Source organism: Oncorhynchus tshawytscha, linkage group LG13, assembly GCF_018296145.1.
Source record: "Oncorhynchus tshawytscha isolate Ot180627B linkage group LG13, Otsh_v2.0, whole genome shotgun sequence".
NCBI classification, from domain to species: domain Eukaryota; kingdom Metazoa; phylum Chordata; class Actinopteri; order Salmoniformes; family Salmonidae; genus Oncorhynchus; species Oncorhynchus tshawytscha.
In genome coordinates, this window is record NC_056441.1 from 28,574,716 (window position 1) to 28,646,804 (window position 72,089).

At 42.6% G+C, this 72,089-nt stretch overlaps 3 protein-coding genes across 6 annotated transcripts in view; all 3 read left to right on the forward strand.

Annotated features, from left to right (window-relative positions):
- The first annotated feature begins 1,868 nt into the window (after positions 1-1,868).
- LOC112265901 (potassium channel subfamily K member 9-like) lies at positions 1,869-40,185 on the forward strand. The gene is made up of 2 exons (XM_024443431.2): positions 1,869-2,749; positions 37,867-40,185. The coding sequence occupies exons 1-2, from the start codon at positions 2,149-2,151 to the stop codon at positions 38,787-38,789; spliced, it is 1,524 nt and encodes a 507-aa protein (XP_024299199.2). The 5' UTR covers positions 1,869-2,148; the 3' UTR covers positions 38,790-40,185.
- A 13,833-nt stretch (positions 40,186-54,018) lies between these two features.
- Positions 54,019-59,414, forward strand: LOC112265902. Of its 2 annotated transcripts, none has more exons than XM_024443432.1 (3): positions 54,019-54,169; positions 57,460-57,710; positions 57,944-59,414. In XM_024443432.1, exons 2-3 carry the CDS (start codon positions 57,508-57,510, stop codon positions 58,803-58,805), a joined length of 1,065 nt encoding a protein of 354 aa, XP_024299200.1. In that variant the 5' UTR covers positions 54,019-54,169; positions 57,460-57,507; the 3' UTR covers positions 58,806-59,414. The 2 variants fall into 2 exon arrangements, with proteins under 2 accessions (XP_024299200.1, XP_024299201.1); XM_024443433.1 differs by having other exon boundaries at positions 57,590-57,710.
- A 5,739-nt stretch (positions 59,415-65,153) lies between these two features.
- col22a1 (collagen, type XXII, alpha 1) overlaps positions 65,154-72,089 on the forward strand; it is an 80,009-nt gene continuing 73,073 nt past the window's right edge. The window contains exons 1-4 of one of the 3 annotated variants that reach the window (XM_024441382.2): positions 65,154-65,424; positions 68,137-68,210; positions 68,373-68,527; positions 68,796-69,362. In XM_024441382.2, the coding sequence (XP_024297150.1) occupies positions 68,434-68,527; positions 68,796-69,362 (661 nt within the window). In that variant the 5' untranslated portion in view covers positions 65,154-65,424; positions 68,137-68,210; positions 68,373-68,433. The remainder of the gene's footprint in view (positions 65,425-68,136; positions 68,211-68,372; positions 68,528-68,795; positions 69,363-72,089) is intronic. The other 2 variants (XM_024441384.2, XM_024441383.2) reach the window with 2 other exon arrangements.

A 72,089-nucleotide genomic window follows, 5' to 3' on the forward strand; every position in this document is an offset into this window, starting at 1 on the left:
GTACAACAGCATGTTCCAGTTCCCTCCAATATCCAGCAACTTCGCACAGTCATGGAAGAGTGTGACAACATTCCACAGGACACAATCATCAGCCTGATCAATTAACTCTATGCAAAGGAGATGTGTAGCGCTGCATGAGGCAAATGGTGGTCACACCAGATACTGAATGCTTTTCTGATTCACCCCATCTTTTTTTCATTAAGATGTCTGTGACCAATAGATGAATATCTGTATTCCCAGTCATGTGAAATCCATAGATTAGAGCCTAATTATTTTTATTTCAATTGACTGATTTCCAAATATGAACTGTAACTCAATAAAGTCTTTGAAGTTGTTGCATGTTGCATTTATATTTTCCTTCACTGTAATTCATTTAAACTGAAATTATGAATTTTTACAAAATGTTGTTACAATATTTGAGTTGTTAATTACACAATCAAGGAAATACAGACTTGTAGCATATCTAATGACAGACAAAGAACAGGAGGAATTGACACGGTGTCTGTGAACACCCATCTTCATAGATGGATGCATCTTCAGTTGCAGCACGGTGCTTCCTAGTCCTTCCAGTGCACATGCATGCGAACCCGGACTGTAAACTAGCACCATGGACAGCGGCTACTGGCTACCGGCACATACAACGATTTAGCGTTTCATTAGATTTGGGCTAACCCGCCTGGCAGAGCAGTCATATGTGAGGCAGTCATGTATTTGAAAGTAAACTCGTATTGATAATGAGTGGTAGTGGTCGCTGCCGGAGTTGTGGTGAGGAGAGGGGTTGGGTGACAAGTGGGGAGGGATATTAACAGATGTCCCTAGGGAGGAAGACGGATTGAAGTAAACATGTTCAACAATTGGAATGTCTTAAAATTGAGTATACTAAAATAGAACAGATGGATAATCAGATCGCAACAGTCTCTTAAATGGTCTAGCCTGCCGCACTTCTCACAGGAGATAACTTTGATGCTGAGAGAATCCACACACTTAGCATCAGTAGCCTGTGAGGACACGCAGTGTTTCGGCATCATCATCTCTGTCTCTCTATCCTCTGAAAGTAGCGTTAATTCATGGCCTCAAGTAACTTCTACTAACGAGGAAAAACCGATGTTTTTTTCTAATTCAACTCCAGTTGATTGGAAGCCCGCGGAGAAATCAGCTCAAGCCTCGAGGGCACGTGGATGCTCGCAGTTGAGCCGGTAGTCACCGCGCGCCTAATGGGAGACGTGCACCAGGATCATTAATTATTTGGATTTTGTGAAATTTCCAATTCTGTCATTTATCAGTTAGGCTATACCGATATTTTGGGTTTGCCTGCTCCTGTTTGCTAAAGTAGGCTACACAGTGACAATGCACTTTTGGTCCTGAGGCAGAACACCGCGTCACTATTCTAGGAAAGGAACATTTGAAACTGAACCTGTTGTCAATGTTGATTTATTGATCACGAGGTGGTTCTTCGAGTCACGGTTTTGGGATAGTTGTATCTTTACAATAAAGCATGGCAATATGATCCGATATAACGAAAGGAATCGAAAGGAGGTATATAAATGCGCAATGGACACGAATTATGCTGTGCCCAGTGTTACATCTCTGTTTGGTAAAATGTGTTGATCATTGCCTGGGTTCAGATCCCCACAGCGCGAATCAATTGAGTGAGTAGCCTTTTTTCCTCCCGGATCCTCAGTTGTGTCGCTCTCCTCATTTATCCCTCTGTCTGGTCGACGACTCAACACAGCACATTGTGAATCAAATGGAAATAACTTCGGGCGATATCTTCTTTTCTGAGCTGTATTTCTGGATTCCACACAGTCAATCAATTATGTGCGAATGGGGGGGGATGGTTCGTTGTTAAAAATAGCCTGCCACTTGAGGATGAGGCGCCGAAATGAACTGGTTGCTGCTTATTGAAACTTACTGGGAGCAGATGCGAAAAGATGCTTCACCCTCATCTAACCTCTCGTGGATCGGTTCACTTCTCTTTAAATCTTCCAGGAATGCATGATACACAACCTGAAAATACTGCATCAAACATTTACAGATTCACAACGAAAATAACCGAACATTCATTTGCCATATGTGTTTAATTGAATTCGTTATAAAAACGTTGACTTCGATAAGAAGACAACAGAGGAATCTAGCAACTGCTTGTTGATGGCACTACGCGCCGGGAGGACTTGGTTTGGGCAGGTTTTGCGCAGAGTTTCTAGGCTGCAGGGCTCGTGGTCCCGGAGATCGAGCAGTCTCCTGTGTCTTTCTGCGAACCCGGAGCAGGATCTGGGGACCTGTTACAGGGATCACACTCTTAGCAATCTCCACTACTGCTCCTCCGTCCAGCGCACCCACCGTCACCAACACGCGCCAGTCTGTCCCTCCTCTTCCAGCCGCTGCCAACGCTTTCCCGATTGCTGCGCAGCCTTCCCGGGGGATACGAGGGGACATGAGCCCCTCACTCGCCGGATCCTGGTGGTCATGAAGCGGCAGAACGTGCGGACCTTGTCCCTGATCATCTGCACGTTCACGTACCTGCTGGTCGGGGCCGCGGTGTTCGATGCCCTGGAGTCAGATTTCGAGATGCGGGAGAAAGAACAGCTGGAGGCAGAGGAGAAGCGTCTCCAAGGGAAATATAACATTAGCGAGGACGACTACCGCAAACTGGAGACCATCATTATGGAGGCCGAGCCCCACAGGGCTGGGGTTCAGTGGAAATTTGCTGGATCTTTTTACTTTGCCATCACAGTCATCACCACCATAGGTGAGTCTGCAGTCTACACTCCATGGAGGTTTAATTGCGTAACAGCATTACGCACAACCCCTGTGTCAAGATAATGCCAGTTATGCGGTGATATACAGTCGATAGGCTAATCACAGCCAGGGTCGTGGTTGTTGGGTGGTGAAAAGGCTCCATTTTAAATAGTTACATAACTTATAACCACTACATAGCACAATTAATTAAAGTCAACACAGCATTGTGCAGACAAGTGTTTCACTAAACTTAGTCCAGCAACATGTAGTCTATAGCCACTACCAACATAAATTGTTTTAGAAATGTAGGTCAAATGTCGTTTTAGCTAAATAACTCTGGTACGTTAACAGGCGAAACAGAATGATGATGCAATACCAGTAAAATGACAATGTTTCTGCACATCAACTTTATAGATAATAAAAACATATTTACTACCATTAGTAGCATCAAAATAATGCGTCTGCATAGATAAACGGACCATTTCCGTTATACATTTCAGCAGCTAATCAATGTATCAGAAAAGATAAGTAGCCTACACAAAAAAATAGACCTATAGGTTACTGTATGCAATCATTCCCTCATTGCACCATCAGCCTACCACGCCACCGATATAGGTTAGAACACATTTTTGGAAACCAAAATGACAGGCCTACATGTATAATAATTTCAACTGCACGACTGTTGCTGCATCTGCATTACCCCTGTAGAAAACAGGTTTGAGTCCTTTACATTTCCGTCATGATTTAATGACAGATCATGCAAGTGATAGGTTACAAAATGTTGTGATTGATTAAGCGTTAACACAAAAAACTGTGGAGGCAGCAATACGTTTACATTCACACTAAAACAAATCGATATTAAACTGATTATGGCAGAAGGCGGAGTATGGCACTAGTCATGTTGACACCTTACTCTGCTTATCTTACTAACCGGTGTAAGCATACACCGATAACATACCTGCTTTTCTGAGCAATCTTTCCACGCATGTGCAAGTGAATCATTTTCACATACAAACTTTACATGTCCGAACTCAGAATCAAATAGTCTTCACAAAAATAATGGTCACTGTGGTAGAATGTTTATTTTGATTGGTGATTTACTGCATTCCCCATCAGCCTGATTTCAGATGTGTCCATGTAAACACATTATTAGGGAAAGTCGTTCTTCTTGCATAGCATGTAAACGTATTAAACGAACTCTTATATTAACCAGACTATCCACAACAATCGCATTATTGTGTATTATTAACGTAACTTTATCGGAAGTTCATTCTGTCAGCTGTTGCTGCATCTTCAACATGAGCTGAGCTGCTGAAAGGACACATCCTGGATCTCCTGAAGGCTGCGCTGCCTACAGCCACGTCATGAGGGAGGATCTGCAGCTGGCCATGCACGAGCTGCCTGAATAAAACGCAGATAACCTTTTCTCAGCCAAATGATCAGGTCCTTCCTTTTCCTCCAATGGATTTTAGCCTGATTTCACAATATCCAATTTAATAGAAGATAACAGATGTATATGCTCTAGGATATAGCAGTCAGACGTCTTTGTCCTGTCCCTTGTATATATATATTTTTCTTCGCATATCTTTTAAAAATATTTTCCTAAACCTCAACTTCTAAATACTCTCCTGCAACCCGCATAACCCAATGTGGCGTGGATCTGCTTTTTTTCAAAAGTATTCCTATTTACTTCGGATCTGGAATCCCTCAACTGAAGCTAGCCAGCTAGGCTACCTACCAGCTATCAGTTAGCAAACCATTGCTAGCGGTCATCAGCTAACATTTAGCTCGGAAAGCTCTCGCCAGTTCGAACAACGTGTCTCAAACCAGAGCATAACGGACCTATTTCTCTCCATATCCCCGGATTCCTACCTCAAACTCTGAACATTTTCATCAGGATCGCGACTTACCCCAAAGCATAACTTGCTAGCCACGGTCTACTAACTGCTAGCTTGCGTGCCCGGTCTGCTAACTGCTAGCCCCTGCTAACTGCTAGCTTGCCAGGCCCGGTCTACTAACTGCCAACTTGCCTGCCCCGGGCTGCTAACTGCTAGCCCCTGCTAACTGCTTGCTTGCCAACCCGGTCTGCTAACTGCTAGCTTGTTTAGCCCCGGCCTACTAACTATTAGCTTGTTAGCATCGGTCTGCTAACTGTCTGAATCTCCGTGCCCCCAGTCAGCCCAACCACTCACTGGACCCATATGCTACAATCCTACAATCTAAGCTGACCCAAAGTGTCAATATATTGTGTGGCCACCATCATTTTCCAGCACTGCCTTAACCCTCTTGGGCATGGAGTTCACCAGAGCTTCACAGGTTGCCACTGGAGTCCTCTTCCACACCTCCATGACGACATCACAGAGCTGGTGGATGTTAGAGACCTTGCACTCCTCCACCTTCCGTTTGAGGATGCCCCACAGATGCTCAATAGTGATTAGGTCTGGAGACATGCTTGGCCAGTCCATCACCTTTACCCTCAGCTTCTTTAGCAAGGCAGTAGTCGTCTTGGAGGTGTGCTTGGGGCAATTATCATGTTGGAATACTGCTCTGCTTCAGTATGTCACAGTACATGTTGGCATTCATGGTTCCCTCAATGAACTGTAGCTCCCCAGTGCCGGCAGCACTTATGCAGCCCCAGACCATGACACTCCCACCACCATGCTTGACTGTAGGCAAGACACACTTGTCTTTGTACTCCTCACCTGGTTGCCACCACACACGCTTGACACCATCTGAACCAAATAAGTTTATCTTGGTCTCATCAGACCACAGGACATGGTTCCAGTAATCCATGTCCTTAGTCTGCTTGTCTTCAGCAAACTGCTTGCAAGCTTTCTTGTGCATCATCTTTAGAAGAGGCTTCCTTCTGGGATGACAGCCATGCTGACCAATTTGATGCAGTGTACGGCGTATGGTCTGAGCACTGACAGGCTGACCCCCCACCCCTTCAACCTCTGCAGCAATGCTGGCAGCACTCACACGTCTATTTCCCGAAGACAACCTCTAGATATGACACTGAGCATGTGCACTCAACTTCTTTGGTCGACCATGGCGAGGCCTGTTCTGAGTGGAACCTGTCCAGTTAAACCGCTGTATGGTCTTGGTCACCGTGCTGCAGCTCAGTTTCAGGGTCTTGACAATCTTCTTATGGCCCAGGCCATCATTATGTAGAGCAACAATTCTTTTTTTCAGATCCTCAGAGAGTTCTTTGCCATGAGGTGCCATGTTGAACTTCCAGTGACCAGTCAGTATGAGGGAGTGTGAGAGCGATGACACTAAATTGAACACACCTGCTCCCCATTCACACCTGAGACCTTGTAACACTAACGAGTCACATGCCACCGGGGAGGGAAAATGGCTAATTGGGCCCAATTTGGACATTTTCACTTAGGGGTGTACTCACTTTTGTTGCCAGCGGTTTAGACATTAATGGCTGTGTGTTGAGTTATTTTGAGGGGACAGCAAATTTACACTGTTATACAAGCTGTACACTTACATTGTAGCAAAGTGTCATTTCTTCAGTGTTGTCACATGAAAATATATACTCAAATATTTACAAAAATGTGAGGGGTGTACTCACTTTTGTGATATACTGTATATCTATCCTACCCTGTCTTTCTAAAGTCTTCGAAAGCCAAGTTAACAAACAGATTACCGACCATTTCGAATCCCACCGTACCTTCTCCGCTATGCAATCTGGTTTCCGAGCTGGTCATGCTCAAGGTCCTAAACGCCATCATAACCGGCATCGACAAGAGACATTACTGTGCAGCTGTATTCATCGACCTGGCCAAGGCTTTCGACTCTGTCAATCACCACATTCTTATTGGCAGACTCGACAGCCTTGGTTTCTCAAATGACTGCCTCGCCTGGTTTACCAACTACTTCTCTGATAGAGTTCAGTGTGTCAAATCGGAGGGCCTGTTGTCCGGACCTCTGGCAGTCTCTATGGGGGTGCCACAGGGTTCAATTATCGGGCCGACTCTCTTCTCTGTATACATCAATGATGTCGCTCTTGCTGCTGGTGATTCTCTGATCCACTTCTACGCAGACGACACCATTCTGTATACATCTGGCCCTTCTTTAGACACTGTGTTAACTAACATCCAGATGAGCTTCAATGCCATACAACTCCCCTTTCGTGGCCTTCAACTGCTCTTAAACGCAAGTAACACTAAATGCATGCTCTTCAACCGATCACTGCCCGCACCTGCTCGCCCGTCCAGCATCACTACTCTGGACGACTCTGACTTAGAATACGTGGACAACTACAAATACCTAGGTGTCTGGTTAGACTGTAAACCCTACTTCCAGACTCACATTAAGCATCTCCAATCCAATATTAAATCTAGAATCGGCTTCCTATTTCGCAACAAAGCATCCTTCAATCATGCTGCCAAACATACCCTCGTAAAACTGACCATCCTACCGATCCTTGTCTTCGGAGATGTCATCTATAAAATAGCTTCCAACACTCTACTCAACAAACTGGATGCAGTCTATTACAGTGACATCCATTTTGTCACCAAAGCCCCGTACACTACCCACCATTGGGACCTATACACTCTCGTTGGTTGGCCCTCGCTTCATACTCGTCGCCAAACCCACTGGCTACAGGTTATCTACAAGTATCTGCTAGGTGAAGCCCCGCCTTATCTCAGCTCACTGGTCACCATAGCAGCACCCACTCGTAGCGCGCGCTCCAGCAGGTATATCTCACTGGTCACCCGCAAAGCCAATTCCTCCTTTGGTTGTCTTTCCTTCCAGTTCTCTGCCGCCAATGACGGGAACGAACTGCAAAAATCTCTGATGCTGGAGACTCATATCTTCCTCACTAGCTTTAAGGCACCAGCTGTCAGAGCACCTCACAGATCACTGCACCTGTACATAGCCCATCAGTTAACAGCCCATCGAACTACCTCATCCCCATACTGTATTTATTTATTTATCTTGCTCCTTTGCACCCCAGTATCTCTACTTGTACATTCATCTTCTGCACATCTACCGTTCCAGTGTTTAATTGCTATATTGTAATTACTTCCTATTTATTGCCTTAACTCCCTTAACTTACCTCATTTGCACTCACTGTATATAGATTGTTTGTTTCCTTTTGTTCTACTGTATTATTGACTGTATGTTTTGTTTATTCCATGTGTAACTCTGTGTTGTTGTATGTGCCGAATTGCTATGTTTTATCTTGGCCAGGTCGTTTGCAAATGAGAACTTGTTCTCAACTAGCCTACCTGGTTAAATAAAGGTGAAATAAAAAAAAAATATATATATATACAGTAAGGCCTACAAATTTAGCACATAGCGAGCAGGCCTTTCTAATCGACCTGGAAGGATATTGACCTCATCCCGTCAGTAGAGGATGCCTGGTTATTCTTTAAAAGTGCTTTCCTCACCATCTTAAATTAGCATGCCCCATTCAAAAAATGTAGAACCAGGAACAGATATAGGCCATGGTTCACTCCAGACTTGACTGCCCTTAACCAACACAAAATCATCCTGTGGCGTAATGCACTAGCATCGCATAGCCCCTGCGATATGCAACTTTTCAGGGAAGTTAGGAACCAATATACACAGGCAGTTAGGAAAGCAAAGGCTAGCTTTTTCAAACAGAAATTTGCATCCTGCAGCACAAACTCCAAAAGGTTCTGGGACACTGTACCCCCCACAGTAACTTGCCCAGGCCCCCATTTCTTCTTCACCCAAATCCAGATAGCTGATGTTCTGAAAGAGCTGTAAAACTGGACCCCTACAAATCACCCGGGCTCGACAATCTGGACCCTCTCTTTCTAAAAATGATCTTCCGAAATTGTTGCAACCCCTATTACTAGCCTGTTCAACCTCTCTTTTGTATTGTCTGAGATCCCCAAAGATTGGAAAGCTGCCTCCAACACTCAGCAAATTGGATGCAGTCTATCACAGTGCCATCTGTTTTGCCACCAAAGCCCCATTTACTACCCATCACTGCGACCTATATGCTCTCGTTGGCTGGCCCTCGCTTCATGTTCGCCGCCAAACCCACTGGCTCCAGGTCATCTATAAGTCTTTGCTAGGTAAATTCCCACCTTATCTCAGCTCACTGGTCACCATAGCAGCACCCACCCGTGGCACGCGCTCCAGCAGGTATATTTCACTGGTCACCCCCAAAGCCAATTACCCCTTTGGCCGCCTTTCCTTCCAGTTCTCTGCTGCCAATGACTGGTACGAACTGCAAAAATCACTGAAGCTGGAGACTTATATCTCCCTCACTAACTTTAAGCACCAGCTGTCAGAACAGTTCACAGATCACTGCACCTGTACATAGCCCATCTGTAAATAGCCTATCCAACTACCTCATCCCCATATTGTCAATTTTGATTTTTTAATTTGCTCCTTTGCACCCCAATATCTCTACTTGCACATTCATCTCCTGCACATCTATCACTCCAGTGTTTAATTGCCATATTGTAATTATTTTGCCACTATGGCCTATTTATCGCCTTACCTCCCTTATCCTACCTAAATTGCACACACTGTGTACAATATATATAAATATATTGTATTTTTGACTGTATGTTTGTTTATTCCATGTGTAACTCTGTGTTGTTGTTTGTGACGTATGGCTTTGCTTTATCTTGGCCAGGTCGCAGTTGTAAATGAGAACTTGTTCTCATCTAGCCTACCTGGTTAAATAAAGGTGAAATAAATAAATAAAACAAAACATATTCAGAGTAGTCTGGTGCCTTTTATGTACAGATTTGCATGGCCTATATTTACCTTAGGGCCTATAATGAACATGCTAGTTAATTGATTGAAGTGGTATTGCCAACCTTAAAGTGAAAGGTTTAGCCTCCTTTGATCTTTTTTTCACAATATGGACATCTCTTTAAGCATCTCTCATCCCCAAAACAATGGATTTTAAGGTGAATCAGCATTTCTATAAAACAAGACAAACTCATAATGGTCTTTGTAGAGGGCCAAGAAAAGACAGGCAGTAGATTAGATAGCATTGTTTCTACACTGAGAGTAGGCCTACATTTTAGCCTATTTTCATTTATTTTATTTGTTTACATTTATTTAAAGCAGTAACTCCCCTCAATGTTTACTGATCATTTAATGATTCTAGGACCAAGAAAATATTTTCTAAATTGCGTCTGAAGTTTCATAATTGTATTTTCGTTAATGGGAAAATATGGTCATTTTTTTCAAATTCCTGAAAAGTTTGTGTTTTGGAGAGAAGAGGTTTTCATCAGACAGAAATCAATATCAATAATTCGTTTCCCCCCAAACAATATTTGATTAACCTGTATCAAAGATCAGAGCAGGTGGGATTTAAGCCTACGTTAGGGAAAAGGGATACCTAGTCAGTTGAGCAACGGAATGCATTCAACCGAAATGTGTCTTCTGCATGTAACCCAACCCCTCTGAATCATAGAGGTGCGTGGGGACACCATCTACGTTATGGACACCATCTACGTATTATATTATTCAACACGGGCACTTAACGGTGCAAAATAAACTAATGCACTAAGCACGTCTTCAGATAAGCCTGGCAAAACGTATCAACTGGCTACTGGAGAGTGTAGATTCAGGTAGTACCCTTCCATTGTATTTTAAAAGTTACAGCAGCTAAAGAACATTCAAATGAATGGGCTTTAGGGTTGTATCTACATGTAGAATGAGCTGGTTAGATCTATTTGAATGTGAAACGATCCCTTTAGAGTTTGGCCATATTTTCGTTGTTGAATGTCAGCCACAGGAAATTGGTGGCACCTTAATTGGTGAGGACGGGCTCCTGGTAATGGCTGGAGTGGAATAGGTGGAATGTTATCTTATTTACATGTGTTTGATGGCACTCAAGGACATTCAGAGACTTGTCCCGAAGCCACTCCTTCGTTGTCTTGGCTGTGTGCTTAGGGTCGCTGTCCTGTTGGACGGTGAACCTTCACCTCAGTCTGAGGTCCTGAGCTCTCTGGAGCAGGCTCTCTGAACTTCATCAAGGATCTTCATCAAGGATCACTCTGTACTTTGCTCTGTTAATCTTTCCCTCGATCCCGACTAGTCTCCCAGTCCCTGCCGCTGAAAAACATCCCCACAGCATGATGCTGCCACCACCATGCTTCACCGTAGGGATGGTGCCAGGTTTCCTCCAGATGTGACGCTTGGCATTCAGGCCAAAGAGTTCAATCTTGGTTACATCAGACCAGAGAATCTTGTTTCTCATGATCTGAGAGCGCTTTAGGTGCCTTTTGGCAAACTCCAAGTGTGCCGTGTGCCTTATTCATTTAATTTCGATCTTGTCTCATTGCTGCAACTCCCCAATGGGCTCGGGAGAGGCGAAGGTGGAGTCATGTGTCCTCCAAAACATGACCCACCTGAACGTGCTCCTTAACCTGGAAGCCAGCCGCACCTATGTGTCGGAGGAAACACCGTTCAACTGCCGACTGGGGTCAGCCTGCAGGCACCTGGCCCGCCAGAAGGAGTTGCTAGGGCGCGATGAGCAAAGTTAAGCCCCTCCAGCCAAACCCTACCCTAAGCCAGACGACGCTGAGCGAATTGTGCGCTGTCCTATTGGACTTGTGGCACAGCCCGGGAATGAACCCTGGTCTGTAGTAATGCCCCTAGCACTGCGATGCTGTGCCTTAGTCTGCTGCGCCACTTGGGAGGCCCGTCATGTGCCTTTTACTGAGGAGTGGATTCCGCCTAGCCACTCTGTCATAAAGGTCTGATTGGTGGAGTGCTGCATAGATGGTTATCCTTCTCCACAGAGGAACTCTGGAGCTCTGTCGGAGTGACCATCGGGTTCTTGGTCACATCCCTGACCAAGGCCCGTATCCCCCGATTGATTAGTTTGGCCGGGCGGCCAACTATAGGAAGAGTCTTGGGGCTTCCAAACTTCTTCCATTGAAGAATGATGGCCACTGTGTTCTTGGGGACCTTCAGTGCTGCAGAGATTTTTTGCCTCAACACAATCCTCCTGTCTTGGAGCTCTACGGACAATTCCTTGGACCTCATAGCTTTGTTTTTGCTCTGACATGCACTGTCATCTGTGGGACCTTATATAGTGTGCCTTTCTAAATCATGTTCAATCCATTGAATTTACCACAGGTGGACTCCAGTCAAGTTATAGAAACATCAAGGATGATCAATGGAAACAGGATGCACCTGAGATTTATTTCAAGTCTCATAGCAAAGAGTCTGAGTACTTCTGTAAATAAGATATTTTCATTTTTTATTTTTAAGAAATGTGTTTAATTTTAAAAACCTGTTTTCCCTTAATCATTATGGGTTAATGTGTGTAGATTGCTGGGGAACATTTTTTGATCAATTTTAGAATAAGGCTGTAATGTAACAAAATATGCAAAAGGGAAGGGGTCTGAATTCTTTCCGAATGCATTGTAAATACACAATGAGTAACGATAACATGGGGTACCAGTACCGAGTCGATGTGCAGGGGTACGAGGTAATTGAGGTGCCTGGTATAGAGGTCCTGGATGGCAGGGAGCTCGGCCCTAGTGATGTACTGGGCCGTACGCACAAACCTCTGTGACACCTTGCAGGTCGGATGCCAAGCAGTTGCCATCCCAAGCGGTGATGCAGCCAGTGCTCTCAATGCAGCTGCCAAATCTTTTCAGCCTCCTGAGGGGGAAGAGGCGTTATCGTGCCCTCTTCACGACTGCGTTGGTGTGTGTGGACCATGATAATTCCTTAGTGATGTGAACATGTGAAACATGGGACACGTTTAGAACCTAAATGTCAGTGTTTAAAACTGAACCATTAGCTATTTAGATTTGCCAGTAAGTATTCTCATCTTAAACACAGGCGTTTAGAATGCAAGACTAAACATGACAGTCAGCTTTTTCCAGTCAGTTTCCAACCAGAAGAACACCTACATCTCCTTAGTGTTCAGATTCTATACACTAGTGTTTACTTTCCCATCGTGGAATACATGTAGTCATTAGAAATCGATGTGACTTTCCCTGCCTTTAATTCAGATGAGTGTTAGGAATGTCTGTCCCCTTACCTACCTTTCAGCACAACTGAACAGGACATTTGATTCAAGAAATCCTGGTGTTGTTGTTACTCGGCTATGTTGACTTACATTCCGTTAACTCTCTCAGAGTGAAAGGCCTCATCATATTTCCCAGCATGATTTTTCGCACGTAGACTTTTAGAAAAAGTTTCTTTTAATATCCGTTTCCTCATGCACACTGATTCATTGATCTTAAACTACACAGAAACAAAAACTTATATTGTTCTAAACTAATCCAATCTGTAAGGGGTTGGATTTATTGCACCTGTTACAGAGATGGTTGTTCCAGTTTAGTTGGTTGAGGTAGCCTTGTTTGTTTAGTCCTTCACCATAGCAGTCACTCAGTGCAGCTTGTGGTTGATCAAATATTCTAATCGTTGGGTGTCCTCCCTCAAATCACTTCACAAACCAACCTATTGTGACTGGCACGTCTGATGTGGCCCATGAGCCCGGATTTTCAGACCACAATGTTGAGGATAACTAGGCCGTAACTAAAGGCCTTGTGAAACATATAATACAGTATGTGGTTATAAAGGTTTTATTATAAAGGGTTTACTTTGAATTGAAACACGTTCACTTAGGCAGTCACTTTGTGAAGGCTTCAGGGATATCACTTATTGAACACAGCAATCTATTTCACTAACAGACACGGTCGTGGGTGGGTCTCGCTCACATTCACTTGAAAGGCACGCTTGGAAATATGGAAACAACTTTACACCCTGTGAAAACAACACCCCCAGTTTTTAGCGTTGAATAAATGTGTTTAAAAAGTGTTACAGCGTATAAACATGTTCTGGTCTTTACAATCTAAACATTGTGACACGTTTTCATTGAAACTCTAAACACATTGGCGCGTTTAAAAAGTGTTACAGAAGATTGTTTAGTTATGTGTTCAGATCTTAAACACGTGGTTTTAGCTAGATAGGTATGGAACTCAAATGATATACAAGTGTTATTACACTGTAATTATACTGTACGAGATACGTTCCACGAAGAAAGAGTTTATATGGATGTAAGCCACAACGTAGCAGTTTTGACTAACTATTTGATTTTCCATAAAAACATTCTAGCCATCTGTTACATCACCTTCCAGGTCCAGTGAAACCTGTTCAGAGACACGCAACACAGCCTGCTGTACAGAGGCTAGAGAAAGCAGCTTGCTGATTCATTACAGATTATGTCATAACCCATGAGCCTTTCACAAAGTATGTTGTTGTACAATCCAGGAGAAATAGAAAATATTCCTGGGCTGCATTCCAAATGTGGAGGCGTGGAAAATGAAGGTAACATAGCCTACAAACACATACAAGCACGTACTCACTCACACACACACACACAGACAGACAGACAGACAGACAGACAGACAGACAGACAGACAGACAGACAGACAGACAGACAGACAGACAGACAGACAGACAGACAGACAGACAGACAGACAGACAGACAGACAGACAGACAGACAGACAGACAGACAGACAGACAGACAGACAGACAGACAGACAGACAGACAGACAGACAGACAGACAGACAGACAGACAGACAGACAGACAGACAGACAGACAGACAGACAGACAGACAGACAGTGAGTGAGGTAAAGGAGCAAAAGGAGCCACAGACATGAATCTTAGGATAGTCCTCTGTCCATGGTTTTTATGAAGTGTATAAATGTAGGTCCATTATCATTTCTACACAGTTTCCATTTTGGTTTTAGTCATTTAAAGTATATTGATATACTGTATATATTTTTTATTCGATCCATCCGTCGACCTGATTGGACCCCCTCATGGGCTGTATCCAGTGTCTCAGTGCAGACCGAGACATCCCATAGGGAAGTGAATGATAAGACGAGCACGATGCCTCTCATGATAACAGAGAGGTTAACAGTATAAACACAATTTCCTTTTTTTGAAAAAAATGGAATATGATAAAGGACCAGGGCCACTACATGGAGAGTGCATGTATAACCTATAGATATAGTATTGTACACAGTGTTTTATAAGTGGGTCAGCCCATGGCTATGCATGGCTGTAGAGTGTATTGATGGCTTGCCTTATAATGAGTTTACCTGACCTGGCTCATACTCAGCCCATGGCTCATGCGTTTCTGGTTTCAACAGATGGAGAAGGGGTTAGGAGCCAGTTATGTTTGAATAATACGAACATGTTTAAAATATTATCCAATGAATCAATCTTGCAATAGCCTATCTACATGAGCTGGATAGATATGAAAATTATATTGTAGTTATTACATTATAATTACACTGTAAGAGACACATTCCATATACATTTGACTAAAGAGTTTATATGGATAAAGGCCACAGCATCAAAACATTCCGCAGGAGGATGAGTCACTTGACTTGACACTAACGGCTTGCCATGTGAGGGGTACACGTTATGGGGTACATGTTACAAACGGTACACGTTATGTACTCAAGGCTGATGATGCTGTATCCATAGGCTGATAATATTGGATGTAGTTGTTAGTGCTAGCTGGAAAGACAGAAATCAGAAGGGCAGAATTCACTTTTGGAACCTCTCAGGGTGCCTGTGTGTGTGTGTGTGTGTGTGTGTGTGTGTTTGTGTGTGTGTGTGCACTGTAAAAAAATTGTTTAAACTAAATATTATTAAGTACCTGATTCCACAGCCTTTTTTTTGTTTACTCAACTTTTCGGGTCAAAGTGTTACCTGAACGTAACATTTTTAGTTGGCCCAAACTCAGCTCCAACATGAGGAAACGTAGACAAAAATTAAGTCAACTTTAGAAAAATTGTTTGCTCAATTCAAATATAAATGATTATTTTGGCGTTTTACCAAAAAGGAGGCTGTGGATCTAGTTTCAAACACAGTGCTTTTAACATACAACGTATTCAACAGACATGATTACAATGTTCACGTTCATTTATACATGAATTAGTATTCAACATGTCGTCTCCTGGGATTTGAACTCACAACCTCTTGGTTCACAGCATTTCAATCTTCCTGCTACACAACTATGTCTGTGTCAATAACTGATTTCAATGGTATTGCTACACTTTGCACTTCAAAGTAAACCTCTGCTATGTTAAAAGTACACTCAAGAAAAACGATTTTATTCATCATAATGATTAAGGAGTAACATTAAAACAAAGAAATATGCCCCACCAACACTAGACAACTATACAGAAAAACCTCAAATTGATTAAATAAGTAAATCAAATCAATGATGAGAGAATAGTCAGATGAACTGATAATTGATACAGACATGGTGTTGTAGCAGGAAGTTACGAATGTCATGAAACAAGAGATTGTGAGTTTAAATCCCAGGTGAGGACATGTTGAATAATAATTACTGTATAAATGAACATGCACAATGTGTGTCAAATATGTCAATTGAAAACATTGTACGTTACAATCTGTTTGTGTAACTAGATACAGTACACAGCCTTTTTTAAAGTTAAGTAAACAAAAAATAAACATTTGGGGTTGAATGAACATACACTAAGACAGTAAGAGAAAATACATGATTTTAAGTGGACAGAATTGTTTCCTATGTTTTCTCAAGTTGGAACCAACTAAAAATGTTACGTTCAGGTATCACTTTGACCGTTAGAGTTGAGTAAACAAAAAAAAAGGCTGTGGAATCAGGTACTTAATTATAATGAGTTGATAACTAGATTTGTTGGTGTTTTTGTAACTGTGTGTGCGTGCACAGCATATGTGAACAAAGAAAGATATCCACAAGTCTGGACACAGAACTGTTGTAACGATTTTGTAACGAAGTCATTCAAGAGAGGACAACTACAGACTCCAGTAAACATTTTGGCTGTGCTTGTTGTGTTTAAAAAGAAAGCACAACTGTAGAATTATTTCCTGAATTTGACTATAGTTGATTTTCAAATAAAATCCTCATCATCATCATCATCACCATGGCCACCAACGCTTCCAACTGCTTGTAATCTATAAGTAGCGTGTGATCGTCCTGATTTAGGAGGGGAGATGAGCACATGCGAGAACAGCTGTAGCGATGTGGCTGTTGCCGTGGAGACACTGCATGACATGTCGTCGTGGTAATTCTGTTCTGTTTGCAGTTCTAACTCACGTTTCCACTGTGTCCAGATTGGCCCGGGGGTTGGTTCCTCTCATTTCTCTGACTAATTGCTCGGAAAGTGGAGACGTTTCTTGACTCAGTGCATCACTGTGCATCAGTGTGTAAAGAAAGACAAAGGGGGCTTTGTTAATGGATGTGGTTCAGATGGTGAACCACACTCACGTAACTATACTGAACAAAAATATAAACACAACATGAAAACTATTTTGAAGATTTTACTGAGTTATATTTCGTATAAGGAAATCAGTCAATTTAAATATATCCAATAGGCCCCAATCTATGGATTTCACATGACTGGGAATAGAGATATGCTTCTGTTGGTCACAGATACTGTACATAAAAAATAGGTAGTGGCGTTGATCAGAAAACCAGTCAGAATCTGGTATGACCACCATTTGCCTCATGCAGTGCTACACATCTCCTTCACATAGAGTTGATCAGGCTGTTGATTGTGGCCTTTGTAATGTTGTCCCACTCCTCTTCAATGGCTGTGAGAATTTGCTGGATATTGGTGGGAACTGGAACACACTGTCGTACATCTCGATCCAGAGCATCCTTAACATGCTCAATGGGGTACATGTCTGGTGAGTATGCAGGCCATGGAAGAACTGGGACATTTTCAGCTTCCAGGATGGGTGTACAAATCTTTACAACATGGGTGCCGTGTATTATCATGCTGAAACATGTGGTGACGGCGACGGATGAATGGCACGACAATGGATCTCATCACATTTAAATTGCCATTGATAAAATACCATTGTTTTCGTTGTGCATAGCTCATGCTTGCCCTTACCATAACCTAACCACCACCATGGGGCACTCTGTTCACAACATTGACATCCGCAAACTGCTCGCCCACACAACACCATACAAGTGGTCTACGGTTGTGAGGCTGGCTGGCTGGACGGGCTGGCAAATTCTCTAAAACCACGTTGGAGGTCACTTATGGTAGAGTAATGAACATTCAATTATCTGGCAACAGCTCTGGTAGACATTCCTGCAGTCAGCATGCCAATTGCACACTCCTTCAAAACTTGAGACATCGGGGCTTTGCATTGTGTGACAAAACTGCACATTTTAGAGTGGCCTTTTATTGTCCCCAGCACAAAGTGCACCTGTGGAATGATCATGCTGTTTAATCAGCTTCTTGATATTCCACACATCTCAGGCAGATGGATTTCTGGGATCTTTCATTTCAGCTCATGAAACATGGGACCAACACTTTGTGTTTATATTTTTGTTCAGTGTAGTTTACCTGAGACCTAAGGCCTTGCCTTAGCTAAACAAAATAAGCTTTAGTTCTACAGGCTAACACAGTCTTGTGGTGTGCAAGAGACGGGGATTTGAAAAATCCCATGTCTTGCAGAAACTCAATGTTGGGGTCTGACTCGCTGAGTGTTATGTATAGAGACAGAGACAGTACAGTGATGGATCGAGCACAGGTTACTACGGAGGCTGTGATGTAACATATCATTACAGGCTTCGTCCCAAATGACACTCTATTCTCTAGCTACTGCACTACTTCCACCAGGGCCAATATGGATCCTGTGGTGGGAAAACAGTTGTAGAGCTTTTCTCTGTAGTGATTTCTGTCCTTTGATTAAATCATGCATTTGAATTAGTTTCATAAGTAATGGGGTAACTGGTGAAACATGACAGACACAGACCGTTAGTCACAAAGCACTCTCTTCTTCAAAAGGCAGGGTACAAAATGTATTAGTGTAACAGATACATTTTACATTTAATTCACTGAAATCCATAGCAACAAAATGGCACTGCCGAATCAAATTTCAAAAAGTTGTTTCTGTCTTACTGGAATACAGCTAAATGTGAAAACGGTGTATAAAGATCGACATCTTTGAAGATCTGGTAACGGTGTGAGATGAAAAAACTCCCTTTGCCTTGTGTGTGTTTGTGTGTGTGTGTGTTTGTGTGTGTGTGTGTGTGTGTGTGTGTGTGTGCGAGCGAGCGTACGCCTGAGTGTAGGACAGGTGCACTGATATTCTTATTGCTCTCAGAACAATAGCTTTTATGGGAGCCAGGAATAAGCTCTTTGAAGCGATGTGCTGCTGTTGTGTGTCACGACTAGTTAGATTCTCCAATACAAACACTGCCCACGCCTTTCTACCATAACAACAACTACTGGACCTATTGAAGTCTGAGCACCAATCATGTTCTGTGTACAGTCGCTGCAGGGGTTAAGCACTGTCAATGAGGTGCAGTTCACCACAGCCTGATTCACTGTCACTCAACTACACTCTTAGAAAAAAAGGGTTCCAAAAGGGTTCTTTGGATGGAAAAAGGGTTCTACCTGGAACCAAAAAGGGTTCTTCAAAGGGTTCTCCTTTTTTTCTAAGAGTGTGGCTATGTGGAGTAGACCTCAGTATTGTAAAGAAGTCCTCTTATAAAAAGCCCTGGTCTCTGTGTCTCCTAACGCAAAATATATACATTCACATCTCATTCACGGAATGTGGTGACAGTAGTAGCTGTGGGTGGATTTCCAATCAAGAGTGTATATGAATAATTTAAAGCTGCGTTTGGTGGGTATTATAAAGTGTGTCTGTCTGTGTCTGTGTGTGTGTGTGTGTGTGCGTATGTATGTGTGTGTGTGTGTGTGTAGGGAGGTATGTGTGAAGGCATCATGCAGAGTGTAAACGTTTACAGATTCCTTAATAAGACCAGCATGACTCCCAGCTCTAAGCCTCATCCCTGTCAGGCATCATGTCAAATAGCATGTCATGTGTTCACCCTGGCCATATGTCTCTACATGCCATATGCTATTCGTTTATACAGCAGAGAGGTGATGTGTCATAGGTATGACTGATGGAGCGACACCACACCAGCTGATTCTCTGACTGCGTGTGAAATGGTACCCTATTCCTAGCATTATGTTGTGTAACACACCCTATTCCTAGCATTATGTTGTGTAACACACCCTATTCCTAACATTATATTGTGTAACACACCCTATTCCTAACATTATATTGTGTAAAACACCCTATTCCTAACATTATATTGTGTAACACACCCTATTCCTAGCATTATGTTGTGTAACACACCCTATTCCTAACATTATATTGTGTAAAACACCCTATTCCTAACATTATATTGTGTAAAACACCCTATTCCTAACATTATATTGTGTAACACACCCTATTCCTAGCATTATGTTGTGTAACACACCCTATTCCTAACATTATATTGTGTAAAACACCCTATTCCTAACATTATATTGTGTAACACACCCTATTCCTAGCATTATATTGTGTAACACACCCTATTCCTAGCATTATGTTGTGTAAAACACCCTATTCCTAACATTATATTGTGTAACACACCCTATTTCTAACATTATATTATTTAACACACCCTATTCCCTCTGGGCCTTGGTTGAAAGTATAATGAGGAGTAGGGTGCCATTTCCACCTCTGTATCTCATTTGTCTGCCAGCGTGATGACATCATCTAGTGTGGAGAATGATGAGAGTGGACACACTGACTTTTCTGTCTGCTGCCAGCGTGATTGACAGCTCTCGGTAGCCAAAGGCACTTCCCAGCTGCACTCTGTCCCTCCCTCCCTCCTTAGCTGACATCTCCTACAGCCACATGAGCCGGACCATAACATTGACAGGGATTGTTTGGGGTGTTGGTGTGTGTGTGTGTGTACTGTGTGTGTGCGTACGTGGAAGGGAGTGTGTGTCTCAGTGGCTGTCATCTCCAACTACTGTTGACAAGGCTTGTTTGGTGAGGACTTCTGTCAATGGGGTAGTGTGGTCTTGACAGCGATTGTTGTTTGGTGGTGCTCTGTGTGTGATGTGTGTGTATGTGTCTGTGTATGTATGTGTGTGTGTGTGGTTCTGCCCATGAGGTTGTGGTCTTGATCGTGATCTTTTGGTGGGGCGAGGTCTGTGTGTCTGCGTGTGGTCTTGACAGCGATTGTTTGGTCAGTTTGTTAAGACGTTATTGATTACTTTGAGGACTAGAATTTTCCCAGAGTCTCCTGGACTCGTATCCACAAAGCGACTTTAAGATGATATGACACTGCCAAGACAATGTCTGAGCCATGAGTAAAATCAACTCATAACAGTTTCTAAGCTGGTAATCAGTACAGTTTGAGGTACTGCAAAGGAAAAATAGTAATGCTCTTTGACATTGTTGTAAATGATTGGGAATAACCAATTGCTATGAGGCATCACCAGCTGCGCACGTTTCAGAGAACCACGGTGAATGTGACTGTCAAATGTCGCAATGGTAAAACATTTGATAGAATTCGACTGACACGATCACTTTGCCTACTCTTAAGTCTTTGCTAATATGTTGCTGTGCATAACATATATCATGTCTTTTTATTTATTTATTTATTTATTCCAAAAGCGCCATTTCTTATAATATTACCGTTAAATCAACACACTCAACACTACCATTTAAAACAACTCTAAATGCCTTTGGCACAGTTGGCATCAAATCACTTGCCGATAATGTTGCATAACATGTTTGAATGGTCAATCATTTTCACCGAACACAATCAAAGTTGACATAGGCCCTAGATGCCTTTACTTTAGGCACATTTTTTTAAGGTGTTATTGCGCTCCGAAGGGATTAGTTGAAACAAAGTGACGTAGGTTAGTTAAATAATCAAACGGAAAATGTGATTATTTATTAGCTTACGTGGTTATAAGTACAGTATGCAGGCATTTCATGTGAGATAGGGCTCATGTGAAATCATTTTCAAAAGTATGTCGGTCTAGCTTATTTATGGGTTGATCATATAGAAATATCAAAACATTCTTTCAATGGTAGAACAGGAACCACTGACGACGTTTTCTATTATCAAGACATCTGCTGGTAACGCAACTCATGAGGTGTCCTCAATATCTGTCGACTAGGTGGGACTCCTATGACTAAAAAGGCTTCATGCAATAGCTTTTATTTTTACCCATAAGAGTAGGAGTAAAATGTCTCTATTCTCAGCACTTACCACCAATTTTCTAGTCTGAAACACTTTGTGGATAAGGCCCCTGGTCCTAAGAGCCTTCAGTCTAATGTTCACACGGTGAGGATGTTCTTGAAACTTGCAGTGTGCTACACAGCATGTTGCGCGTTTCATCAAACTCATGTTTCATGTTCTATTCATTCAAGTATCACCCCCATTTTCAAAGAGCAGCTTGCATCGGACATCTATTACCAAAGGAGATCTCCTCTGTTTCACTCTTTGTGCTGAGTTTACAGCAGATATAGTTCGCTATCTCACTGTCTGTGAAATGGAGATTGTGAAGAAAGTGTAGCAAAATGGCTACTGCCTGTGCAGCCGTTTTCTCCTGAAATCAAGATGTATGTAGAGTAGCTGTGTGGGGAGTTACTTGTACTTTTTACATGTAACATTGCAGGATTCCTTTCCATCCAATTAGCCTCTGTTGTCTTGGGTTCCCTATGGTTAGAGACAGTGATTAAACACTTGAACTCTGCAGGTGTTGGGACAAACAAGTGTACCCTTTAACTTGTGTTAGGGCACTTCTGTTCCCTTATCTCCTGGCAGAAATACTCAATCCAAATGAAAGTGTCTGGACCAGTACTGAGATATATGAACAACAAGTAGGAACCACATCAGCAAGTAGCCATTTTGAGAGTTTTTTATTTAATGGATTAACCTTATTCCCTAACAATCCTAGCCTTGAAACAATGTTAACAAATGAACATATCAAATGCCATTAAATACATAGACTTGTTCTTATTCAACTGTACTCATAAAAAATACATTAAAATATGCAGGAATCCTTAAACACTGGTGCTTACTGGTGGTAAAGGGGTACCAATATTAATAATGCATAAAAATGAAGCAGTTATATTTTAAATATTGATTTATGCACTTTAAATATTGCATATTGCCTTAAAACGTATAAGGTTTGATATACAGTGCCTTGCAAAATTATTCAGATTTCCTCACATTTTATGGTTACAAAATAGGATACAAATATTTTGTCAACAATCTACACAAAATACTCTGTCAAAGTGGAAAAAAATATATAATAATATGAATAAAAATGTAATAACTAAAATATAGTCCTTGCAGAAGTATTCAACTCTCTGAGTCAATATATGTTAGAATCACCTTTGCCATCAATTACTGTTGTGAGTCTTCTTGGGTGGGTCTACAAGAGATTTGTACACATGGAATGTGCGATATTTGCTCATTATTCCTTACAAAATTCTTCAAACTCTGTCAAGATGTTGGGGATCATGGCTAGACAGCAATGTTCAAGTCTTGCCCTAGTTTTTCAAGCACTGCGACTGTAAAACTGTAACCAGGCCACTCAGGACATTCACTGTCTTCTTGGTACACAAAGCAACCCCAGTGTAGATTTGGCCTTGTGTTGTAGGTTATTGTCCTACTCATATATATTACTTTTAGAAAATAGATATCAAATGAATAATAAGCTTTAAAAAGAGCCCAATCACAACACAGTATGAAGATTTAGAAGGGGTTTTGGGGTTGTTGCACCAAAGTCACTGGTTGGATTGGATATTCATTTTCATCATATAGTTACTGACCAAACATGTTTCCGCAGAACTTTCTCTGAACTAGAATATTACAAATCTTCCTCTTCTAAAGTGTTTATGTGGTGTGTCAGGTCCATGTTGTGTACTCAACATGTGTTGATGTTGCCACTACTTTTCAGGGACGGAATGTGCTCTTCATTGCCTCCTATAAGGTTTATCTACACTGAGTGTGCAAAACATTAGGAACTTTCCCTGACAGACTGACCAGGTGAAAGCTGTGATCCCTTATCGATGTAACTTGTTAAATCCACTTCAAATCAGTGTAGATGAAGGGGAGGAGACAGGTTAAAGAAGGATTTTTTAAGCCTTGAGACAATTGAGACATGGATTGTGTATGTGTGCCATTCATGAGGTGAATGGGCAAGGCAAAAGATGTATACTGTATGCCTTTGGACGAGGTATGGGGGGGGCCTTTTGTTCTTTGTTTTACACACTCAGTGGAAGGAATAATTGAGTTATCCTATCCATGTCCTGTCTCTTGGACGGAAGGTAGCCTATTGGTTAGGTGCATTGGGCCAGTAACTGAAAGGGTACTGGTTCAAATCCCCAAGCAAACTAGGTGGGAAATCTGTCGATGTGCCCTTGGGCAAGGCCCTTAACTCTAATTGCTCCAGAGTCACTGTCAATAATGGCTGATCCCTGGCTCTGACCCCACTCTCAGGGAGTGAGATATGCAAAAATGATACTTCCAAGGGAAAATGGAAGCACCCACCTAATTAGCTTATCATTCTGTTCATTAAGAAGCAGTAGTTTGGTACTGTAGTTGGCCTTGTAAAAGCAGACTGGCGTACCACAAACACAATAGATGCCCTCCCCAGAGACATCGTGGTGGGCAGGGCACAGTGAAATCAGCTCTACCAGAACTGCTCTGGCAGTTTAGAGCATGCTGTGCTCTACAAGTGGTGTCTTGTGTCTGTGATACTAAACAGTGTGTCCCTAGGGGCTGGAAAAACAAATAGAGCCACAGTAGTAATAGAGCACACACACACACACACACACACACGGGAGGGCTGCAGTACAGTGGATTTTCACAGCTTGGAAAGTCAAATATACCCCGGAGTTGATCAACGCTGTGCTCACAGCTCCCCCTGCAGGTCACAGCAGGGAATGGCATTGCCTGTGTGTGTCACCGTGTAAAAAGCTGAACTATAAATAGCCCATGTGAACAGTGCCACAACAGCCAGAAGTGTGAGGTAATGGGCATGTTGAGACATGTAACCAGTAGGTAGAATTAGACCATGTGTGTGTAGTGTGAGCAAAAATATCCACTATAAAAAGCTTCTGTATGTAAAATATACTATTTTATATGTTCCAGCTTCTATTGAAAAATAACAACTTCACCAAATTCACTGTTCCTCTCTCAGGCTTATACAGAGAGACGCATCCATGATTATATTACAAGCAGGCTAGAATACTGTAATGATCTCAAGTCTGGTCTACCCAAGAAAGCCATTGGTCAACTGCAAAACATACAGAATGCTGCAGCGTGGGTACTGACTAAGACCAGACGGAGAGCACACATTACACCGGTTTTAAAGTCTCTGCACTTCCTGCCTTTGAGTTTTAGAATGAGTGTGTAGGGGGGATAGGGAGGCAGGCATTGTGTGAATGAGTGAGTGTGTGTAGGGGTGTGTGTATGTGAGTGTGTGAGTGAGTGAGTGAGTGAGTGAGTGAGAATGTGATAGACAGAAGCAGAGAGAGAGAGTATGCTCACTGAACTCTGAAATGAAATGCTTCACATTGAATTCTGAAATCCAAAACCTAATTCACCTCAGAATAATACAAAAAAATCCTTAATGTTATTCTGGGTTGAGATTGTCTACTAATAATTTATAAGCCTCCGTGACTTTAGCACAAATTACTGACCTTTACAATGATTGACATCCACATCAATATTCAACCACACTGGTTGGTGAGCATCAATACCAAACCCAATTCTGTTATTGCTGAACATTCTAATTGTCTGTGGAGCTGTTTCCATAAATACCTCCAGTATCAGTTTATTTGATAGCTTCTTGTAATTTCGAAGCATTTTAACAGTTCTGTCCACTCACCTTGAAAAGGATTATAGGCCATTTATGCTTGATCCAAAAATGTGGTAGGAGGCGGTGTATGGATTGTGTGACACAATTGCGGAACTTCCGGAGGCCAAATTGAGCTCTGTACTGCATCGCCGTGCACCTCCAATTATTTAACAATGCGGAGGGCTCCGTATAGCTTTGCATTGACATGATTGGTTGACGGTAGGTGAGGGCGGGAGTTCCTGTATAAACATAAACTCACTTCCTTGACAACTTCCTATACAACAGCTCTACGCTGCTCTGCGAAGCACCAAATGATGAATGCCCTGACTTCTGCAGAGGCCGTATCACCGTAAATGCAGACGTCGGATTGACCATGCAGCGCCTTTTAGAGGCATTTGATGTGTAAGCAATATGGCAGTAGCTCCACTTTGGTCTAGGATTCCTGGAATCATGAGGGAATAAGTAGGAAATTCGCAATTCTCCAACCAGGATTTATGGAAACCAGAAAATGTATTGAAAATTCCTTGAATTTTGCAACCCCAACGTATACCTGTGTGTGTGTGTTTCTTTAGTAACTCAGGGTGGGCCTTCTAGCATCAGTCTAAGAGTGCCAGACACCCAGCAAGAGAAAGACAAACTAATCAGGCCTCAGACAAAACACTTTCATGCTGCCCCCAGCATGTGTTCAGATGGTGGAAATTAGTCAAACATCCTATCCCTTGTTGTTGTTAGAGGATATGTGAGTCAGTGTGTGTGTGTGTGTGTGTGTGCCTCACAGGAGATGGCAGAGAAAGGTAGAGCAGGTGAGTGGGTGAAGACAACAAGGTGATCTGATAACGTAAATGACACAGATATGATCAAATTTGATGTTTGAACAGCAGATAGTCTATATGTTAACAGCCTGGTGCGTGTGTGTGTGTCTGCGTACTGGTGTCTGTGTATGAGACTGTGTTGGAAGCTTCAGCATAAATGATAAAAATAGACTTGTGTCCGTGGGAAGTTTCCTGTAAGCTTATAGATGACAGATACTGTTTCTTGTACTTTAATCAGAGAAACTAGATGCATCTATGAAACAAATACTTTCAAGCACAGGCTTCATCACTCATAAAGCATTAGACTACACATACTCAACTTCCCATATCAAGCATCAGTGATTGCAATGAAGGGCTATTGATACTATTTTCAGGTAATGTCCATTGGCTTTCCTCTCAACCTCTCTCTCATGTTCTCCAGAACTGCAAACACACATAAATGAATGTGTACCTACAGTAAATATATACATTTAAGGATACTTCATTCTGGGCCGTTATGTTAACATTGAGTTGGCCAGAGTCATGGAAGGAGTGTTTGAAGGTCTTCTCTGCAGGTGCTGTTTTGGACCGCAGACAGTTAGCTCACAGTTAGTTAGCTCACAGTTAGCTAGCTCACAATTAGCTAGCTCACAGTTAGTTAGTTGACAGTTAGTTAGCTCACAGTTAGTTAGCTCACAATTAGCTAGCTCACAGTTAGTTAGTTGACAGTTAGTTAGCTCACAGTTAGCTAGCTCACAGTTAGCTAGCTCACAGTTAGTTAGCTCACAGTTAGTTAGCTCACAGTTAGTTCACTCACAGTTAGTTAACTCACAGTTAGCTAGCTCACAGTTAGTTATCTCGTGTCAGGGTGGCAGCTGGTGACAGGTCATCAGAGGGAGGTGCACAAGGTGTTATCCAGTCTGACTGTTGCTCCGCCTCCTATCCTGCGGTCTAACTCCCCTGTCCTGACCTTCTTTATAATTCTATGGCTCACAGGCAATTAATGTCTCCGGGCCACTGGAATAATGTGAGGTGAATTAACCTCCCAGAACAGACGAGCTAATAGAGATTTGTTTGAACAACTACTCAAGTAACTAACACTTCTCCGTAACACCAACGAGGGGCCTCGATAATATCTGCCATTTAGCAGACGATTTTATTCAAAGCAACTTACAGTCATTTGTGCTACATTACCATACATTTGTTATGGTTAGGAATGACAGAGACAGCAGGTTCACCAAGACCTCAGTATGAGATGGGTTGGGAGTATGGCATTGTGTTGCAATACTGGCCATTTTATTCTCTATTAACTAGCCTTGAAAATATATGAGGAAAGTTGAGAAGATACAGGATTAGTTTCATGATGTTCAAGTTGGATAATACTGCGATTATTAAAGAGGTATGAAAAGCTTTGAGTTGACCAACACAGTGTGCATTGATTTCTACAGAAGTCTTGTGAGTGTCACATTCAGTTGCTAATTGTAAAGGCACGGGGGATTATTCAGGTATTTTATTGTCAAGTGCATCACTGTTACACATCTATCAACACACACAAACACCTACGTACGCAGGCACCCACCCACACACACAGGTCTTTGCTCAGCAGAATAAATGTGTCTGTTCTCTTTGACAACAGCTAATATAGTCATAACAGGACAAACAAATTACAGAGTCCAGATAGTATCCAATCTAGCACCAATATAGAACACAGCATCCAATCACCAGTCTAACACTGCAACACAAAACCAAGTGTCCAACATTGAACAGTCACTTTAGTAGGCGAGAGGAGGAGGACAGACCTACTATATACTGTATAAATCAAGTAATTACTAAGACAACAATCCCTCTGCTCTGGACAATCTTGCAAAATGAAATCATATTTTACTGTAAGCTATATTTATGGCTGCAATAGGAAAACATAACAGCATGGTTGCACATTGTGATTAAACTTAATTATAGAAACAAATGCAGGGACAGAGGAAAGGAGAATAAAGTGGTCCTATTGGTTCATCTAGTCAGCAGTAGGACTTGATGTGTTACTGAGAGAAATGCAGAAAAACGACATGTCCAACCTCTCCCCAATGATGGTTGAATCTGTTCAAGGGCATTGGTAACAGCAGTTCTGGGGTCAGTGGGTTCCTTAACGTCTTAGTTAAAGATTCACACTGTACGTTAGAGAAGTGCATGCTGTCAGCTTACCAATGTGTCTAGGCCCTCATCCCTTCTCTCTCTGTGAGACTGAGTACAGAGGACGTGTGGTTTGATGCCAGATCCTCTGTGTGGATTTGAGTGAGGGAGATAGAGGTACTCAGTGGGCTGCGCGCCTTGTTTCCGAAAGGGCAAAGCACACACTGCTTCGCAGAGCAGAGCAGCTGAGCAGAAGTTGTCAAGGAAATGAGTTTGTGTTTATACAGGACCTCCCTCCCTCACCTACCATCAACCAATATTGTCAATGCAGAGGTATAGGGATATTCTGTATAAAAGAAGCCCTCCGCATTGTTTCAAAATTTGGGAAAAATGTCCACCTCTATACGGGGCCTCCGGAGGCTCCACCTTTATACGGGGCCTCCAGAGGCTCCACCTCTATACGGGGCCTCCGGAGGCGCCACCTCTATACGGAGCCTCCGGAGGCACCACCTCTATACGGAGCCTCCGGAGGCACCACCTCTATATGGAGCCTCCGGAGGCACCACCTCTATACGGGGCCTCCGGAGGCTCCACCTCTATACGGGGCCTCCAGAGGCTCCACCTCTATACAGGGCCTCCGGAGGCTCCACCTCTATACGGAGCCTCCGGAGGCACCACCTCTATACGGGGCCTCCGGAGGCTCCACCTCTATACGGGGCATCCGGAGGCACCACCTCTATACGGAGCCTCCGGAGGCACCACCTCTATACGGAGCCTCCGGGGGCACCACCTCTATACGGGGCCTCCGGAGGCTCCACCTCTATACGGGGCCTCCGGAGGCTCCACCTCTATACGGGGCCTCCGGAGGCTCCACCTCTATACGGAGCCTCCGGAGGCACCACCTCTATACGGGGCCTCTGGAGGCTCCACCTCTATATGGAGCCTCCGGAGGCACCACCTCTATACGGAGCCTCCGGACAGCATTGCCGGATCAAGCATAAATCAGCCATTACACAATAGGCTACAGACGGTGTTGAGCTAGTTTCAACACACTCTTGAACTAGCGCCACAAATCAAATATGATTTGTCCATTCATTCATTGTCATTTCTGTCTGCCAATGTAATTAATTACCACCTGATTACTCCCCAGGAATAATTCCAGACATTAAAATCAATATTAATTAGGCTGTTTAATGTGCAAGAGGGAACGAAGACAGCTGGTTGCTGCTGCTAGAAGGTGTACACGATGTAATAGCTGTAAGAACCCATCCAGAGATGATTCTCTTAAAAACAAACACTACAAATAGGCTATGAATAAAGATATCTAGCTAGCTACTGTCTTTGACTTTGCAATGAAATGTTATGAAGCAAATTTGTTACGAATATCCTCACAAACATCTAGTGTCCCTGTGGCAATGCCAAACGACTAGATTTCCAGTGGCAATGTCAAACATCTAGTGTCCCTGTGGCAATGCCAAACGTCTAGTGTCCCTGTGGTAATTCCAAACATCTAGTGTCCCTGTGGTAATTCCAAACATCTAGTGTCCCTGTGATAATGCCAAACGTCTAGTGTCCCTGTGGCAATGTCAAACATCTAATGTCCCTGTGGTAATTCCAAACATCTAGTGTCCCTGTGGTAATTCCAAACATCTAGTGTCCCTGTGGCAATGTCAAACATCTAGTGTCCCTGTGGTAATTCAAAAATCTAGTGTCCCTGTGGTAATTCCAAACATCTAGTGTCCCTGTGGTAAAGCCAAACATCTAGTGTCCCTGTGGCAATGTCAAACATCTAGTGTTCCTGTGGTAATTCCAAAAATCTAGTGTCCCTGTGGTAATTCCAAACGTCTAGTGTCCCTGTGGTAATTCCAAACATCTAGTGTCCCTGTGGTAATTCCAAACATCTAGTGTCCCTGTGATAATGCCAAACGTCTAGTGTCCCTGTGGCAATGTCAAACATCTATTGTCTCTGTGGTAATTCCAAACATCTAGTGTCCCTGTGGTAATTCCAAACATCTAGTGTCCCTGTGGCAATGTCAAACATCTAGTGTCCCTGTGGTAATTCCAAACATCTAGTGTCCCTGTGGTAATTCCAAACATCTAGTGTCCCTGTGGTAATTCCAAACATCTAGTGTCCCTGTGTAATTCCAAACATCTAGTGTCCCTGCGGTAATTCCAAACATCTAGTGTCCTGTGGTAATTCCAAACATCTAGTGTCCCTGCGGTAATTCCAAACATCTAGTGTCCCTGTGGTAATTCCAAACATCTAGTGTCCCTGTGGTAATTCCAAACATCTAGTGTCCCTGTGGTAATTCCAAACATCTAGTGTCCCTGCGGTAATTCCAAACATCTAGTGTCCCTGCGGTAATTCCAAACATCTAGTGTCCCTGTGATAATGCCAAACGTCTAGTGTCCCTGTGGCAATGTCAAACATCTAGTGTCCCTGTGGTAATTCCAAACATCTAGTGTCCCTGCGGTAATTCCAAACATCTAGTGTCCCTGCGGTAATTCCAAACATCTAGTGTCCCTGCGGTAATTCCAAACATCTAGTGTCCCTGCGGTAATTCCAAACATCTAGTGTCCCTGTGGTAATTCCAAACATCTAGTGTCCCCGCGGTAATTCCAAACACCTAATGTCCCTGTGGTAATTCCAAACACCTAATGTCCCTGTGGTAATACCAAAGAACTTGTGTTTGTTTTGGCTCTCAGTTTGGTCTCATGAAATCTATTTACAGTTGAATCACTTAGAGGTTGTTCTCTCTCCCAACCTGATTAAAAAACAGAACACAGAGATGATGAAAGGGATAATAACATCACTAAAGGTGATGAATAAGCATTGGCAAGGGGAGCAGCACAGCAAGGTGATGGAGTGTATACAGGACATCTCTAGTAACATCTTATATTACAGCTAGCTACTGTAAGTAACAGAGGTGTAAAGTAAATGCTGTCAAACTGAATAATATGGTCGTTTTGAGAAAACAACATCAGTGTTGTCATTGGGGCCCTAAATGTATTTTAATGCATACTGTATCACAATTCTACTATCAGCATAAAGACACCATAAACAAAACACCCCCATACACTGTAACTGATCTAAATCCTAGTTGGCAGATGTTCAACTTCTCCCTCCGCTCACACACAGACAACACTGTCAGACATCTCTTTGTCTGAGAAATAGAAAGAGCTGTGGAGGTTCATTGATTTGGTGCAAAACGGAACAAGACAAATTCCTACTGACAATGTGAGATTTTGATTTGCACCTTTCTGTCATCAGATTCAAGTCAGCTATCCTACTCTGGTGGCTGCTTGGAAAACATTGTCAAGATGTACACAACCATTAAATATGTAAATGCAGTGGGAGAGAGAGCACAAGAGAGATTGAGAGAGAGAAGAGACAGAAAGAGAGAGATAACGGGCAAAAACTAAAAAAGAGGGAGAGGTACTATAACACAATACCAACCAACATGAAGTAGAAACTTTTTAAGAAACTTTGAGGAGGAAAATGAGAATCAGTCTGACAGAATAACTGTGTTTCATTTGTTCAGACAGAACATGTAGTCAGTAGACCAGGCTCTGGGTTAATAATGCAGTTCATTCATTTTATGAATACCGCAGGGCTACTGTATCACTGAGAGGACTGGGGCAGAAACATGAATAAATAAAGATATGAATGAGGGCACAGTTATAGCTGCCGTTGCACTATTAGTCAGCCTAACATTTCTGGATACACTCATAGTGCTAAACTTTTCACCTCGCAGAACGATACACATAATCATAAATACAGTGCCTTCAGAAAGTATTCATACCCCTTGACTTATTCCACAATGTTGTTTACTAATTCAAAACTGATTAAATATCTAATATTTCTCACCCATCTACACACAATACCCCATAATGACAAAGTGAAAATGTGTTTTTAGAATTTTTTTGCAAATGAATTGTAACTTTTATACAGAAATATCTAATTTACACAAGTATTCACACCCGAGTCAATACTTTGTAGAAGCACCTTTGGCGGCGATTACAGCTTTGAGTCAACCTGGGTACGTCTGTATCCACTTTTCACATCTGGATTTGGGGATTTTCTCAAGCTCTGTTAAATTAGATGGGGAGCTGTGGTGAACAGCAATATTCAAGTCTTTCCACAGATTTTCAATGGGATTCGAGTCTGGGCTTTGGCTGGGCCACTCATGGACTTGCACAATCTTGTTCGGAAGCCATTTCAGCAATGCTTTGGTTGTATGCTTGGGGTCATTGTTCTTTTTGAACGTAAATCTTTGCATGCCCAGTCTAAGGTAATTTGCACTCTGAAGCAGGTTCTCATCAGGGAAAATTGCCATTTGGCTCAATTCATTGTTCTCTCTATCCTGACTAGTCTCCCAGTCCCTGTTGCTGACATAGCACTTTGCATTCAGGCCAAAGAGTTACATTTTTGTCTCATCAGACCACACCATCTTTTGCCTTATGCTCTTATGCTCTCAGAGTCTTTCACGTGCCTTTTTGCAAACTCAAGGCATGATATCATGTGACTTTTTCTCAGGAGTGGCTTCTGTCTGGCCACTCTCCCATAAATTGTTAGATTGTTGAAGTGCTGTAGAGACTGTAGTCCTTCTGGCAGGTTCACTCATCTTAGCCAAGGAACTCCGTAGTTCTGTCAGAGTGGTCATTGGGTTCTTGGTCACCTCCCTGACCAAGGTTCTTCTTACCTGGTGTTGTGTCTTTGGCTATGCTGGATTAAGTGATATGACATGCTATTCTATAAAATCCTTTCTCCGTAATTAATATTACCTGATTGAGCTAATCATATAAATGTAATTAACTAGAGTCGGGGCACCATGAAATAATATTTATAGGGCTGTTGTCTTCCAAATAAACTCTTAAAGACCTAGTAATATTTTATATCAATAGCAGTCAATATTTAATCGTCCCCTTAATTCAGTCTCATCTGAAAGTTGTAAATTCTTGGTTATCTTCACGAACCCTGGCTAACAAGTTGAATCAGCAATACAAAATTGGTTTAATTATTGATTTACTAAATACCTAACTAATCACACAGAATTACATATACACAGAATGAATTATACCTAGATTACAAATTATGTCATAAAGGAAAACGTCCCTAGCGGGCGGAACAGATATGACAGCTGGTTACACAAAAGAAAAGGGTCTGGGTTTGAGTGAAAGAGCGGGAAGACTGAGGAACAAATGGGAGAAGCTGTGCTATCGTAAATACAGTATCTTATGCATATCTAAATTACCACCCACTTGGAAAAGGAAAATGCAATAAATATTTACCCTGAGCTGCGCTTCAGTAGGTTGGTGGTAGATGGAAGGCCGTGTTGCCCAACCGAGTCCTTTGAAGAATGTCTCTGGTGGTAAATTGGATACTTTGTAGTAACGTTGTTGTGTAGTAGACGGGATACTCTGTCTGTTCTTTCCTAGCCCGCGTTTGCAGCTGCTGTTGCTAACTCAACGGCTAGGAGGTATCACTTCTGTAGTGAATAAGAGTTCAAAGTTCATACCATTCGCAACCAAAGCTCACGCTAAGGTTGGCTTAGTTCTGAAGTTGACATGTTAGTCCTTTTAACGCAGAGGCTGCAGACCTCACGTACTTGGAACAGGAGGTTACATTTTCGTCAAGACTTTATTTAATGGAGCGAGAAGGGTGTCTCTGAAAAGTTTTATAACCCATGTCTCTTCACAGGGGCGGGCCACTGATTGAGCAGAGCCCTAACCTTATGAACAAATCTCTCATTTGGAAGCTAAAATTACATTTAATCTCTTCACCAATAATTTTATATTCAAACATTTAAATTGAACAACAAATCCATGTGAATCCAATAACTCTGATGTGTAGACTTCCCACTGTAGAGTTTGTCATCCTATCATTGAGGAGAATGTCTCAGATGACGACCGAACTGACATCGTATTCATTAAGTACCACCGCATATGTTCAATTGGTCGGATTACCTGAATATAGTTCATTTCCCCCCACCTTCTGATGTTCCCAGAATCTCTATGTTAACCAAGGGGTTTTCAAATTTCACATCAGTAGGGTAGAGAGAGGAAAAAGGGGGGAAGAGGTATTTATGACTGTCACAAACCTACCCCCAGGCCAACGTCATGACAGTGGTCAAACAGTTTGGTCGGACGGCCAGCTTTAGGCAGAGTCTGGGTAGTTCCATATTTTGTCAATTTCCCAATGATGGAGACCCCTGTGCTTTTGGAAATGTTCAACACTCTATAAGTTGTTTTATGCCCTTCCCCAAATATATGCCTCATCACAATTTCTTGGAGATCTACAGACAGTTCCTTGGACTTCATGGTATAGTTTCTGCTCTGACATGCACTGTCAACGGTGGGACCGTATACAGTATAGACAGGTGTGTTTCTTTCTAGATCATGTCCAAACAATTGAATTGGCCACAGGTGGACTCTAATCAAGTTGTAGTGAAATCTCAAGGATGACCAAAGGAATTTGGATGCACCTGAGCTCAATATGAAGTATCATAGCAAAGGGGTGTGTATATCTACAGTACCAGTCAAAAGTATGGACACACCTACTCATTCAAGGGTTTTTCTTAATTTTACTATTTTCTACATTGCAGAATAATAGTGAAGACATCAAAACTATGAAATAACACATATGGAATCATGTAGTAACCAACAAAGTGTTAAACAAATCAAAATATATTTTATATTCTTAAAAGTAGCCACCCTTTGCCTTGATGACAGCTTTGCACACTCTTGGCATTCTCTCAATCAGCCTTCTGAGGTAGTCACCTTGAATGCTTTCCCAACAGTCTTGAAGGAGTTCACGCATATGCTGAGCACTTATTTACTGCTTTTCCTTTACTCTGCCGTCCAACTCATCCCAAACCATCGGGTTGAGTTTGGGTGATTGTGGAGGCTGGGTCATCTGATGCAGCATTCCATCACTCTCCTTCTTGGTCAAATAGCTCTTACACAGCCTGGAGGTGTGTTGGGTCATTGTCCTGTTGAAAAACAAATCATAGTCCCACTATGCAAAACCAGATGGGATGGCGTATTGCTGCAGAATGCTGTGGTAGCCATGCTGGTTAAGTGTGCCTTGAGTTCTAAATATATCACTGACAATGTCACCAGCAAATCACCCCGACACCATCATACCTCCTCCTCCATGCTTCACGGTGGGAACCACACATGCAGAGATTATCTGTTCACCTACTCTGCGTCTCACAAAGACACACCGGTTGGAACCTAAAATGTCAAATTTGGACTCATCAGACTCATAATGTCCATTACTTGTTTTTCTTGGCCCAAGCAAATCTCTTCTTCTTATTAGTGTCCTTTAGTAGTGATTTCTTTGCAGAAATTTGACCATGAAGGCCTGATTCACACAGTCTCCTCTAAACAGTTGATGTTGTGATGTGTCTGTTACAATTGCAATTTCTGAGGCTGGTAACTCTAATGAATTTATCCTCTGCAGTAGAGGTAACTCTGGGTCTTCCTTTCCTGTTGCGGTCCTCATGAGAGCCAGTTTCACCATAGCGCTTGCGACTGCACTTGAAGAAACTTTCAGAGTTCTTGAAATGTTCCGTATTGACTGTTGTTTCTCTTTGCTTATTCAAGCTGTTCTTGCCATAGTATGGACTTGGTCTTTTACCAAATAGGGCTACCTTCTGTATACCACCCCTACCTTGTCACAACACAACTGATTAGCTCAAACACATTAAGAAGGACAGAAAATCCACAAATTAACAAGGCACACCTGTTAATTGAGCCAGCATGAAGCTGGTTGAGAGAATGCCAAGAGTGTGCAAAGCTGGCAAAGGGTGACTACGTTGAAGAATCTCAAATATATTTAGATTTGTTCAACACTTTTTTGCTTGCTACATGAATCCATATGTGTTATTTTATAGTTTTGATGTCTTCACTATTATTCCACAATGTAGAAAATAGTAAAAATAAAGAAAAACCCTTGAATGAGTAGGTGTGTCCAAACTTTTGACTGGTACTGTATGTTGGGTACCATAGATATTCGAACCAGTTTATCCTTCCATTAGTTTGCTAAATAAGTTTAAAAAAATACCCAATCTAGTCCAGAGAAGCTGCGGGAGTTTATCAAATGCAGTCAGATCAACTATTGACCCATGGTCCATCTTTGATTTTCATCAAGAAGTTGAACTCTTGAATTCCACGGGTAAAGCATATAGGGTCACGGGAGCACACTTTAGATGCACGTACAATTCCATTCTCTGCTTGCTGCAAATCAGATAGATCAAGTCCTGGGTCTATAAAAATAATAATTCCTCATGTGCTTGAGTGGGTGGACAACCATCAGGCAATGTATGAAATCAATAGTCCAGAAACACAAAGGTCAATGGACTAGTTCAGGTTACAATGGGTCTGTGAAAAATAGGAGAGTAATGCATCCTTGTCAAAACATTTGTGTCTGTATCCATGTATACAAATGGTGGGTGTTATTTGGTTACAGTGAGTTAGGCCTAGAGACAGTATCTGAGCCAGATACAGCAGACATATATTACACAAATGTAATGTATTTTCAGCATGGCCTTTCATACTCAAAACCATTCATATACTGTACTGTATCTAATCATATTCCATATCTGGAATGTCAACAAAACACTATTATTTCCTCTTTAGTTATCACCACAGGTTGCATTTAGAACAGCACCCTTGGATTTATGTGTGTGTGTGTGTGTTTGTGTGTGTGTGTGTGTGTGTGTGTGTGTGTGTGTGTGTGTGTGTGTGTGTGTGTGTGTGTGTGTGTGCGTGTGTGTGTGTGTGTGTGTGTGTGTGTGTGTGTGTGTGTGTGTGTGTGTGTGTGTGTGTGTGTGTGTGTGTGTGTGTGTGCGTGTGTGTGTGTGTGTGTAAGAACCTACAGGCCTAAACATAAAGTCTACTTATCCTAAAAGCATTATTGGCTCATGTACAACTCCTTCCTCATCCAATAACTCCTACGTTTCCCACACTCCCCTGCAGCTCACAGGACAGGAATAGAAAGTTGCACTAAATTGGACAACCTTATAATGTCTTGGCGGACTCAGATGAATGACTGGACCCATTTCTGTGCTGCCCTCTGATTCAAAATTGTCCCTATCTGTGGGGGTTAGCTCTTATTCAATAGCCATGTTGGCAGAGGGACAGCAGGACGCTTTGGGGATTTTTCACTGGGTCAAATTTGTAAACAAAGCCAGAAGCCAAACTGGGGAGTTAAGTTTATGGAAAGTGGCTTGGTGGGGCTGAGTTCTATTTTCAATTCAATCATTTGAGGAAATGATTGGGCTATTTGACCTTCTGAATGTACTGAATTGAAAAGTGATTTGACCCCAACCCTGGCAGTAAAATACTGGTCCCGGTTTCTGGTTTGTTGTCTCTCTTTCAAGTTAGGACCATGCTGCTGCACCATAGATGTTATGTCCTGATCAATGTCTCTGTCTTCTCTCCCCTGCAGGTTATGGCCATGGTGCTGTACCATTGATGTTACATCCTGGTGACTGTGGTCTGTTGTCTCCCTGCAGGTTATGGCCATGCAGCTCCCGGCACAGACGCGGGGAAGGCCTTCTGCATGTTCTATGCCGTCCTGGGGATACCCCTGACCCTGGTCATGTTCCAGAGCCTGGGCGAGAGGATGAACACCTTCGTCAAGTCCCTCCTGAAGCGCATCAAGAAGTGCTGTGGCATGCGCATCACCGACGTTTCCATGGAGAACATGGTGACGGTGGGGTTCTTCTCCTGCATCGGGACGCTGTGCATCGGGGCGGCCGCCTTCTCCCACTACGAGGACTGGAGCTTTTTCCAGAGCTACTACTACTGCTTCATCACACTGACTACCATCGGCTTCGGGGACTTTGTGGCTCTGCAGAAGAACCGGGCCCTGCAGCGGAGGCCCCTGTACGTGGCCTTCAGCTTCATGTACATCCTGGTGGGCCTGACTGTCATAGGAGCCTTCCTCAACCTGGTGGTGCTGAGGTTCCTGACCATGAACAGTGAAGACGAGAGGCGGGATGCCGAGGAGAGGGCCTCGCTGGCGGGGAACAGAAACAGCATGATCATCCATATCCAGGAGGAGACACTGGGGAGAGGAGGAGGTGCCAGGAGGAGGCGCAGGGAAACGCAGGGCCAGTACTGCGCCGAGGTCACCGACCTGCCTTCTGTATGCTCCTGCATGAACTACCACTCACATGAGTTTGGTAGCTGTGGGGGAGGGATGGGAGGAGGGATAGGGGGCGGAGGGATGGGCTGTGCCTTCTCCCACCAGAACTCCTTTAGTTCCCAGTTGAACCCCCACCAGTACTTTCACTCGGTGTCGTACCGCATCGAGGAGATCTCTCCCAGCACCCTAAAGAACAGCTTCTTCCCCTCGCCCATCAGCTCAGTCTCCCCAGGCCTCCACAGCTTCACAGACAATCACCGACTCATGAAGAGAAGGAAATCTATCTGAGCCTACATGTTGCATTTCAATGTTTTAGCCTAAATGCTAAAACGTTGAATTGGAACAGATCATCAGACTGGGTTGGCCTGTCTACACAGACAACTCCTAGCTTTCCTTTTTTTATATACAAGTACAATGCATCTCCAATGCTGCTCCAAACCAAATCTCATTTTAGCACTTTTGTTTTGTTTCTTTTGGTTGGTCTAAGGATATAATATATTGAAGCGATTCACAGGGATTGATTGAAGAGGAAGGAGCGTTGGAAAGAAATGGCAAACTTGTTGGACATGAATTATTACATTCATTTCTTGTGAGAGATTCAAAGCATGAAGCATGGATACTTATTGTCCCAGGCAATTGTCCCATCAGAGAAATACTAACCAGAACCAACAGATCTTGTTATACATTTTCTTATTGCCGGCTCACAAAGATAATATAGCACCTTGGTAACAATGTACCAAATGATGCACACTTAGCATTATAAGGGGGATATGTATTTTTATTATGTGAGCATGCCTGTTTCACCTTAACTTAAAATGATTGCAGTTAAGTGCTTTTCCTCCATTGCATCATTGCAGACAGAGATGATACAATTTGAAATGACATCAGGTATTATTTTCTATAAGCAATTCTAGGGAAACAAATGTAAATGATTTGTTCACAGAACATCATGCCAACATATTGTTGCCAATCTTAGCATGTGCATTAGATGTCATCAAATGAGTGTGCCATAATTATTTTATTTCTTTTGTTAATTTTTTTAAACAGCAGATTTGTATTATTATGGTTTGTGTCTATAGATGTTTTCTTTCTGGATTTCAGATTTTTTAAAAATATATAATTCAAGAAAATGTCAGTGTAAAATATGAGGATGTGAAAAGGAATAAGCACGGATTTGAAGGCTTTCCAGTTTGAAAAAGTTGCTATGTGCATGTACTTTGTGAAACTGGTATGCATATAGATGAATGGGGAAAAATAATAGCCTTGCAATTGAAATTCATTTTGATAGGAAATAATCCTAATAATTATTTAAAAGATACTTTATTTATTTAGCCACTTAAAAGTAATGATGTATAGTGTAGGCTGAACAGTTTATTCGCTTTTCCATCATTTTTTCATTCAGAAAAATTGTACAATAACCTTTGGTCTCAGGTTTTGAATGGATAGCCTCTTCAGGTTCTGCTCCCCGAATCAAATAACAGAATAAATCCCATAAATGCGAATGCACCTGCCAAACAAAACAATACATATTAATTAATTTAAAAAAAATAGTACTCATTTTCCAGGAAAAGGATATTGAGATGCATCATCTTACTAAGGGAAACTTCCTGTACTATAGAGTAGCGTGGGTTCAGTGTGCACGCACGCACACACACACACACACACACACACACACACACACACACACACACACACACACACACACACACACACACACACACACACACGCACACACACACACATACACACGCGCACACACACACACACACACACACACACACACACACACACACACACACACACACACACACACACACACACACACACACACACACACACACACACACACACACACACACACACACACAGTATCAAGCCATAGAGGAGCAGGCCATGGAACCACTGCTATTCTGTAAGGATATTAATGTTGATGACAGGTGTAATCCAAACTTCAACTGTGCCACTGAGAATATATACACGCCTATAGCCTACGAACACAATGACAGGCATTTGAGATGTATACAGTGATGTTATCACTGGCTGTCATTTAAATTCAATGACAGCCAAATGGCAATCAATGGGTGAAAAAGGACCAGATGGATTTCTGAAGGAACAATGCAATACTGGGCATTGATTCATTTAGCACATCATGTGCCATTTAAGTCACCCACATTGATAAGTCATAAATGCCATGGATACCATTAGCTTTCCATTGACCCAGGTTTATTAGTAATCAAAAGCAATGTTGAAAAACAAATATTTGTGACGTCTAATGGAAACGGCAAATATTGGAGAAATTGTCTAAAGATCGACAAAAATTGTATCCATTCTACAGGGGTGGATTTTTATTTTGTCTAAACTTTCTTCATTGTGACAAATGATGACGGAAATGGTGATTTACGAATACATGATAACTGCCAAATCATTTTGTCATCACATAGGTTAACTATAAAGCTTTACTTCACATTTCATTCTAAATGACAGCTGCTTTTGCAAAATGTATTTTTTCAACTATAAAAAAATGGTTTCTTTTCAGGAAAAAAAGGACTGAAAAGTTTCAAGAATGCCTGAATTGCTTCGCCTTGCTTTTCTGGCAAGTTTCACCATCCAATTATATCAGATCTACAGGAGTTTCACCATGGCAAGGACCTTGGTCGATATGTTGGCACATGAGAATTATTACAATATGGCAAGTATTAGTCAATTCCTGCATTCTATCCATGCTGGCTTTCGCAGGCTACCTGAGACATGAAAGAGATTGGTGGGAGGGAATACAGGCTGTTGTCAATGTATTAACAAGCAATTTGATTAAAAGGGTAATGGAAACAATTCAACCACTACATTTTTATTCGACACTAGGGTTATGCGAAAAAAAGTTGTTTTTGTTTGTTTGTTGATGTGACGTCATTACGTCCTTCTGTTTTTTATCGACAAGATAGTTCAATGAAAACGCACCCGAGCAGACAACTGTCGCACAAACGGTATTTTCTATGCGAACTTTCTAAATATCGACAAAAAAATCCCTGGACAGGTTAATAGAAACATAGCTTGTGTCTGTCTTGAATGAGAGTAAAGAAAACTATTGTAACATTAACATCCAAGGTTCTAGAATGTTCAGATGACCCCAGGAATACACATGTAAATATACAGTACATTATTTCATATATTGTACGTTCTCATCCTTTGGAATAAAACGGCCTTTCCACAGCTCCGATGCGTTACTATTTGTACACATTTTAGAATATGTGCCTTTAAGAAACGCTATTTCAATGTTTCTATACTTGTAGGCACATTTTACATCTGAGAAATAAATCCAACCTTTTTCCTTATAAAATATGTATCCATCTCTAAGGATTCATGTACATACAAATAGAATAACCAAAGCAAAAATGTTTGATTTTTTCGGCAAACCACACAGACACAATCCAGCTGATTTACGACGTCCAAATAATTTATTTTGGCAGAACTGCCGTAGGTTTGTCCAATTATTGAGGAAAATTATTTGGAATAGCTGGAAAATTCATTATTTTACATTTTTGCGAAGATACCACATTAGTCTTTTCTTGGTGTAGCTGGTGGACATGCACATGGATATTAAGGGTTGAGAGTCAATGTTAAAGCCATTTTTAGCAATTATGAGTCAGTATTGCATATATTCAATACATCTCTATAATTGTATTTGTATAAAGTGCATACCAGCATTTGAATGACTGATCATGCCATAGTGAGGTGTTGCCAACATGGTAATGATGTACAATGATTTACCAGAGAGTAAAACAATCATTGTTACTGCCATGAATTGTGCCATATTAACATGCATGGATTAATGCTGAGTGAGTCAACAGATAAATGTTTGTTAAGAACGATATCAAATACATTGTACGAAACAAATTGATTGTTGGTGCCAGCCTTTATATTAGTTGTTGAGTTATCCCCGCTCTTTTGAAATGATATGTTTACCTCCAAGCTGTGCAGCCAGACACATAAATAGTACCTGTATGACTTGGCTGGTCTGGATTGAGATGCTTATTGGTCGATCGTTCTGGATTCTGTATATCCTCCTGATGCCTGGGGTTTAATGTGTCCGATATCTCCATGTGCTGGCCAGATCTCTATCTGTCCAGATGTCCACAGTGCCAAGTTTTCCTATCACTGGGACAAAGACACACATATTGCACAACTAACTAACTATCTGTGTCATAATAAACTCTAGAAGGCTGTTGGGTTATTTGTATGATTCCATGTTACTTTTTCTTAATATCTCTAATTTCTTTTAATTACAAAAAAGATCCTTCCTTTGCAATATAATATAATTATGTTTTTTTAGCTCTGACGAACAAATGCCATGTACCATGTTTATTTGAAAATGATGAAAATGTTAAATGCATACCATCTCCAAAGGACAATGTTATATCAATTTGGTTCAACAAATGACCAAATTGACCCAATTAACATTTTTGTTTCACAGTTTTGGAAAACTATTTTCACTCCTGATGTCAATACATGCAGCGATATGGGCTTTCTCTTTTCAATAAATGGGAAAGAGAAACTTGTTGAGAGAGTAAACAACCATTTATGTTCATGTTTTCATTTTTGTGTGTGCATGATTTGGTGTGGTGACTTCCTGGTCAGGTGACCTGGGTGAAGCAATGACACCACTTGAATAAAAACTATGAGCCTCCTTCTCACAAGCCCCAAACCCTTTGACTCTGGTCTGTCTGGTCATACACTACTGTAAATCTATTCCAACACTACTACTGTAACACTAATGTAAATGTTAGCTATACCCACCACACCACCACTCTAATCCCACCCCACCACCACTCTAACCCCACCCCACAACCACTCTAAACCCACCCCAACGCCGCTCTAACCCCACCCCACCACCACTCTAAACCCACCCCAACGCCTCTCTAACCCCACCCCACCACCACTCTAATCAAATCAAATGTATTTATATAGCCCTTCTTACATCAGCTGATATATCAAAATGCTGTACAGAAACCCAGCCTAAAACCCCAAACAGCAAGCAATGCAGGTGTAGAAGCACGGTGGCTAGGAAAAACTCCCTAGAAAGGCCAAAACCTAGGAAGAAACCTAGAGCGGAACCAGGCTATGAGGGGTGGCCAGTCCTCTTTTGGCTGTGCCGGGTGGAGATTATAACAGAACATGGCCAAGATGTTAAAATGTTCATAAATGACCAGCATGGTCAAATAATAATAATCACAGTAGTTGTTGAGGGTGCAACAAGTCAGGACCTCAGGAGTAAATGTCAGGTGGCTTTTCATTGAGAGTATCTCTACCGCTCCTGCTGTCTCTAGAGAGTTGAAAACAGCAGGTCTGGGACAGGTAGCACGTCCGGTGAACAGGTCAGGGTTCCATAGCCGCAGGCAGAACAATTGAAACTGGAGCAGCAGCGCGGCCAGGTGGACTGGGGACAGCAAGGAGTCATCAGGCCAGGTAGTCCTGAGGCATGGTCCTAGGGTGGGGTAGTGATGGGGTGGGGTGGGGTTCCAGTCTCTCCGAAAGAGAGAATTAGAGAGGGCATACTTAAATTCACACAGGACACCGGATAAGACAGGAGAAGTACACCAGATATAACAGACTGACCCTAGCCCCCAGACACATAAACTACTGCAGCATAACTACTGGAGGCTGAGCCTGGAGGGGTCAGGAGACACTGTGGCCCCATCCGATGATACCCCCGGACAGGGCCAAACAGGCAGGATATAACCCCACCCACTTTGCCAAAGCACAGCCCCCACACCACTAGAGGGATATCTTCAACCACCAACTTACCATCCTGAGACAAGGCCGAGTATACCCCACAAAGATCTCCGCCACGGCATAACCCAAGGGGGGCGCCAACCCAGACAGGAAGACCACGTAAGTGACTCATCCCACTCAAGTGACGCACCCCTCCTAGGGACGGCATGGAAGAGCACCAGTAAGCCAATGACTCAGCCCCTGTCCAAGGGTTAGAGGCAGAGAATCACAGTAGGGATTCTCTTTCTCTAATCCTATTAACCCTCTAACCCCACCCCAATGCCGCTCTAACCCCAACACCACTCTAACCCCACCCCACCACTACTCTAACCCTACCCCACCACACCACTACTCTAACCCCACCCCACCACTACTCTAACACCAACACAACACAACACGACTCTAACCCCAACACAACACTACTCTATCCCCACCACAATACTACTCTAACCCCACCCCACCCCACCCCAACACTACTCTAACCCCAACACAACACTACTCTAACCCCACCACAATACTACTCTAACCCCACCCCACCCCACCCCACCACTACTCTAACACCAACACAACACAACACGACTCTAACCCCAACACAACACTACTCTAACCCCAACACAACACTACTCTAACCCCACCACAACACTACTCTAACCCCACCACAACACTACTCTAACCCCACCACAACACTACTCTAACCCCAACACAACATGACTCTAACCCCACCCCAACACTACTCTAACCCCACCACAACACTACTCTAACCCCACCCCACCCCAACACTACTCTAACCCCAACACAACATGACTCTAACCCCAACACAACACTACTCTAACCCCAACACAACACTACTCTAACCCCACCACAACACTACTCTAACTCCAACACAACACTACTCTAACCCCACCACAACACTACTCTAAACCACAACTACTCTGGCCCTCGCTACATATTCGTCGCCAGACCCACTGGCTCCAGGTCATCTACAAGTCCATGCTAGGTAAAGCTCTGCCTTATCTCAGTTCACTGGTCACGATGGCAACACCCATCCGTAGCACATGCTCCAGCAGGTGTATCTCACTGATCATCCCTAAAGCCAACACCTCATTTGGCCGCCTTTCGTTCCAGTTCTCTGCTGCCTGTGACTGGAACGAATTGCAAAAATCGCTGAAGTTGGAGACTTTTATCTCCCTCACCAACTTCAAACATCTGCTATCTGAGCAGCTAACCGATCGCTGCAGCTGTACATAGTCTATCGGTAAATAGCCCACCCATTTTTACCTACCTCATCCCCATACTGTTTTTATTTATTTACTTTTCTGCTCTTTTGCACACCAATATATCTACCTGTACATGACCATCTGATCATTTATCACTCCAGTGTTAATCTGCAAAATTGTAATTATTCGCCTTCCTCCTCATGCCTTTTGCACACAATGTATATAGACTCTCCTTTTTTCTACTGTGTTATTGACTTGTTAATTGTTTACTCCATGTGTAACTCTGTGTTGTCTGTTCACACTGCTATGCTTTATATTGGCCAGGTCGCAGTTGCAAATGAGAACTTGTTCTCAACTAGCCTACCTGGTTAAATAAAGGTGAAATAAAAAAAATACAAAAATAAATAAACCCACCACAACACTACTCTAACCCCACCCCAACAAGACTCTAAACCCACCACAACACTACTCTAACCCCACCACAACACTACTCTAACCCCACCCCAACAAGACTCTAAACCCACCACAACAAGACTCTAAACCCACCACTACTGTAACTCCACCATACCACTACTGCAACACTGCTGTATACAGTATGTCAACTACCAACACTGTTGCCACATCCCACTGACATAGCCAAGGTACAGTATTTACTATTCACCACATAACAGACTACACTGTATCAAGACTATTGTTCCTGTTCCCAAGAAAGCTAAGGTAACTGAGCTAAACGACTACCGCCCCGTAGCACTCACATCCGTCATCATGAAGTGCTTTGAGAGACTAGTCAAGGACCATATCACCTCCACCCTACCTGACACCCTAGACCCACTCCAATTTGCTTACCACCCAAATAGGTCCACAGACGATGCAATCTCAACCACACTGCACACTGCCCTAACCCATCTGGACAAGAGGAATACCTATGTGAGAATGCTGTTCATCGACTACAGCTCAGCATTTAACACCATAGTGCCCTCCAAGCTCGTCATCAAGCTCGAGACCCTGGGTCTCGACCCCGCCCTGTGCAACTGGGTTCTGGACTTCCTGACGGGCCGCCCCCAGGTGGTGAGGGTAGGCAACAACATCTCCTCCCCACTGATCCTCAACACTGGGGCCCCACAAGGGTGCGTTCTGAGCCCTCTCCTGTACTCCCTGTTCACCCACGACTGCGTGGCCATGCACGCCTCCAACTCAATCATCAAGTTTGCGGACGACACAACAGTGGTAGGCTTGATTACCAACAACGACGAGACGGCCTACAGGGAGGAGGTGAGGGCCCTCGGAGTGTGGTGTCAGGAAAATAACCTCACACTCAACATCAACAAAACTAAGGAGATGATTGTGGACTTCAGGAAACAGCAGAGGGAACACCCCCATCCACATCGATGGAACAGTAGTGGAGAGGGTAGCAAGTTTTAAGTTCCTCGGCATACACATCACAGACAAACTGAATTGGTCCACTCACACAGACAGCATCGTGAGGAAGGCGCAGCAGCGCCTCTTCAACCTCAGGAGGCTGAAGAAATTCGGCTTGTCACCAAAAGCACTCACAAACTTCTACAGATGCACAATCGAGAGCATCCTGGCGGGCTGTATCACCGCCTGGTATGGCAACTGCACCGCCCTCAACCGTAAGGCTCTCCAGAGGGTAGTGAGGTCTGCACAACGCATCACCGGGGGCAAACTACCTGCCCTCCAGGACACCTACACCACCCGATGCTACAGGAAGGCCATAAAGATCATCAAGGACATCAACCACCCGAGCCACTGCCTGTTCACCCCGCTGTCATCCAGAAGGCGAGGTCAGTACAGGTGCATCAAAGCTGGGACCGAGAGACTGAAAAACAGCTTCTATCTCAAGGCCATCAGACTGTTAAACAGCCACCACTAACATTGAGTGGCTACTGCCAACACACTGTCAACGACACTGACTCTACTCCAGCCACTTTAATAATGGGAATTGATGGGAAATTATGTAAATATATCACTAGCCACTTTAAACAATGCTACCTTATATAATGTTACTTACCCTACATTATTAATCTCATATGCATACGTAGATACTGTACTCTATATCATCGACTGCATCCTTATGTAATACATGTATCACTAGCCACTTTAACTATGCCACTTGGTTTACATACTCATCTCATATGTATATACTGTACTCGATACCATCTACTGTATCTTGCCTATGCTGCTCTGTACCATCACTCATTCAGATATCCTTATGTACATATTCTTTATCCCCTTACACTGTGTATAAGACAGTAGTTTTTTTGGAATTGTTAGTTAGATTACTTGTTCGTTATTACTGCATTGTCGGAACTAGAAGCACAAGCATTTCGCTACACTCGCATTAACATCTGCTAACCATGTGTATGTGACAAATAAAATTTGATTTGATTTGACTATACAGGAACCAGTCTACAAACTCATACATTTCCAAATTAATTCCTTAACAATACATGTTAGTGAAAATACTTAAGTTCACAACCTTGCCTGTTGGGGCAATTACATTTTACTCCAAGAAGAAGTTATTAATTAATTAATCTTGTGCATTTATATTTTTTAAAAATCACCCTCCAGCAGAGATAGGATCGATATCTCATTTGAAGCTCAAAAACAAACTGAAGCTCATATTTATTTAAGGCTTCCAGATAGATAGTGGGGCTTAAAACATAATTTTAGTGTTGGCTAATGGAGCTGTGAAGAGAGTTAGAACATCTCTAGCCCGGAGAGATGGACCCCAGACGTCTACACTGATCAAAATACAAGACACTTTGAGCCAAATAAGATTCAGAATGACCTAGAGGAATCTGATTTCGGCTGGATAAAAATGTGACTGGGGATCTTACTCACTGACTTAAGCCTCCATTCCTCTCTATCCTTTCTGTGATTATAAAGAGGAACTGGAATAAACCTCTGTGTGCTCGTAATTAAAGCGCAAGACAACTATCGAATTGATTGTAATTCACACCAAACACTAAAGAGATGAACTGTTGTGCTGAAATGCCACAGGAGGCCGATACTTGTCTAATACAACGCCTGGGTGCAGAGGAGATGGGTGGAAAAGTACTGAGAAAGTCACCGTATTACACAGAAAGAAATCAGCAGCAAAGCTCCCCAAGCGTGGTGTGAAATGTAAATGACCCACAGAGACAGACTGAGAACTCATCCTGCCTCAGTCAAGGTGTGTGTAATGACGGGGAAATACAGATATAGGCTGTAAATTGCACTATAGGTCTATATCTGGAAATAGCTGTCAATGTCTGGGGAAGATGCGTATGAATGTTTACTGTGCTCTCTGTGTGTGGTTTTTACAGAAGGGGTTCAAACCCAGGTCTCCCATACACTAGAAGAGCACATTAGCCCGCTAAGCCAAAGTCTAGGCATTGAGATGCAGGAGGGGGTGCCGGAAAGAGGACGCTGACAAACAGAAAAATGAGCAGAGCTCCAGAAGAGGCCTGTGTTCTACCACTGGATGTTCCCATGCCCTTTATCAGCAGGTTGGGATCTCTGCAGTGCAGAGCGTGATGATCACTGCAGTCCTATTTATCCAGCCCCCTGTTCTTATTGTGTCTTCCTCCATCCCACACCATGATAATTACACTGCCAGAGCCATGGACGTTATGGATGGAGGAGGACAATAAGAACAGCCTGGGTGGAGGGGCGTTGGAGTGTCAAAGCCTGGTGGGGCGGTGGCGGTGGTGATGCTCTCTGTTCAACATCAAGCCTGTAATTTCACCACAGCTCAAATGATCTTCCAAACAGAGCCACGTTTCCTCTGAATGGAGGAGGGGTTTTTATATACCAGCAAGCAGGTGCTGATGGTTCAACAGAGACAAATGTTCATATATGTAGGATTATTTGGGAAGTTAGTGAATACATGAATAACTAACAGGGAAGGTGGAAGATCTGTGTGGGGCGTGAATGACATGGTTTGGGAGCAAAACTGCCTCAAAGAAAACCAGCTGGCAGAAAACCACCGAAATGTGAGAATTCATGAAAACAAAAATCTGTGGCGTAGGCAGACATACAATGATGGCAGGGCCAGCAAAAATCTTGGTGGAACAACATTTGGGCACTCATAAAATTACCATAAAAGCCTACTCTATACCCTACTGTAATTGATCACACACACAACTAACGTGTGACTTCGCAATACAGACCAAATAGTCATGTAGGCCGACAGTATGTAAATTCATGACTTTTGCATTTAACATGCAACTCACATAGACCTACACATAATACCCCATAGGCCTATAATGACTAGATTATGAGACTAGAACATAATGCTCTGATATAACAGTATTAATCACAATTGGCAGCTGTAGCCTATAAAGACTAGAACAGTGGTCACCAACCTTTTCTTGGTCGAGATCACTTTATGAGTCAAAATGCAAACCGAGTGCAATAAACAATAGTCTATAGGGCCTAACTATATCAAATGGGTGGAGAAGCACAGGGCAAAGATATATTTCCAAAACTCTCAAGCTAGGCTATTCTACCAGTCAAAAGTTTTAGAACATCTACTCGTTCAAGGGTTTTTCTTAATTTTTTACTATTTTCTACATTGTAGAATAGTGAAGACATCAAAACTATGAAATAACACATATGGAATCATGTAGTAATCAAAAAAAGTGTGAAACAAATCTAAATATGTTTTATATTTGAGATTCTTCAAAAAGCCACCCTTCCACTGTTCCTCTGGTGCTGAAGCCGTGGATGTCGATTAAGGCAGCCTCCCTTCCACTGTTCCTCTGGTGCCGAAGACGTGGATGTCGATTAAGGCAGCCTCCCTTCCACTGTTCCTCTGGTGCCGAAGACGTGGATGTCGATTAAGGCAGCCACCCCCGCACCTCTCTGATTCAGAGGGGTTGGGTTAAATGCGGAAGACACATTTCAGTTGAAGGCATCCAGTTGTACAACTGACTAGGTATCCCCCTTTCCCTTTGTCTTGATGACAGCTTTGCACACACTTGGCATTCTCTCAACCAGCTTCATGAGGTAGTCACCTGGAATGCGTTTCAATTAACAGGTGTGCCTTGATAAAAGTTCATTTGCGAAATGTCTTTCCTTCTTAATGCATTCGAGCCAATAAGTTATGTTGTGACAAGGTATCCAGAAGATGGCCCTATTTGTTAAAGGACCGAGTCCATATTATGGCAAGAACAGCTCAAATAAGCAAAGAGAAATGACAGTCCATGATTACTTTAAAACATGAAGGTCAGTCAATTCAGAACATTTCAAGACATTATGGTGAAACTGGCTCTCATGAGGACCGCCACCGTAATGGAAGACCCAGAGTTACCTCTGCTGCAGAGGATAAGTTCATTAGAGTTACCAGCCTCAGAAATGTCAGCCCAAATAAACCTTTCAGAATTCAGGTAACAAACACATTTCAACATCAGCTGTTCAGAGGAGACTGTGTGAATCAGGCCTTCATGATCGATTAGCTGCAAAGAAACCACTACTAAAGGACACCAATAAGAAGAGCCTTGCTTGGGCCAAGAAGCACGAGCAATGGACATAAGACCGGAGGAAATCTGTCCTTTGGTCTCGAGTCCAAATTTGAGATTAGTGGGACTATCATTTGTTTTTCAACAGGACAATGACCCAAAACACACCTCCAGGCTGTGTAAGGGCTATTTTACTGAGAAGAAGAGTGATAGAGTGCTGCATCAGGTGACCTGACCTCCACAATCCCCTGACCTCAACCAAATTGAGATGGTTTGTGATGAGTCGGTCCGCAGAGTGAAGGAAATGCAGCCAACAAGTGCTCAGCATATGTGGGAACTCCTTCAAGACTGTTAGAAAAGCATTCCAGGTGAAGCTGGTTGAGAGAATGCCAAGAGTGTGCAATGCTGTCAAGGCAAAGGGTGGCTATTTGAAGAATCTCAAATCTAAAAATATATTTTGATTTGTTTAACACTTTTTTGGTTACTACATGATTCAATATGTGTTATTTCATAGTTTTGATGTATTCACTATTATTCTGCAATGTAGAAAATAGTAAAAATAAAGAAAACCCTTGATTGAGCAGGTGTTCTAAAACTTTTGACCGATAGTGTATATGATAAGTGTCACACCCTGACCATAGTTTGCTTTGTATGTTTCTATGTTTTGGTTGGTCAGGGTGTGATCTGAGTGGGCATTCTATGTTGGATGTCTTGTTTGTCTATTTCTATGTCTGGCCTGATATGGTTCTCAATCAGAGGCAGGTGTTAGTCATTGTCTCTGATTGGGACCATATTTAGGTAGCCTGGGTTTCACTGTGTGTTTGTGGGTGATTGTTCCTGTCTCTGTGTTTTGCACCAGATAGGGCTGTTTTTGGGTTTCCACGTTTATTGTTTTGTAGTGTTCGTGATTATCTTTTTTTGTTATTAAACATGAATCAAAGAAACCACGCTGCCTTTTGGTCCGCCTCTCCTTCAACTAAAGAGAACCGTTACAATAAGACTGGTCAGAGTTCAGTTGTTGTAGCCTATTACTTGTGAGGTACGTCGGAGCATAAATTGAAATAACTTTATTAATTTCACTGGACTGATGGTCAAGTGGAGAAGCGCGTTTCATGATTTCTAAAAGTGCTGAGTAAAAATGTAGTGGTGTTCATTGAATCTGTATGTACTGAAACTGTCTTTAAGGCCCTCGATTAGATCAATGCAATCAGTGATTGATAGAGAGAGGACTGGAGGTCCTTCATGGTGAATTCACTGATATCAAATAACTTGGCAAATGCTCCAGCATCCTCTATACAGTGTCTCTTGAAAAAATGATTTGGCCATTTTACATGTTTTTGCTAGCCAAGTTGGCTAGTGAGTCCACTTAACTCACCGCTCACTAGTTAGCAAATGGTGAGTAGCCTACAAAGTGTAGTCTAGTCTACACAGCGATAGCTACGGTTTACTGCACATGGTATCAGAGCGAAGTGACACGTGCCACAACCTGCTCATTATTTTGGAATTGATAAGTTATTTTGTTTTTATTAGGAAGGTGTTCCTAATGTTTGGTAGGCTGAGTGTATATCCCTTTAGTTTCCCCACCCCCTCCCTACTGCTTAACATGAATTCTATCTGATGGTGTATGCATGTTCAGGCCAGGGCTTGACTTGGACTGACAGAGGTGCCGGTACCTTTTATATTTAGATGCAGGAACTGCTCAATACTGTTTAGCAAATATTCTGTAAGAGGTGCAGGAACTCAACCAGAAGAACATTTTAGGTGCCGGTGCTCAGTTCTTGTGAGCCCCTGCCCAAGTCAAGTGCTGTGCATAGGTAAAAAGACAAATCCTGCCCCGTATGGAACACTGACAAGTAGAGCATACGTGTATTTTTTGCCCAATCTGATTGGGTGGGTCTATGCCCACCCAGGACCACGCCCCTGCAAAGATCTCCACCCCCTTGTTGACAATGAATAAAAGTGACATTTAGGTGAACTGCAGGTAAATAATGTACAAACTTGCTGCTGTTTGAGACTGATGTAGAGATACAGGAACTCCTGCAGGCAGCACACTAGAGTCTCACGTCTAATCTAACTTGTCCAAATAGATTTACACAGAAGTGTGAGTACGTAGGTAACTGCATGCCATATGCAAAAGGCTACCGATTACAACAGGATCACAGACACTTTCACTATTCTAACCTATATTACTCCCATGCACAGTGGCACACATACAATACACTGTAGCCTGCTGTCAGAGAGAGAACTCATCTTCCTCTATCAGTTTATATAGAAATTCATTCTCCATTCAATCCGTTGCACTGAAGTTCTGCGTTGCAGTGTGATTGATACGTAAAGGCAATGTTCCCGTGGTAGCAGAGACTGCATTCACTGTAAGCTCTGCAAATGTCGGCTCAATGGGAAATGACTTTCACATTTTTAGTGCACTATATCGATACAGATTGAATCAAGCGCTAGCATATTTTATATATTGACAGACTACATCAGGCACACATCCTTAGCTTCCTCTGAAGTTCTCCAAACCCATACCTCTGGAATCACTACTACACTTCTATCCAGTGGAACAGTGAGATAAATCACACAGAGAGATCCAGAATTCAGATAGACTTCAGTAGCCTCTGGCAACATCTAGTGGTGATAACACCACACTAACATCCCCCATTCATTATGATTCACTCCTAAATTCATTTGATTTGAACAAAATGCCATAAGATCTCATATCTTGTTCTAATCAATAGGCTTCAATCAATAGATCATTAAAGAGTGAAAACTGTACTTGATAAACTACCCTGCATGAGGAGCCATTGGCACACTACCCTGATCTGCTACATGTTGACTAACTGTTATCAACGGTCAAACCAGTACCGGTCCCCAAGCTGGATTGCAAGCTGCTGTCTAGTACCATCACCCTGACTCTGTATTAAACCACTACCTTCATGGTTCTCTCCAGGTGTCCCTGAGACGGATTTGGGATCATTACAGATGACCCTGTTGCCTGCTGACCCTAATCCTCCTAATGTTCTTATAGCCAGTCAGCAAGCAACTAAAACCTACCTACCTGCCCTGCCTTTTACTGTAGTGTTATCCCAACCCCTGCTTTCAGCCCAGTGCTGGATATAGCACGGAAAGTGAAAACAACAACAACAGCCTTTCCTCCTGGGCTCTCTCAGGGAAGAAATTATTCGGGCAAAAATTCAAGCTAGAGGAATTTGTCAAACCTGTGAGTATTATAGATAGTATAGTATATCATCATCACTTCCTCCTTCCTAGTTGTGTCTTATTGGGATTATACATATACACTGAGTATACCAAACATTAGGACCTCCTTCCTAGTTGTGTCTTATTGGGATTATACATATACACTGAGTATTCCAAACATTAGGACCTCCTTCCTAGTTGTGTTGTGTCTTATTGGGATTATACATATACACTGAGTATACCAAACAATAGGAACAACGTCCTTATATTGTGTTGCACCCCCCCATTTTCTCCTCAGAACAGCCTCAGTTCATCGGGGCATGGACTCTACAAGGTGTTGAAAGCGTTCCACAGGGATGCTGGCCCATGTTGATTCAAATGCTTCCCACAGTTGTATCAAGTTGGCTGGTTGACCTTTGGGTGGGGGACCATTCTTGATACACACGGGAAACTGTTGAGCTTGAAAAACCCATCAGCGTTGCAGTTCTTGACACAACCGTTGCGCCTGGCACTTATTACCATACCCATTTCAAAGGCAATTCAATCTTTTGTGTTGCCCATTCACCCTCTGAATGGCACACATACACAATCCATGTTTCAATTGTCTCAAGGCTTGAAAATCCTTCTTTAACCCGTCTCCTCCCCTTCATCTACACTGATTGAAATGGATTTAACAAGCGACATCAATAAGGGGTCATAGCTTTCACCTGGATTCACCTGGTCAGTCTAGGTCATGGAAAGAGCTCCATGTATATAATGTTTTGTACACTCAGTGTTTATTGGCAGTAGGACGCATTGTATGATGCATATTACTGTACACATGCAGTGAAATGATCAGGCATTGCTTGTTATATGCGGTCTATAACCTTCTCAGGAGTGAATGACACTATGTAGAAGAGGCAGAAATGATTGGTTAAATGTGTACAATGTTTGCATCAGTTCCTGTGATATACAGTTATATTCTAGGTTTAGATTAGCTACTAACTTCAGGTGATTGCTATTTTGATGAATTTGCTGATGAATTTGTTTAATGTCATACAAATTATTTATGAGCTACACTTTAACAGTCTTTATGAGAAATCAACTAAGAATATCACATTTTCTACATAAAACTAATGCGAATATTGAGGTCTCATTATTGATATCAAGGTTTTTTTAATTGAACAATCAATCAATTTAGAATGTTCCGTTCCTATGAGAATGGTTTTGAATGAGTTGAAGCGTTAAATTGGTTATCTTTGTGGAAATCTGCAGTGGAATGTTGGACTCAAGACATTTACAATGAGTATACAAAGCAGACAGTATGACAATACCTCTAAAGCAGGTATTCCCAAACCGGGATTACCTGCGAGTACCAAGGGGTACTCACAATGCCGTCGGTCGGGGGTACGCCAAATCAAAATCTGATTCACATTTTTTTTTAAACCATAATCATTATGAATATATATATTTTTCCTCTTTTTTTCTTCACATATTGAATTTATGAATATATTTTTATATTTATATTTTCCAACGGGGCCATACATTTGGGTGATGTTTTTTTCTCGCCTGAGTAGCCTCTTTTCACTGCCCAAAATAAAATTAAACTATCTAGTGTTCAGCGAAATAACAACACAATGTCAAATACAGGTAACCTAGTCAAATAATTAACATCCAATCACATTAACCATTACTCTCTCTGGGAATTCCATTAACGGTCCAAACGTAGCTGCTGCTCATGTTGGTATCTGTACTGATGGTGCAAAAGCCATGACAGGGAGACACAGTGGAGTGGTAACGCGCGTGCAAACAGTTGCTCCCGACGCCACTTGGGTGCACTGCAGCATCCACCGAGAGGCTCTTGCTGCCAAGGAAATTCCTGCCAGCTTGAAAGATGTTTTGGACACTACAGTGAAAATGGTTGTTAACTTTGAACTCTCGTGTATTTTCTGTGTATTTTCTGCACTATGCAATGATATGGGCAGCGACCATGTAATGCTTTTACGACATACAGAAGTGCTGGTTATCAAGGGGCAAAGTATTGTCACATTTTTTTAAATTGAGAGACAAGCTTAAAGTTTCCTTAAACTACCATAATTTTCACTTGTCTGACCGCTTGCATGATGACGAGTTTCTCACATGACTGGCCTGTCTGGGTGATGCTTTTTCTCGCCTGAATGATCTGAATCTAGGATTACAGGGACTCTCTGCAACTATATTCAATGAATTTAATCAGAAGCCACTGCCAGATTTCTGGATAGGGCTGCGCTCAGAGTATCCTGCCTTGGCAAATCGACGTTAAGACACTGATGCCTTTTGCAACCACGTACCTATGTGAGAGTGGATTCTCAGCCCTCACTAGCATGAAAACTAAATACAGGCACAGACTGTGTGTGGAAAATTATTTAGGACTGAGACTCTCCAATACAACTCAACATTGCAGAGTTATGTGCATCCTTTCAAACACACCCTTCTCATTAACCTGTGGTGAGTTATTCACAATTTTCATACATATAAAGTTTTATATGTAAGATGGTTAAATAAACAGAAAAATATTGATTATTATCATTATTTGTGCCTTGGTCTGTCACGCCCTGACCATAGAGAGCTGTTTATTCTCTATGTTGGTTGGGTAGGGGTGTGATTTGGCATGCGTTATCTAGGGGAATTGTATTTCTACGGTGGCCTGATATGGTTCCCAATCAGAGGCAGCTGTTTATCGTTGTCTCTGATTGGGGATCATATCTAGGTAGCCATTTTCTCCATTGTGATTTGTGGGATCTTGACTATGTTTGTGTGTAGTTGCTTTCTGCACTGCATGTAGCTTCACGGTTCGTTTATTCGCTTTATTGTTTTTGTGCTTTGAGTTCTCTCTTCCTAAATAAAAGGATGGAAACATACTACATTGCATCTTGGTCCACTCCTTATGACGATCGTGATATGGTCCTATAAGAGATCTTTGTCACTTCCCACGAGCCGGGTTGTGACAAAAACACACACTCATTCTTATGTTTAATAAATGTATCGTATAGTGTGTGTGTGGCAGGCTTACAATGATGGCAAAAAACAACATTTGAGAGTGCGCTGACCCTGGTGCTAGAGGGGGTACACAGCTGGAGGTTGAATGTTTGAAGGAGTACGGGACTATAAAACGTTTGGGAACCACTGCTCTAGAGCATACAGTATTTAGCATTGATGGGTCTACTTTATAAGTATTCAATACTATGCTATAATTTCAACTGATGTCTTTTCAGTGTTGACTGGCAATGTTAGATATTCATGTAATGTAAGCGAGTGAGTGATATTAATTTGTGAGTGTGTGTTTTGTCACAGGTCTTGCCCCGACCAGAAGACCTGCTGACCTCTCAGGCTAAAAATACCATGATGCATCTCACCGCCCAGAACCACCGGCTAGCTTCTAAAAATGTATGTAATTCCAAAATACCTAAACTCCATCTGTCAGCCACACAGGGAGGGGAAGAGGAGGTGGTGATGGTGGGTCCGCTTAAGACTGGCTCTGCCATGCTGCCAACGCTAGGCCAAGAGGGCCCTGCCACCCAGAGAGATTCCTCGCTCCTAGTCAGGTATGTATTATGTACTGTTGGCTCTCTTGGCTGAGGCAGCTATACATGTATCTTACATTTGTGAAAAAATGAAAAATAATAATAATTCATTCACGCAATCGTTTGTTTGTTTGTTTGTTGGTTGGTTGGTTGGTTGGTTCCTTCCTTCCTTCCTTCCTTCCTTCCTTCCTTCCTTCCTTCCTTCCTTCCTTCCCTTCCTTCCTTCCTTCCTTCCTTCCTTCCTTCCTGTTCAGGTCTTTCCTGCCTGGCTCATCCCGAGCGAGGGAGGGGGAGAACCTGCCCCTGCGGCGGCCTCTGAAGCTGGCCCCTCTGGAGCTGCCCAGAGAGGTACAGAAGGCCCAGAGACAGAAGATGAAGGGGATTGGTCTGGAGGCCAAGGGTGTTTCCCGCAAACTGGACACTACGGTGGGGGACCAACCCTGCCCCAGGAAGGTGAAGGCCTGTGGGGTGAGAGGAGAGAGACCAGAACTGGTTAAGGGTGCGGCAGAGTGTGTCTCCACCCCAGCCCCACATCCCCTGCCCCTGACTGAAACAGCACCCAGAGTCCAGCGACAGCAGAAGGTTCTGAGAAAGGAGCTTGCTCATGCCAACCCAATCCAGAGACACACAGGAGGCAGGCTCTCAGAAGATTTTGGCTCTACCATTAAAGACCTCCATCCTCCTCCTAGAAGCAAACCAGTCTCTCCCTCTGCCTCTTTCCCCGTCAGTACCAAAGCTCAGGCCCAGCAGGCGCCACGTGGCGAGGAGAGCGTATGCCATGCGGCCGGCCCGTTCCAGCAGGAGACCGGCAAAAAGAGGCGTCTGAGGAGGGCAGAGCGCCTCGAGGAGGATCAGAGCAAATCTAACATGTCAACAGGAGGATTACCTGGGGAAGAGGCCAAGCTGGCCCAAGGGTCCCAGCAGGGAAAAGCCCTGAGGGTAGAGAAGACAGAGAAGGCTCGGAGGACAGAGAAAGCCCTGAAGGAGGCCAGTCGCATGCTGGAGAAGGCTTCCAAGAAGAACGTCAGGTCAGAATCACTGGAGAACCCGCTGGAAGTGTCCGGAAAGGCCCTCAGGAGGATGGCAGTGAGCAACCTCCAGGACGCTGTCCTTTGACCTCTGACCCAGAATCTTTGACCTCTTAACCCCTGACTCCTTTTGACCAGCCCAGGAAGTCGTGAAAACAGACTTGACAGTGTTAAACCGTGTGTTTATTTGTGCTTATCACCTGGAAATTACTATAGAAAAACCCCTGCATCTTACTTCACACAGCATCTGGTATTCATAGCAACAAGCCAGTTACAATTGCCAAGTACCCTAGCAGGCAGTATGTATAGTATATAAAACAGAATAATTATAGAGTATATTATGAACAATATTTATTTATTATTTTGTAGAAAGATGACTGTAATAAAAATGTTTGCATGCCAACATGGTACCATTAGAATATGTAAAAAAAAACAGTGACATTTAACCATCGTAGATATTCTGACATTGGCTATTCAATCTCATATTTTGGATGAGATATGTCTACGAAACTGACATGCATTCAGGGAATATCATCATGGGCTCATCAGACCGATACATTGGCCTCATCTATGACCACGGAAGCAGCTTCATTTACACCAAACAATGGCATTGAGTAGTTACATATCAGAACTCACAAAACAGAGCCGCAACAGCAATCGGATGTTTACATTGACAACAGCAAATAAAGTTCATGAAATATGCCATTTTCATGTCTTTTCTGAATCAGCCACCCCATACATTGGGAATGGTGTGTTTAGTCCTTCAGTTCATTCTCTCATCTTTCTGCACCTTAGCTACTTCCCGTAGTTCATGTAATCTCAGAAGAATGCAGTAGTGGTGCGTGGGTAAACACACAGGGGAAGCCTATGTGTTGTGATAATGGTGTTGTTTGCTCTATAACCTGTTAGTTCATATGCCTTGACACCGTGATACATAGTCCTCGGGATGAGGCAATAAGAAGACACAATGGAAGAATAAATTCAACCACACCCTTGTTTCATCACAAAACCGGAGAGCAACCTCTGTCCGGGGAAATCTACAAATCATATTGCATGTAACAACCAGTTACATGACCTGCAGCATGGTCAAGGAAGTTCATGTTTCCGACATAAAAAACGATTGATTTAGAACCACAGAGAGTTACCACAAGTCGCAAAGAAAACAGGAGCTGTTCCAGCACCATTTCAACTTCAACATTTCAACATCATCAAATCAACTATGCTTAGTCTAATACTATGACAATTAAAATAAAACAATTAAGTGCAATCAACGTAAGCTAAATATGATGTGGCTGTCGATGAAACAGATTTCTCTCTGTGTGTGTGTGTGTGTGTGTGTGAGTGTGTGTTGAGTGTGTGTTGTGTGTGTGTGTGTGTTGAGTGTGTGTTGTGTGTGTGCACGTGTGTGCAAGTACAAAAACATGTTGACTCACCCTATTTGTAGAGAAATGCCAATGCCATCCTCCTCTCTTTCAAGTTGACGAAACGGTCTATCACTCTGTTACTATCACTCAGTTACACACTTTTAGTTTTTGTTGTCCTAGGGTACTGTACCTGGCAAAAATGCTTGCTCGCTAGCCTAACTTCCATTCATGGGCAACGTTAACTAGTTACGATAGTTACATTAGCCTTCTACATCTAGCTGCATAATGAACTGCCATCCTCTCAGGCCAGAGGCACAACAATGAATGAATGGCCATTATAATCACAGGCCAGTAAGGAGAATTAAGTAAATCCGTATCTCTACCCATCGCTAATTAGGGGAAATTGCCAATTTAAGCTAGCTAGCCACCGGTGCACAACAACACAACGAGATGCAACAATTCAAGTTGTTACTGTCAATGAAGTATGCGCTCAATGTAATTTGATAGGAGTGATGTCAAATCCAAATTGGCATCCTTTGACACTTTTTTTGGTGCGCCAGGACCATTCACAGTTGAGCTCACTCAGTTTATCTCCACACTGATTGGCTATTATTTAATTGTTTTTGTTTAATCATCAAGGGAGTCCAAATGCTCGCTGGCTTCCATTGCATTCAATGCTATGGGGCGGAAACAATGCCATACTCTTTTGGACCAGACAGCATCAAACAGATGTGCTACACATACAGAGGCAGAGGTGTGCTGCTACGCTCGCTCAGATGCTTCCTCCAGTGAGACACATTCAGCGAATTCTTGCGAAATGAAGGAAAATGATGCAACACAGAGATGAAAGATGCATTTTCTTTATAACTGTTGTTCTTTTTTACTTGGTCAATTCTTTGGGGAAGTCTGGCTTCCTTTGTCTTCCATGAATACACACCACTGGGAGAATGCAAAAGTGAACTCTTTTCAGAGTCAACCATGATACAAGTCAGTATTTGATTACCTTCAAGTAGGTTTTAAATTATTATTATTTTTTTTTTACCTTTGTTTAACCAGGCAAGTCAGTGAAGAACAAAATCTTATTTTCAATGATGGCCTAGGAACAGTGGGTTAACTACCTGTTCAGGGGCAGAATGACAGAATTGTACCTTGTCAGCTCGGGGGTTTGAACTTGCAACCTTCCGGTTACTAGTCCAACGCTCTAACTGCAGCCCCAGTTTCAGGCATTTTAGACGGGGCTGGTGGATGGGCTTAAGCATCGGCCTCTGATTCCAAAGTTAGCAAGTTCCAATCCAGCGATAGGCATAAAAAAAAAACGTTCTATCTCAAACTTTAACCCTTGTGTTCAGAGTTAATGCCTAACTTTAAGATTTCTGAGTTAATCCCTGAATTTAACGCAAATCTTACAAATTCAGAGTTTTGAGAAACATGGGATGAATGTCTAATTCTGACCTGAGACTGTGAGAGCTAGTTTCTTTAGGCAGTGTTTTTCCTCCTATCAAAATGCATTACAGCTCTGTGTGGGTTGGGCAACAGAACAAACCCTATCCCTTACTTCAACAAGTGAATCTCCAGGTTCCTTCCACTCTGAAAGAATGACTGAAGAACACTCACATAAAAAGGTCTATGTTCTGCCAATCGGAACAGAGGATGCTACTCTAGACATCAAAGCCTTGAGATGATCCATTTCTTTTCAAGTTATTCCCTGATTCTAGATTTAGACATTCCAGACTGTAGTTATGGATTTCATTTAGGTAATGTAGGCTGACCCGTGACTGAATCAGGTAGTTTATCATAGAGAAAAGAAAAGTCTCCCAATACATATTTGAGTTTCAAAGGTCAATTGTTTTTGCAGGTATGTCAAAGTGAACTGACAGTGAGAAAGCACATGCAAAACCACATCACAGTCATTCAACATAAAAAAACAACTTCTTATCAAGTGAGTTGTAGTAGGCAAGTTTAATTGACAGACTTGCCCCATGAACCCCAAATCAGGGTACAGAAGACAACAAGAGCCTTCTAACACACTATGTCCTGCTTTGAGTCATGCTGCATTCTGACAGTGAATAGATATAATTTGTTTTTATGTATATGTGAACCCTTCGGGAATTGAACCTACAACTATAAGGAGTCAGATGGCTCCTCAACCCTCAACGAGTCACTGACACCAGTAGCACATTAACACCCATCTGCTCCAGACCATCATCCGACCACCAGACTTCATTACCCTCACACCACACCGGGGCTATAGTTAGACTGACCTGTGCTCACTTGCCCTGGCTAACTGAGTACAAAGGTAACCACAAATAGGATCTCAGAATGTATAGCTGTTATGTCTAATGTATGTATTTGTCAATGAAGCACAATGATAATTAATAGTTAATAATAATCATTTTGGTGGGTGCTTATATTTGTCCTACTTCACACATCAGAAGGTATTCATAAATCTTGACTGATTCCACATTTTGTTGTGATACAGCCTGAATTCAAAATGTGTTCAAGTTTTTTTTCTTTCTCACCCATCTACACACACCCCATAATTACAAAGTGAAAATACCTTGTTCGAAATTTTGGCAAATTTATTGAAAATGAAATACAGAAATATCCCATTTACATACAGTTGAAGTCGGAAGTTTCCATGCACTTAGGTTGCAGTCACGGGGGTGGCAGCATTATGTTGTCGGGGTGCTTTGCTGCAGGAGGTACTGGTGCACTTCACAAAATAGATGGCATCATGAGAAAGGACATGTATGTGGAAATATTGAAGGAACATCTCAAGACATCAGTCAGGAAGTTAAAGCTTGGTCCCAAATGGGTCTTCCAAATGGACAATGACCCCAAGCATACTTCCAAAGTTGTGGCAAAAAAGGACAACAAAGTCAAGGTATTGGAGTGGCCATCACAAATCCCCGACCTCAATCCTATAGAAAATGTGTGGGCAGAACTGAAAAAGCGTGTGCGAGTAAGGAGGCCTCAAACCTGATTCAGTTATACCAGCTCTGTCAGGAGGAATGTGTCAAAATTTGTTGTGGGAAGCTTGTGGAAGGCTACCTGAAATGTTTGACCCAAGTTAAACAATTTAAAGGCAATACTACCAAATACTAAGTGAGTGTTTGTAAACTTCTGACCCACTGGGAACGTGATGAAAGTAATAAAAGCTGAAATAAATCACTCTCTACTATTATTCTGACATTTCACATTTTTAAAATAAAGTGGTGATCCTAACTGACCTAAAACAGGGAATTGTAACGAGGATTATATGTCAGCAAAAACTGAGTTTAAATGTATTTGGCTAAGGTGTACGTAAACTCCTGACTTCAACTAAGTATTCACACCTCTGAGTCAATACTTTGTAGAAGCACCTTTGACAGTGATTTCAGCTGTGAGTCTTTCTGGGTAAGTCTCTAAGAGCTTTCCACACCTGGATTGTGCAACATTTGCCCATTATTCTTTTAAAAATACTTCAAGCTCTGTCAAATTGGATGTTGACCATTACTTGTCAACCATTTTCAGTTCTTGCCATATATTTTCAAGCAGATTTAAGTCAAAACTGTTACACAGCCACTCAGGAACATTCACTGTCTCCTTGTAAGCAACTCTAGTGTAAATTTGGCCTTGTGTTTTAGGTAATTGTTCTGCTGAATGGTGAATGAATCTCCCAGTGTCTGGTGGAAAGGAGACTTAACCAGGTTTTCCTCTTGGATTTTGCCTTGGCTTAGTTTCTTTTTAATCCTGACAAACTCCCCATTTCTGAACGATTACAAGTATCTGTGGATATATTTCAGGGCTTCAAACTCAGTGGCTCTTTGCTTGACATCATGGGGAAATTAGAAGAAATTAGCCAAAGTTTAAATGTATTTAGCTTAGGTGTATGTAAATTTCAGACTCCAGACATTTCAGATTTTTATTTTGAATACATTTGTTAAAATGTGTATGAACATATAATTACACTTTGACATTATTTGGAATTGGGAGTAGGCCAGTGACCAAAAATCACATTTTAAATTCATTCTGTAACACAATAAAATGAAAAATTCAAAAGGGGTGAATACTTTCTGAAGGCACTGTACAAGTGCGTATTATACGCATGTGGGAATTGGAAATGTGTTTTTTGCATATCTCAATTCCCCCTGAGCAAACACACAACCACCACACAATTTTGTCTTAATGTTTACTCTGTTGTGTACTTTAAATGTACTTACCGGTATCCAGTATCAATGCATTCCTCTTGCAGCAGAGGGGAGTAAAGAAACCTGTTGAAGTGAAGCATGTGAAATCAGCAAGGCACCTCGACCTGAGAGACATCTAAACCACAAAGGGGCCTGACTAGGCGAGAGAGAGGGGTTCTGAGACAGCTATTGTGGAAAGGGACACTTTCCATTCTGACAGGATAGGTGGCAACTTCAGTGAGAGAGAGAGAGGGAATGTTATGGACAAAGAAAACCAAACCATTGGAGAACAAGACCCTTGCTTCCCCTTTCTTTCCACCTCCTGCAGGGTACATGGCTGACAACATGAAATCTAGTAAACATTACTTCTCAATGTGGTTAACAGAGATGTTCTTAAATTGTTTTAAATAATTTAGCCTTTTCTGAATGTACAACTGGTGTTCTACTACACAAGAGTCAGCTGAGATGAGGAGCACAAGACAATATAAAGCGTCAAGCACACGTGTTCCTTGGTAATCATTTCCCCGACTCAAATACACCCTTCCCCATCATACAGCAAGTCCCCTGATACAGTAGACCCAGCCCACCACAGTCCTCCGCAGGCAGCTAGGGCAGCTCTGCTGTGGCTATCTCTGAGGCAGGGCTATGGCTGGAGGGTTGGAGGGGTTGGAAAGAGGAGGCAGTGGCTGAAAGAGAAGCTGTGTGCCTCCTGTCCCCGAGGGCAGCAACACTTCAGATGGTCACAGCCCCAGGAACCGTAAAAAAAACAGACAAAAATATAACCAGAAAGTTGGTCTATAATTGGCCAGGCCTGTCGTGGTTCTTCATGTCCGGGAGCTGAGCAGCTAGAGCAGTACAAGCTCGTCCCCTAGTGAAACCCTACACTTTCCCCTTCAGTCAGTTCCTCCCTGCCACTCTATCCACCTATCCAAGAGGTTGTAGCAGAATCTCACTGACTTTTTATCAACACTACACTGGATTGACATCGTTGTGGATTTTAGGATTACTTGATCCTAATTTCTTCACACCTGTAAAGGAGGTTCCTTGGGGGGTTTATCATTGGATGGGGGGCGTGTCCTTTATGCTGAGCTAAGGGACAAGTGCACATGCAAGACTTGGAGGATAGGGACCACACAGAGAGACCTCCAGTGAAACTGAGTGGTCAGCAATCCAGGTAGGATTAAAACAATCTGTCTCATATAAATTGTTTTATTTCTGGCAATTGATAGTTTATTTGGAGGGTAGATTTATGTTTTTGTGCATTTGGATTTTTGTGTTTGCGATGAATTGCTCATAGGAGCCACATGTTCGATTCTCCATCAGGAGTAGCTATCTTTTCCTTTTGGACTGGAAAACTGGTGCTGTTTTTTACATCATTGCTCGATGATGGAAGTCAGGTTTCTGGAATAGACATCTGCATTGTAGTCCCTGGTCTGCCATTGAGAAAGGAGGTGGAAACACACAGGCCCCATGCAGGATACAGACCACACTTTGTACGAGGGAGATCTGGGCTCAGGATTGGGCTGATGAGCTGACTAAGTAAAATCACCATGTTTTTATATTTTTAGTCAATTATTTCTAAGTCAACATTTTGAAACTGAGTTGAAAGCGTGATATAGGGAACACATGTGGTGACAACTGGTGGCTGGGGTGTAAAATGCTTTATCTGATCGGACAAAGTTATGCGGAATGCAAAGTAGCACTAAATTAGTGTTAAGTTTCACAATTTGATCTCTCAGATGAGCAATCTGTTGAATAGTTAGTTATTCAAGATGTAGGCCTATCATGTGTCTTGCGGGTGGATGAGTGGATAGTTTTTAGAAGACTGAAAAGTTTCCCAGTAGGCAATATGCTTTGAACGGGCGTTTGAGATAGACTATACTTTCATTTTCGTCAGCTTTAAATACACACTAATTACAGCAATTGCAGCCATTTCCCTAATAGGCCTTGAGCTTCTTAATAATGGCAGTAAAACCTAAGAAAGCTCCAGGGCATAAATAGCTCTGTGGTAAATCAGATAAAGTAAGCTAATGCCAAACTAACCAGACTAGAGGTTAAACCTAACGGCATGATGACCATGGTCCTGGAGGATAATGGACAATAAGCAAAGTGTAGGACATCACACAATTGTTACGTGGCTGTGGGCACTCCCCTATGATGTACTGTAACTGTAGAACGCAAGAGAGGAGAAGAGGAATCATATCAACAGAATTTAAACTTGGTCATGCACTGTATGTACAAGATTCGCTGTAAAAAAAAAGGATAAAGCAAGGTCAAAGCATTATGACAGCTCAAGGAGAATGTTAAGACATTGCCACATCATCAGGCTTCCATACACCAAAGCCACACAAAGCTTTCCCCACACAACACTAGTCTAGCAATCTGATGACAGAGTAGCATTGGGCCCACAGCCTTATATTTGTCTCTGGTCCTTGGGCCTAGTTCACTGCTGTTAAATCACACAGAGACACTTCCTGTAAGGATGACTTAAAGATATAGATACGTTTGATGACACAGGCATTGCAACCTCTCTATGGTGACTCAGTGAGCGCTAGCAGAGTTGATGTGTGTGTGTGACTCACTTCTATGTTACACTATGTAACTCCAGGAGCACTGTCACTGATTTCTTTCCAATGACAAACCACTCAGTGGTTTTTACTCCCAATCAGTCCAGTCACTGGGTTAGTTTCAATTGGCCTGCTCAACTGGCACAGTCCTCAATTAATCTACTTCCAGAAGAGATGCAATACCTTTAGAATAATCCTCAATGATTAAATGAGAGCTTGAGTATAGAATTTTAGCTGTTTGTAAAATCAATATTCCCAAAAGAACAGCTGCTTATCTGAATCACAAGACATTTAACATCATATTGCATTCCAGTATTGTGGTTTAGGATATTGTGGTTTAGGATATTGTGGTTTAGGATATTGTGGCTCAGGCAACAGGACATTTCCAGTTGTCTCTTGCACCTGTCTGCTTCTTGGTAGTTTGGCATGATGATCTGTTGATGTCTGGGCATTCCCATGAGCACCAATGATGTAAAAAATGGCTTTAAAATTACATTTGAATTGACCCTCTCTCTCTCTCTGCCCCTCTCTGTGATTTCTCGACAGGTAATGTCATCTCTCCCGGCTCTTACAGACACTTACCAGCTAACCTCTCTCCATTTACTGTAACCAGCATCCTCACCCACTGAGCACCGACCAACACCGGACGTCCATGGACGTTGAAAAGTAGTTGAAATTTGGTCGGTTCACCCTGGCCTTGCTGTTAAAGTCCACAGACGGACTGGACCAAATCTGAACCTACCATAGATGTATGTTTCACATGTTTGGACAGAACAGTAAAGTAAAGTACAGTACAGTATAATGTACTGAACATATCTACTTTACTTTACTGTACTCTACTGAACTCTACTCTGCTTTGCTGTGATGGACAAACTTGTGAAACATAGACATCTATGACTGCTTCAGACTTGGTCCAGACTAGCCAAATGTGGTTTTGCTTGGAGGCGGAGCATATTACAATAATAGCCAGTATGTATAATAATACCCAAATATGCAAAAGAAGGATATTGTGTATTTCTGCCTGTGTGTACCTATTCAGGATACATCACCGTGAAGAGAATGACATGCATATCCATAATGATGCACTTTCTGTGTAGTACAGATCAGGGACCCACAATGTAACTCCCTTACCATAATGATGCACTTTCTGTGTAGTACAGATCAGGGACCCACAATGTAACTCCCTTACCATAATGATGCACTTTCTGTGTAGTACAGATCAGGGACCCACAATGTAACTCCCTTACCATAATGTTCACCTGCTGTAGTTCAATAACCAAAAGACATTTTTCAAAACTGACACCCCATTGTTTCTACAGACATATTTGAATATTAATTGGGAGCAGGTGATACAGCAGAGTTCTTTGGAAAACGTGGCCGCATAAAAACCGTAGTAAGATTTTACCATCATTTTGTTACCAAACTTTGCATCTGCACAGTTCTTCTGGTAAATGCGTTCATGTGAAACTTTGAAATCAACGGTTTTTGTTTGGCATACATTCCAAAGTGAAAACTCTAAGCCTACTTCCGTTACTGTGGAATTTCCCATCTCCAGGTTGGAAACCTGGATGGTGATCACGTCCTAAGATCAAAACATAACCAGACGAGAGGCCGATATGGAGCTGCGACTGGCATGCAGGGCTTCCCTAGTCCTGGTCATACTGGCACTGGCTCTCTCAGGACAGAGGGTTGATGCTCAAAGCAGGGCAGGTAAGGGCATCAGCTGTAACTAGCTGGTTCAAATAGTATTTGTTTTCTTTCATATACTTTGAGCCACACTGAGCTGGCTCAAAGGAACCAATGGAGTAGTCCTAAAAGAAGAAACCCTGCCCACCTGGCACTCCACAGTAGCTCAATCCTTAGTTAGAAATAAAATAAATACTATTTGAACCCAAGCCTGGTTCTTACTATCTTTATGTACAATACTGGGAATTCCTCAGGTCTGAATTCTAACATACTACCTTTCACTTCCTCTCAGGCTGTAAGAACGTGCACTATGACCTGGTGTTCATCCTGGACACATCGTCCAGTGTGGGGAAGGAGAACTTTGAGAAGATCCGCCAGTGGGTCTCCAACCTGGTGGAGTCGTTCGACGTGGGCCCGGACAAGACGCGTGTGGCCGTGGTACGCTACAGCGACCGGCCCACCACCGAGTTCAACCTGGGACTCTACCGCACCATGGACGAGGTGAAGAGGGCCGCCAGGAACATCCGCTACCTGGGAGGGAACACCATGACCGGGGACGCCATCAGCTACACCACCACCAACATCTTCACAGAGCGGGCCGGGGCCAGGCCTGCAGCCAAGGGCATCCAGAAGGTGGCTATCCTCCTGACAGACGGGAGGAGTCAGGATTACGTGTTGGAACCGTCAAAGGCGGCAGCGAAGGCCGGGGTGAGGATGTTCGCTGTGGGCATCGGGGAGGCTCTGAAGGTGGAGCTGGAGGAGATCGTTGCAGAACCTAAGAACGCTCACGTGTTCCATGTGACAGACTTCAATGCCATCGACAAGATCAGAGGGCGGCTGAGGAGACGGCTCTGTGAAAGTAAGTAACCAATCACACAGGCTCTGTGAGAGTAAAAAGGAGACTCTGTTGAGAAGGAGAATCTGTGAGAGTTAGTAACCAATGACAGCCCGAGAAGGAGGCTCTGTGAGAGTAGGTTATCAGGTGTATGATTTTTCTGCGACTGCCCTTTCTCTTTAGTTTGTCAGGAAACCAATTCCAGCAAGATGTCTACATTACATACACAATCAGGATGACAGAATTGGGTTTCAAATTCCATTGGAAATGCAGCTACTTCTATTAATCAAAAGCCTAAACCTTAATATATAACATGTGCCTTTAAAATGCACTTTAAAGATAGCTAAATCTATATCACTCTGAACGTATGTACCCTTAAAACACACTGCAATTATCCCCTTCACTATACACTCCAAAACAAACGTCTTTCCTCTCGATTAGGCCTTTCCCCTGGACTAAGCCTGCTCCTTCCTGTGCATCCTTGTCTCTGACTGGATGTAACATGATATGTGTGAGGTGTGGGTGTTAAGCAGAGATCGACTAGTGAATTATAGTTTTTGCAACAGATACATTTTTGTGGCCGCTTGCCCCAGTGACTACTGGGTAAACGTTTGGTTAAGATGTGTGGAAAGCTGGATAGCCTGAATTATTCTAACCTCAATGTCTTTTCCAGGACCCAGCTACAGTACTACACATCCTCTGAGAGGGACACTTTCAGTACAAATATGTTGCAATATTTTTGTTAGTCATTATAAATAACAACAAATATATATTTAAAATGCCTTGACAAGAAACATTTATAAGTGCTAAAACAGTGAGGTATGTGGCCTGGGGTGGCTCTGGGCAGGTGAGGAAAGTGGAGGAGTGAGTGTGTACTGTACGTACAGGACAGGACAGAAGATGGTTGGTTGGATGCTTCACACTCCACAGTTTGCATTCCCCAAGGTTAGTGACCCCCAGGCCACAGGTTCATGGCCATCCAACATGTTTCTTTCTGTAATCTCTATGATCACCATGCTGCTAGTGTATCTAAGAATATCGGTGGGCACCACACAGAGCGGCCCAAGTTATTTTTGCTCTGAAAATTACAGTTCTAATGTTTCAAGTAGGTCCTACAGAACATTTTAGGACTTCTACATTGTATGTTTTCACCTTTTCATCAAATGTTACCAGCCCACCACTGTTAAACAAAGTGCTGGGAGAATATACTGCATGTATACAGTATAAACACAGAAACATTTGAACTCAACTAAACCTGAATGGCGTGTTAGCTAAATGAAAGACTATTTAACTGCCATGATATTTTTATTGATGAGCCGGTTTGAGGCGTCACTACAGTCCCTGGTTCGAATCCGGGCTGTATCACATCCGGCCGTGATTGGGAGTCGCATAGGGAGGTGCACAATTGGCCCAGCGTCTTCCGTGTTTGGCCGGGGTAGGCCGGCATTGTAATTAAGAATTTGTTATATACTGACTTGCCTTGTTAAATAAAAAAATAAAAAATACAGTACACACGATTTGATCAAAGTGTAACACCACTGTAGGTTTGGCTATTCCAGTGCTTTGGCTTCAGAGGATGTAGTTGATGAATGGCTTCCTAGTCTGGAAAGCCAAGGAGACCCAAGGCCCATAGGAATTTGATGAAAAAAGGTTTTGTATTTCATTAAATTAATTTTCAATTTCATATACACTGAGTATACCAAACATTAGGAACACCGTCCTAATATTGAGTCAGGACATGGAATCTACAAGGTGTTGAAAGCGTTCCACAGGGATGCTGGCCCATGTTGACTCCAGTGCTTCCCACAGTTTTGTCAAGTTGGCTGGATGTCCTTAGGTGGTAGACCATTCTTGATACACATGGGAAACTGTTGAGCGTGAAAAACCCATCAGCGTTGTAGCAAACCGGTGAGCCTGGCACCTACTGTACTACCATACCCTGTTCAAAGGCAATTTAGTCTTTTGTCTTGGCCATTCAACCTCTGAAATGACACACATAATCCATGTCTCAATTGTCTCAAGGCTTAAACATCCTTCTTCAACCTGTCTCCTCCTCTTCATCTACACTAATTGAAGTGGATTTAACAAATGACATCAATAACAGATCATAACTTTCAACTAGATTCACCTGGTCAGTCTGTCATGGAAATAGCAGGTGTTCTTAATTATTTGTATAGTCAGTGTATATATATATATATACATACACTGACTATACAAATAAATAAATATATATACACACACACACACACACACACACACACACACACACACACACACACACCCACACACACACACACACACACACACACGCACACACACACACACACACACACATCACCTGCTCAGCAACAATATACAAGAGCATGGACACACTTGACCTTGCATGACCTCCCATTCCACCCATGACATGGCATTTCCACTCTCAGCAGATATCTCTTTCCCAGTGGTGATACAAAAGAGCAGCGTGGCTGAATTCAAGAGAGAGATGCATTCGGAAAATAACCCAGTAGTTAATGAGCCTCAAAATGCAGATTCAGCTCAAGTTGCTGTTGCATTGTATGTTACTGCTGGTGTATTAGACCTATGAGATACCACTGGGCCCCAGAAGCAAAGAGCTCTGCCCTGCATTGCTTCCATTTTAATACCTCTGAGGTGGATCTCTAAATTATAGATGTTGGGCCACAAGGAGAGGGAGCAGCTAGCTCTGCAGTGAGCTCAGTCTCAGACCTTCAGTTATGGCTGCATCTTAAA

Coding starts and splice junctions, on each gene's coding strand:
- LOC112265901 (XM_024443431.2), top strand. CDS start 2,149: ATGGCACTACGCGCCGGGAGGACTTGGTTTGGGCAGGTTTTGCGCAGA. Junction 2,750..37,866: donor CACAGTCATCACCACCATAG/GTGAGTCTGCAG, acceptor GTCTCCCTGCAG/GTTATGGCCATGCAGCTCCC.
- LOC112265902 (XM_024443432.1), top strand. CDS start 57,508: ATGATGCATCTCACCGCCCAGAACCACCGGCTAGCTTCTAAAAATGTA. Junction 57,711..57,943: donor GATTCCTCGCTCCTAGTCAG/GTATGTATTATG, acceptor CTTCCTGTTCAG/GTCTTTCCTGCCTGGCTCAT.